The sequence below is a fragment of the Peromyscus eremicus genome, chromosome 1, assembly GCF_949786415.1.
Source record: "Peromyscus eremicus chromosome 1, PerEre_H2_v1, whole genome shotgun sequence".
Lineage (NCBI taxonomy): Eukaryota > Metazoa > Chordata > Mammalia > Rodentia > Cricetidae > Peromyscus > Peromyscus eremicus.
The window spans coordinates 119,469,339-119,532,868 of record NC_081416.1 but is presented as its reverse complement, the minus strand read 5'-3'; the positions used below and the strand labels follow the sequence as shown (position 1 = coordinate 119,532,868).

At 48.9% G+C, this 63,530-nt stretch overlaps 2 protein-coding genes across 3 annotated transcripts; both read left to right on the top strand.

The window, feature by feature from the left end:
* The first annotated feature begins 14,825 nt into the window (after positions 1-14,825).
* Positions 14,826-19,942, top strand: Aen (apoptosis enhancing nuclease). The gene is made up of 3 exons (XM_059253312.1): positions 14,826-15,427; positions 18,666-18,866; positions 19,696-19,942. Exons 1-3 carry the CDS (start codon positions 14,891-14,893, stop codon positions 19,912-19,914), a joined length of 957 nt encoding a protein of 318 aa, XP_059109295.1. The 5' UTR covers positions 14,826-14,890; the 3' UTR covers positions 19,915-19,942.
* Positions 19,943-25,308: 5,366 nt separating this feature from the next.
* On the top strand, positions 25,309-37,200 carry Isg20 (interferon stimulated exonuclease gene 20). Of its 2 annotated transcripts, XM_059253310.1 has the most exons (5): positions 25,311-25,384; positions 26,036-26,154; positions 26,420-26,670; positions 32,960-33,160; positions 36,966-37,200. In XM_059253310.1, the coding sequence occupies exons 3-5, from the start codon at positions 26,443-26,445 to the stop codon at positions 37,086-37,088; spliced, it is 552 nt and encodes a 183-aa protein (XP_059109293.1). In that variant the 5' UTR covers positions 25,311-25,384; positions 26,036-26,154; positions 26,420-26,442; the 3' UTR covers positions 37,089-37,200. The 2 variants fall into 2 exon arrangements, with proteins under 2 accessions (XP_059109294.1, XP_059109293.1); XM_059253311.1 differs by lacking the exon at positions 26,036-26,154 and having other exon boundaries at positions 25,309-25,384.
* Positions 37,201-63,530: the final 26,330 nt, after the last annotated feature.

Here is a 63,530-nt window from a genome sequence, read left to right as displayed (position 1 = left end):
GTACATCGTGTCTGGGTGCCAACCTTTGAGTATAGATGATGTCTGCCCAAAATGAACATCCAGGTACACATTTTTTTTTTTTTATCTGAAGAAGTCCTAAGAGCCTTTGTAGAGAAGCACAGATGATTGTTTTGCCAGGGAGGAAAAAGCCAGGGAGGGGGAGAAGCTGTCACAAAAGGGCTAATGGAGGTGGGGGAGGAGGCGAGCAGAGCGGACAGGACGCCAGCTCTAGTGTGGTTACCAAGCAACCACCCGCAGCCCCTGCTTCCTGTTGCCTTGGTAACAGTGAATGGAGGGGCTTTGGCTACTGTTTATCTGTGAGCACCTTGATTCTCTAAATGAAATATCTCTTGGTAGCCCCTGCCTCGTGGGCTGCGTGGGAGTCACCACCATTCCCATGTACTGCTCTAATGACCAGCGAGGATGCCCTAGAAGGTGATTTTTTTCCCCCTTTAAGTCAAGGAGGTAAGACCCCCGAAATCCTTCCCACCTGTACCCCAGCCCACTTCAGAGATGTAATCATAACCTGCCCAGCCATTTTCTTGGGACTTGCAGTTTCGGGTCCTCTCATTTATCCCTTTATACTAGAGGAGCTGATTGCTCATAACCTGCCCCCCTACACACACACACACACACACCCTTTCCCCTTTAAATGACAACAAGAGGGATACAAGGATATTGTTTAAGTGTGTCTGCTGTAGGTACAATTGGTTTGGCAGCCCCCTCCCATTCTTTACCTGGGAGATGGGTCGGGATTCTGGCTTGCCTCACCCCTGAACTTCACAGAGAGTGAAGCTTAGGTAGATATTTGTCTCCCTTAACAATTAGTCTCTAGCACAGCAGCACTGGATTCAAAAGTCTTACCTAGTTTTTCTCCTCGGCATTGGCTTCCTTTCAGATTCTGTCCTCTGGCCTTTTCCCCTGTCCCTGGATTGGCAAAGCTTGACTCTAGTTTCCACTCGCCGACATCCCTTGCCTGCATTCATTTGTAACACGTGGGTGGGGAACCATTGTACCCACACATTTTCAAAGGTGACTGTAGCCTTCTGGGGGGGGGGGTGAAGGGGAAAGGGAAATGCCTAGGAAGCTACCAGAGCAACCTGTTTCATGCATTGATTCATCTAGAATAGTTCTCTCTGAGAGCCAAGAACTTGCTGCTTCCAAACACAGCCGCATTTCACACACGGTTGTCACCTGCTAACACAGAGAGAGGAAAGCTTCCTATCTCAGGCAGTAACTACCAGGATGCCTCATATCAACAAATGCAATCACATTTCAATTCCTTCGTCTTCCCCCCACATAGTGCTAATACAATCTTATGAAGACCCATTCTAAGTTCAGTCTATATTTTAGTCCTTATTTCTCAAAAAGCCCATTTAGATATAGTATGGGGGGCATTTATATCAAAATGCCTTTCTCTTTCATGTTACTATAGAAACTTCCTTTTACACCAAACCAGACAGCTGGTCTGCTTTTTGTAGTTTTCTGCTCAGAGTACTGCCTTTCCTTTACCAGTTCTCTGGGCCACCTATCACTGATCACATCAGTAATGCCCCATAGCAACAACAGTCTTTTTACTTAACAATTATTCTTTTTTTTTTCTCATTTCCTTATGGACAAAGGGTTTACTTTCCTTTCAAGAAGATAACTTAGACCTTATTGGCTAGAAAGGAAGAGCCAGTCTCTCATTGGTTGGTATGTATCACCTTGTCAACCAATAAGAGGATGCCATTTATCCTTTACTGACTAGCTGAGAAAGCAGGGTACCCAGAATGATTGACTCTGCGTTAGTTTTATCCAGTAGCAAAGGACAGGTTCGGAACCCAGGATCAGGGTTTTGCTTTACCTGATTCAGATTGCACTTGATTTACCTGAATTAAATTTTCTGCTTAGCCATTTGTAGTTCACTTGAACATACTCACAGAATACATTGTTCTGTATTTTTCCATTTTATGATGTTTCACAAATATATTTCCAAGCCAGTACAGGTTATTTCTAGTATCAGTACACCAGGGGTGCAAGGATCTGAAATCTCTAGGAATACAGATTTGGTCCTTACGTGTGAGGGATTTATGAACATTTGGAGGAAACAGGATGAAGAAGAGGCGGGAAATGCTGCCTCACTTGTGGTGGGCAGGCATCTCTGTGTTTTGGACTCGCTCTGCTAGGCCTTGGTGCTCTGGGATGGTTTTGCTTTTGTACTTTAGCAGCTTGACAGCTGCCCCTTTGGTGTGGGAACCAGGGTGGATGAAGACAGCGACTCTAACACAGTAGAGGAGCAGACTGCCCACTGCCCAAGAAGCCTCCTGGCAGGTAGGTGGTGAGGGTCCCTGGAACTGTACTTGGGTAGGCCAGCTTTTCTGTCACTGTTTGTTTTCTTCTTCTCTGCTCCAAGCCCTGAAATGCTGGTGTGGATTTCCATGTCTCAGGAAAAGAGGTGGGTCAGGGGAGTCCATTGAAGATCCTCTTCCTCTTGGACAAGCACGCCAATGACAGCCTGGAGGATGCCTGAATGTGAGTACAGACTCAGTTTGTCTCTCCTTGGTTCTTAGGAGTAGACAGATGCCTGACCAGGATTTTGCCATCAAGGGACACCTCTTTTGCCCCCTCCCCATGCTGTGCTGAATTTAGTTGGGACCATGTGCTCCAGTGCGAGGCTGTACTACACTCCCATATTAGGGACTCTGATTCCTCAGAGGTTAGCCATGCTTGCAGCGGAAGCTCAAGACTAAATCTCCCAGGACAGTGTCAAGAAAAGCCCCCTAACTTCTCTGTGAGAATGGTAGTTCAAATCCTGTACCCACCCCCCACCTCGAGCTCTTCCTCCATATCTAAAGCTTCATAGTTTCCAGCCTGCTTCACAAAAGATACATGAAGGCTCAATTAATTGTTACCATGGTTACGTGGAGTGGCCACACTGAGGATTCCTATCACCCATTACTGTCATGAGGTAAAAGAGAGGAGGGGTTTGGGGATCGTTGTCATGGAGGAAACCATGGAAACCAGGGTTGCTAAGGGGACAGCTCTAAATTCAGAGGGAAGAAATGAGAAGTGGGGAGTGACACTTAGTGGGCTCAAGGGCAGGTCACTTTTCCAAGACGTAATCCTCTGAGACTATAGCAAGGGTCTGGGTACCTGGCATCTCCCTCCAACTCAGAGAGAGGCTGGAGTTCAAGAATTTCAGAGAACATGAACCACCATCAGGTCAAAACTATCCTCACTGGATCTACCAGGAGAAAGGCAACAGAAATGCATTGGTCCCACTCACACCATGCAGTACGGCTGCCTCTGGACTCTGCTGCTTTGCCACTGTTATGCCAGGCTGGTTAGTAAGAGCCCCCCCCACTCCCTTGGGGGAGCTTAGTGTAGGGCAGTGACTCAGTTCGTGGCTTTTGAGTCAAAGGTATTCAAATCCAGGTCTGCAAAGGGGTATACAGATCACTTCTGAGTTCCGGAAGTTTTCTGTCACGTCCTTTAGCATGTCTCTTATCACCTGAAGGTTGTATGGAGGTCTCTAAGAAAGTTCTGTGTCCTCCAGAAATCCTGTAAGTATCAACCTTTCTGGTTACCTGCTCATGGCTCAGCAGCCCAGTTACACCTGTTCTTTGGTGTGCACCGAGGTCTCCAAACCTCAGAGTGGTCCTGGGTGAGGACTGTGGACACGTTTTGCAACCTCTGCAAGGAACTCCTTGGAGTTCAGTTGGGCCTGTGTAGAACTGTGCCCCGTCCCATCCCATGGGCTCTGAAGGGGTTGGACCCAGAGGCCTTCTCCAAGCATCCCCATCCCATCTGTCGCTGACTCTTTCCATGTCCAGGCAAGCCCTTTCCCAGTCTAGATGAACAGAACAAATCAAAGGATGGAGGAGGGGTGGGGCAAAAAGGGAGAGCTAGCAATTAAAAGGCAAAAGAATTAAAAAGCGCCAATCGGGAAGGGGAATAATCCTTCAGCTGCTGCAGACATACAATTAGGGCCATGGGCTCTTGGAGTTGCCAGGATATTGTGGCTTTTCCTAATTAAGGAGCGGATGTGCCCTGCCCATGCAATTAGAGGCTAGCTCAGGCAGGAGGGGCCTTGCCTACCTCCTATCAACGCACTGCAAGGGAAATTAACCAACCATACAGCCCACATCCCCTGCCCACTAGTCCCGCTTGAGTCTGGGTTGTGGCGCATGAGCCTTGGGAGGATGTTCACCTTGGGCTCCGGGGACCCTTGGGAAGGGGAGAAGAGGCCTGGGGCAGGCACTACTTGAAACTCTTTCTTGTATCCTTTCTCTGTGATAGAACAGGGTTTTATGATACCTGAGGAGAGCAGAGAGACGGGAACTGCCCACCTGCTTCCCCGTGAGAAATAAGATTTCCCTGTGATTAAAGGAAGTGTCTTCGCTGTGGAAAATAGGGCATTCCAGGGGGAGGAAAAAATAGTAGGGAAGTGATTTCTCCACCATTTGGAGCCAGAGACGCTAGGGAGTCCTGGGGTGTGCGTGGGATGTGTGTGTCGGGGTGCGTGTGGGGGGGTGGGGGGGTGGAAGAGGGTGGAGAACATAGGGAAAGTAAGAGGGAGTGAGGATTAAAGCTGGCCTTCCTCACAGGAGTGCCCAGCTGACGACAGGTGGTGGGCCCAGAGGCGGTGGTTAGCAAGGCCACGGACAGGCCGGCCCCATCTGGAAGACTAGTGATTTTGTTGTTGTTGCTCTGTACTCAACAACAAGTCCCAGTCTACCACACGGTGCCGGTCCTCTCGGCAGCTGCGGGGAGGCGTGGGAGCCCCACTTCTGGATGTATTTTCTCTGCCTTCTGTGTTCCCTAGCAAACACCTCCAGAAAAACTTCCAAAACCTTCCTCTCATGCCTCGGCTGAGGACACCTCAGAGGGACTCCTCCAGAAACAAGGACATTGAGTCTAGAGTGGGCCAGAGGACAGGATGCATGTCCTCGGGGAATGGTGAGCTGCTCTGTGCCCACGCACCCTCCTATGGGCTTACTTCATTCCCCCTACAAGCTCCTCCTTGGTGAGGGGCACCATGGGGCCAACACATAGGCTCACGGAGGGCAGATGACAGTATGTACCAGCTCAGGTGCGGGTGCTCCTCACCTAGGGGTCCAGGTGATTATTACCTTGTGGACAGTGGGCCACCCGATCCTGGATGGTCCAGAATGTCTGTGCCTGCCCATGGGAATGATGATACAGAAAGAACCTCCTCAATGCCAATACACGCAATTTTGGAAGCCCTGTGCCCTGCCAGAGCTGGGAGGCCACCTCAATGGCAAAAGTAATTTTCCCACAAATGTGATGGTGGCACATGCCTTTAATTCCAGCACTCAGAAAGGCAGAGACAGGCTAGCCTGGTCTACACAGTAAACCTCTGTCTCAAAAGGAAAATAAAAAAATGGAGGAAGGGAAGAAGGAAGCCCTTCCGAGCCCTCCATCCTCTTTCTGGGTGTCATGTAGCCCAGGCTGGCCTTCAATGACCTCTGTACCTGAGGATGATCTTGAACTCCTGATCCTCCTGCTTCTGCCCCGAGTGCTGGAATTACAGGCATGTGCAACCGTATTTGGTTTATGCAGTGCTGGGGGTATAAGCCCAAGGCTTCTCACAAGAGAAGCAAGCACCTTCACTTGAATCCTTCATCCCCTTTGCTTTGCTTTCTCTTCTTTTCCTCCTCTCCCACTCTCTGTCCTCCTTCCTGACATTCATTCATTCACTCATTCATTCACTCATTCATTCATTCATTCATTCATTCTTCTGCAGTACTAGAGATAGAACCTAGGGTCCTGTGCAAGTTAAGCAAGTGCTGTACCCTGTGTTACACCCAGCCCCCCCTTTCTTGATGCCCCTGTCTGGAGGTCACCTTGCCCTAAGGTGGGCACCAAGTCCTGAGGTTGACACCTCAGGTTGATGGAAATAAGTTTCTCAGCAACAGCTCACGTCCCTTCTCCAGTCCCTTCCATGCTGGGTCGTACTGTAGTGCTCAACCCACAAAGCAGAGCACGCTACAGCACCTTACACTGAGACTGGCCCAGGAGCCATGCACCTCTAGAAATCATGAAAATGTAACCTTTGGCTCAGCTCAGCTCAGCAGGACAGTAACTAACACTTGGAAGCTGTGTGACCTTGGGAAAAGGCACTTAGCCTCTCTGAACCCTGCCACTCGACCCCGTTGTCAGCTCCCTCCTCCAAAGGGCTCCTTCCAGTTCCCAGCCTCTTGAGTTTCTCCTTGCTCCAGCCCTGCCAGGTGGCAGCCAGTCCTATTGAAAATCTCATTCACACTTGAGAAGGCTACAAATTGGGTCACTCAGCAGGCGTCCATCCTGCAAACAGAGGCGGAGGGTACGTGCAGGCGCGGAGTGTGTTACAAGCGAGAATGTGTGGAGCTGACGAGAGAAGGGGACGGAATCTCTCCCCAGATGTCCTCAGCATCCAGGGGTGACACGGGGGTGAAAGGACCTCGATCTTGTGTTCATGAAGCAAAAATTGAGGAAGGGGAAGGAAGTGAGGCATCTCTCTGATCTGAGAGCCGGATGAGACCACCTGTGTGGGTGTGGAGCAGAGTCCGGGCTCTGAAACCGAACCCCTCACTCTCAAGCCTCCTTCTCCTGCTTTCACACTGTGTGACTTCAGGACAGGTCCTTGTCATCTCCGAGCTGCATATGCTACTGATCCCATCTACCTAGCTAGGTGGTCATGATAATTGGGCGAGGGGTGTGTGTGTGTCGTAACACACGGTGGCATTTGGGTCTCTTTTGCCTCTTGTCCATTTTCCTCCTCATCAGCCTCAGTCACGTCTTTCACTTTGGAGCCACAATAAGTGAGAACCACATCTTTCTACTATCCTCCCTTCTCATGTGGTTTTATCAGCCTATTTAACATTAACCTTCCCCTTTCCCAGGGCAGCGTTTTGTCTATTTCAAGCCAATCAATAAATACATACTAAAAAATGGAGTTTTATCAAACCCCTCCTCATTTTAGAGACACATATCAAGGCTCAGACAGCTGACAGCTTGGCAAAATATTTTACTTGGCAAAATAGACAATTCTTTCACTTTCTAAGGTAATGTTTTAGGAGCTTTTTTGTTTGTTTATTTTTCGTTTTGTTTTGTTTTTCAAGACAGGGTTTCTCTGTGTAGCTTTGCGCCTTTCCTGGATCTCATTCTGTAGACCAGGCTGGCCTTGAACTCACAAAGATCCGCCTGCCTCTGCTTCCCAAGTGCTGGGATTAAAGGCGTGTGCCACCACCGCCCAGCCTTTAAGAGCTTTACAACACGAAGGGGTCATTGACTCAAGGGTCAGATCATCAGGGTTAAAAATCAACACCCTAATTGTCATCCTAGAGCCTTTCTCCAGTAACTGGTGGAAGCAGATGCAGAGATCCACAGCCAAGCATCAGACCGAGCTCCAGGAGTCGAGTCGAAGAGAGAGAAGAGGGATTCTATAAGCAAGGGGCATCAAGATCTTGATGGGGAAACCCACAGAGACAACCAAACCAAACTAGTGGGAACTCATGAACTTTAGACCAACAGCTGCGGAGCCTCCATGGAACTGGACTAGGCTCTCTGCATAAGCCAGACAGTTGTGTAGCTTGATCTGCTTAAGGGGCCCCCTGGCAGTAGGATCAGAATCCATCCCTGGTACATGAGCAGGCTTTTTGGAGCCCACTACCTATGGTGGACCACCTTGCACAGCCTTGGTGCAGGGGGGAGGGGGTTGGAATTGCCTCAGCTGAATGTACCAGGATCTGCTGACTCCCCATGGGAGGCCTTACCTTCTCATAGGAGGGAATGGGGGGTGGGTGGGTGGGGGTGGAGGGGCGGGAGGAGGGAAGAGGAGGATCTGTGATTGGCATGTAAAATGAATAAAAAAAATTTCTTAATAAAAAAAATCAAAACCCTTAAAAAAATCAACACGTGTGGTAAGATCACCATACGCTCGTCTCCTTTAATACGCAGGGCCGCAGCGCCCTCTGCTGGTATCTGGGTACCTGCTTTTTTGCGGCCGTTCTCGGTGGGCCAGGTCAAAGAACCAATCCAGGCCCTTTAAGTCAGAATCTCGGGCTGTGACCCAAATGTCGACAGTTTTTCAAGCTCTCCAGGATCAACTGAAACTGAGGACCCCCTATTTAAGGACTGAAAAAGATGTGGCTTGGAACAGAACAAGCAATAGTGGGGAATAAAATTCTCCAGATGGAAGCACCCTAGTCTTTCGTGATAAAAAATAAAATGTGGTATTAACCCCGGGCCTAAGAATGCTGCACATTCTCAGGAGTTGGGAGAAGGATGATGGCACCACAAATGTCTAGGTCCAAAGTCCAGCTCAGCCACCGTTGCGTTTGGAGTGCTGTTGGAAGGGGAAGCCGTGTGAGTAAAGTAAGTAAATGATTTACATGTGGTCCCTTCAGACTCTAACAGCAGAGCTTGAACTTGGTCCTGCTTCTGGATCACTGCTAAGCTGCTTGTTAGCTTGGAGACAGATGGCTGGGCTGGGTGTGTGGCTCAATGGTAGAGTGCTTGCCTAGGATGTGTTAAGGCCCTGTGTTCTATCCACCGCAACACATACAAAATGCTAGATCCCACCTCTGTGCTTTTCATTCAGTGAGTCCAACCACTTCCCAGGTAATGCCCATGGCTCTGGCATATAAAGAACCACCGCTCTGAAAACCGACCAGATGAGCATCCCCTTTCAGGTCTGCACCCAGTTCAGCATCAAGGGCATCCCCACAGCACCCTCAGCTGTCCTTAGAATGGGTACACATGGCAGGTAGGACTGTAGACGGATTTCTAAACAGTCTTTATTAAATAAGAAACACAGAGCCAAATACAGAGGTAATAGCCAAAGAGATCAGAGAAGAGCCACAACTACCTTATCTTACCACCTCACTGTGAAATTTGTCTACATAGGACAGCACATTGTGCATAATAATTTGCAAAAGCAAAGTATCAATTCTTGCCAGGTGGTGGTGGTGGCAGTGGCGGCGGAGCACGTCTTTAATCCCAGCACTCAGGAGGCAGAGACAGGCAGATCTCTGAGTTCGAGGCCAGCCTAGTCTACAGAACTAGTTCCAGGACAGTCAGGGCTACACAGAGAAACCCTGTTTCAAAAAACCAAGAAAATCAAAACATCAGTCTTATGTTCCAAAAGCTTCCCTTCTCCTACTCACACCTGCCCTGGAGCTAAAGGCAACCTTGAACTGCTGATCCTCCTGCCTCCACCTTCCAAGTGCTGTGATAGCAGAGGTGCACCACCACACCTGGTTTATGTGGTGCTGAGATCAAACTGTGCTTCCTGATGGAAAAGATGGAGAGGAAGGAGCCCCTCGAGGTGGGGCATGAGCAGGGACCAGCTCACAAAGTTTCTGTTACGGAAAAGCTCCAAACCTTCTGGAAGGAGGCCAGGGAAAGTGAGCTCAATGACTTAAGAAGTGAAGATTGGCTTGCTATTCACAGTCAAAATGCCAACTGTCCTGAATGCCTGGGACTTCCATTTTTTTGTTTGCTAATATTTCTGTCATAAATCTAAGTAGTCATAAAGGATGTATCAGAAACATTGACATCTTAAAAAATGTTTAGGTCAGTATGATTGCTCAGCTGGTAAATGAGCTTGCTGCCATACCCTACGACCCGAGTTCAACACCCAGGACCCTCATGGTAGAAGGAGAGAAACATGGTAACAAGGAGAGTTAGAGTTATCTGCCCCCCCACACCATAAAATATATGCATGCTGGAGATAAATTGGGTTGGTAGAGTGCTTACATACAGGAAGCCATGGGTCCCATCCCCTGCACCTTATATACTGAGTGTGGCAGCACATGTTCATAATTTAGTGCATTTGGAAGGTGGAGATAAATTCAAGGTCGGCCAGGCCATGGTGTCGCAGGCCTTTAATCCCAGCACTTGCGAGACAGAGACAGGTGGACCTATGTGAGTTCGAGGATAGCCTGGTCTATAGAACAAGTTCCAGGAACAGGCTCCAAAGCTACAGAGAAAAAATGTTCAAGGTTATCCTTAGCTACATAGCAAGTTGAAGGCCAACCTGGGTTATTCGAGACCCTTAAAAAAATGGGTTGGTGAGACAGTTCAGGAGGTAAAGGTGCTTGTTGCCATGACTGACGGCGTGAGTTGGATTCCCAGAACCCACCTGCAGGAAGGAGAGAATCAACTCTCACAGGTTGTCCTCTGACCTCCACACCCACTCCATGGCATGTGCATACCTACACAAATACAAAATAAATGTATTGAAAAACAAAAGGCCAACAAATTCCCAATCAACAAAACCCAACGTTGGCAAATAAATGCAACCAAACCTCCATAGTATAGTCATTTTGATTTTAACTTTGCCAATCATTTTTTTATTTTGTTTTTGAGATGGGTTTCTTAAGTAACCCAGGTGGTTTCCACCTTGCTGTGTAGCCAGGGATGACCTTGTGCCCCTTAACCTTTGCCCTCACCTCCCAAGTGTTGGGGTTACAGGCATGAGCCGCCACTCCCCAGTACATTATCTTTAAAGACAGTGTTTCACTATGTAGCCCTAGCTGGTTATCATGTCCATCACATTATCAGTTTTTAAAAACACACAGAGAGACTCTCGGCCGGGCGGTGGTGGTGCACGCCTTTAATCCCAGCACTTGGGGAGGCAGAGGCAGGTGGATCCTGTGAGTTCGAGGCCAGCCTGGGCTACTGAGTGAGTTCCAGGAAAGGCGCAAAGCTACACAGAGAAACCCTGTCTCGAAAAAACAAAAACAAAAACAAACAAACAACAAAAAAAAAGACTCTTGGAACTGACTATCTTGACTTTTACCCCAGCACCATGCTCCAAGAAAACTACAATGGTTAAGAATTTCTCCCATCATTTTGAGTTCTGGAAATGGTTTTCCATAAAGAAACACCTCTTCCCATAGAATGAGCTAAAATTCATGAGTGCAGCAGTTTTTCCATGTCCACGACACACTGGTTTTGCTCTAGTCCTCGTCAACCAGAGGACATTAAGTCAACTTGACGCAAGGAAAAAAGAAAATATGGGGGCAGCCTGGGCTACGTGAGACCCTGTCTCAAAAAAATCAAATCAAATAAATATTGTAATTAAAAAATAAATTAAAAAATCAGTGCAGAAGAAACAAATCTGATTTTTCAAGTTTCTCATAATACTGCATATTATTATTATTATCATTATTATTTTATTTTTTATTTGGGGCAATCAAGCCAGGGCTTCTCTGTGTGGCCCTGGCAGTCCTGGAACTCACTTTGTAGACCAGGCTGGCCTGGAACTCACAGAGATCCTCCTGCCTCTGCCTCCTGAGTGCTGGGATTAAAGGCATGCGTGTTAATATTTCACCGGATTCTCAGAACCACGAGGCGGGAGGGGCTGCAGTCCTGACTAGGCCGATGTGGGTGTGCTACCTCTGTCATGAGCTCTTTGAAGGTTGAATTTCACTGGGCATCAGCTCAGAAACCGGACGCCTTCACGGGCGTCAGGGACAGAAGAGCGCATGTGTCATTGGCCCTTTACTAGCCTAACACCGCCCTCTCCCCGCACAAGCCACGCCCCCGCCGGTAGCCCCTCCCTTTCTAGTCTGACACACCTACTCGAGGCAGACCAATCAGAAGAGGCCTTAGGCGGGCGTACGGCCCAGTGAACCAATAGACGGGCAGCCGAAGCCGGGCTTGTCCGGGCAAGTAGCGGCGGCGGCCCACAAGGACTCCACGTGTAGGCCGGGAAAGCGCGGCAGGGTCTTCAGGTGAGCTGGGGGTCGGCCGTGGGGAGTCGCGGGCCGCTGGTTCCTGCCGCCAGCCGCTCGCCTCTCTTGGGGCGGACCGGTGTGCACCCAGGCCGGGGTGCGGCCTCACGCAGTCCCGGCCTGGCTTGGGGGCTGTGGGCCTGAGGGGGCGGTTCCGGCGAGAAGCCGGACGCCGCAACCGGTGGGGAGCGCGGGGCTCTCCTAGTACTTTTTTTTCTTGGTCTGGTAAGCTTTTGGGTAACATCGAGAACCTTATTGCACCAGGCTTTCCCAAACTTGAGGGTGGGGTCTCAGGTCCTGTCCCCAGACTTTGCCTTCTACCTAGAACTTCCTATTGAAAGCTCGCGGTTAGCGGTTAAGGGACAGTGACTTTTCCAGGGTCATCTGGTTATTTCATGCTAGAACTGGTCTGGACCGGCCCTCTGATAGAGACTTGGTCTGCCAGCAGGCAGATGGCCCTTGAGCCACTGATGATCCTGGCTTTGCAGTTTCTTGGGAGCCTTCTCATCTGGAATCCTCTTGGGCCAGGGACCCTCACCTGAAAGCCGAGTTAAGATGAGAAATTTGTGTACGTGCCGTTGCTGAAAGGGCTGTGTCCTCCGAATACTTCTCTTCAGCTAAATTGAGCTCCATTCAGGGCTGCAAACTGTAGAAGTGGGTCCCCTTGGTAATTATTGGTTCTGACATGTCCATAAGGCCAGGGACTATAGGAAATGACCACTTTTATCTCTTCAAATACAAGGCCACAGAGACTTTTTCTCAAGGGAACCTAATTTTAGCTTCTTTCAAACCTTGCCAGCAGGGAACGTCTGCCCTCCCTACCCCACTCTCAAAGTCCACGATCAGCAGGGCCAGCACGGGTCCTCTAGGCCACTTTCTCTCCCATTGCTGGGCGAAGGCAAATTGAGATTCTGAATTTGTCAGTTCTGAGATGGGTGTGAGGAAGTTGCTGACAAACTTTTTAAAAGACAGGGTATTATTTGGAGACCGGATAAGCAAGCTGAGAGCAGGTGAGTCAGCAAGGGTCACTGAGTCTCCCCCCTGGCTAAGTGGCTCAGTACTCCTCATGCAGATGCTGGCATCAGCAAACACAGGGCTTTTCCTCTTTCCTCCCTTCTACTTTTGCTACCTATTCCTGTGCTGCTACTGCCCAGGCTCCTGGTCTAACCTCATCCTCCAGTGAGGTAGCTGTGATGTCCCCAGAAGCCCTCCGTTCTGTCCCTCTCATCCTATTGAGCTCAACCTTGGGTCCCTTCCAATGGCTCACCATTCCCACTCTACCTGTTTCCACGCCCCCTGCTACCTAGCTTTTACAGGCTGCACCACATTCTTCCCTCTCTCTCCCTGGCTCTTGGCTTTGTGTTTTCTGAGCTCCCTTCCCTCCCTGGGCTGCCTGGGAAACCCATCTGCAACATCCTCTCTGTGACCAGACCCTCCTGAACTCAGCGTTTCTTCCTGTTTTTTTAAATTTATTGATTATGTATACAGTATCCTGCCTACATGTGTCCCTGCAGGCCAGAAGAGGGCACCAGACCTCATTACAGATGGTTGTGAGCCACCATGTGGTTGCTGGGAATTGAACTCGGGACCTTTGGAAGAGCAGTCTGTGCTCTTAACCACTGAGCCATCTCTCCAGTCCCCGTTTCTTCCTGTTTTGGTGTCTGCCCCGGTTCTCAGGTTCCCTTCCTGTTAGTCCCATTGCTCTGTGGTTCCAAGGACATTGAGCTCTGTAGTACCCCCAGGCCCAACACTGGGTGGCCCAGCTTGGGCTTCTGAAGAGAGTCTGCCATAAGAGAGGGATAGCAGATCCAGTAGGGCGCTGCAGCTTGCTGACTTGAGGGAGCCCTGCGGAAGACCTACCTGTTGACTGAGGAGTGTACAATCCAGTGTCTTGCGGTGCACAGGGTAAATTTCTCTGCTCTTCTGATAGACAGTTTGTGTGGTCCACATTTTACTGGCCCACCTGCGTGTCTCCGGCCTCCCTCACTTGACCAATAGACTGAGGACCCTGGAGTAAGAGTGGCTTGTGGAAGGACCACGAAAGTCAGTGGCAGAAGATGGAGTGGTATAAAGGAAGAAGCAGTCTTTCCCGGCTGTAATCCATCTTATACTTTATAATGTAACCTAGTGACCGCAGGTGGCCCCTCTGCCTCAGCCCCAGGTTATTTCTTTGTCAGGCCTTTGTCCTGGGTGTCTCTGCTCCCCGCTCCCTCTTCCCTGCAGGGTTACTGTTCCCTGTTTCCACAGAAGTGGCTTCTAGGTTCTTGATCTGTTTTGCTTCCTAGTACCTCTAACCAGCTCTCAGCACACCAGCTGCTGTGTTTCCATGTCTCTGTGGTCAAACCAAACTCCTCGGTCCAGCATCTGGCACAGCTGGGACCCCGAGAACTCCTTGCAACATTGAGGAGATGCAGGGGTTCCTGAGCAGCATTTGGTGATACAGAGCTGCAGCTGGGTCTGCAGGCCTTGGGTGTATTTTGGGAAGAGCAGTGAGTCCAGCTGGAGGCATCTCTGGCCTAAGGATAGCTGGCTACCCAATGTAGGAAAGAGGATCGGCCTTGCTGGAGGAGAGGAGCAGAAACCTGGCTAATGAGCCTTACTGTGTGTGAGGTATAGATCAGCCACGGGGGCACAGCAGTTTATAAAGACCTAGGTTAAACCTCGCTCTGCAGAGTTCAGATTTGGGGATCTTAGATGGGTCATGTTCAGCTGCAATCTGTTTCTGTGACCTTGGCTTCCCTGTATCCGTACTCCTAACAGTCTGGTAAACTACCGCTTTTAGAGGTGAGCTTGACTCCAGAGCACGGACTCCAGATTCCTATCAGCCTTTAACCAAGTTACTCAGCCTCTGGGCCTCACTTCTTTCTGTAAGACAAGGGTGATGATACTCTGGTGTCAGTAGGGAGGTAGAAGACTCCATGTAACACTTGTAGAGGGAATTTGCGGGAGGCACGTGTGGCATACGCCATGTTCGAGTGCAGTTCTTCGTAAAGGTGTCTGAGGTTCAGTCAGGTACTTGAGCTGCAAAGACCACGGGATAAGAGGCAGAGTGGCCTGGCACCCTCCTCCCATGCCCTCCCCCTGTGTGATCTCTCTCCAGCACACTGCCCCGTTGGAAGATAACCTCCAGGGCTCTTCTCACCCCTAGCTGCGAGCTGCCTGGCATGGTGCTAGAAGCCCCCGAGTCTGCTCAGTGTCCATCCCTCTCCGGCCTGAATTCCAAGGATGTGGTTCGGAAGAGACACAAGAGGAGAAGCCGGCAGCACCAGCGCTTCATGGCCCGCAAAGCCTTGCTACGGGAGCAGGAGCTGTTGAACACGGCTCCGGGGCCAGGCTCCTGCCCTCTGGCCTCCCCGTCACCGACACCAGCAGACACAGAGGCTTCAGGCAGCAGAAGGCAGCAGCGTCCCAAGGCCAGGTCCGGCCGTGGTGGCCCATGCAGCAAAAGGTCTGTCCCCAGAGAAGCCCCAAGGCCTGGGCCCAGCAAGTGTGTCGCCATTGACTGTGAGATGGTGGGTACAGGCCCCTGTGGGCGGGTGAGTGAGCTGGCCCGCTGCTCTGTGGTGAGTTACAACGGAGATGTTCTCTACGACAAGTACGTCCGGCCTGAGATGCCCATTGTGGACTATCGCACCCGCTGGAGCGGCATTACCCGCCAGCACATGCGCAAGGCCATCCCCTTCCAGGTGGCCCAGAAAGAGGTGAGGACTCCGGGGTCTTGTTTTGACCTGAATGACAGGTTGGGGAGGGAAATCCTGGTTTAAGTCACCTGGGGGTGGGGGGGCCCTTGAGAAGTTACTTCACCCCACATGCAGTTCCTTTTCCAGAGAATGGAATCATATAAATCCAGGTGCTGCCTCTTCTGCAGGGCTGCCAGGCTGCTAGGCAGGGGCTGCTGCTAGAAGGGCTGTGTGAGAGGTAACGGCACAACTTACAAAAGGTTTGAAGTCTGTACAGTTCCCCTGCGGTCCTGTCACAGTCAAGGGCCGCTGTTCTAGCCCATCTCCTTATGGTTTCTCAGTGCTGGGAAACATGATTAGTAGTTGAGATCCGCTAATATACTAGGAGTCTGCAAAAGCATTTGACCATAGGAAACAGTGAAAGCCTTGTAAGTAGACTAGGATCCTTGCCCTGGGGTCTTCTGTGAAGATTCCATCCCATAGCCCAGCTCTAGGGCTCTGACATGGTTGTTTAAAAATCGTGGCTAAGATGGGCATGGTGGCACATGCTTTTAGTTCCAGCACTGGGGAGGCAGAGGCAGGTTGATCTCTGTGAGTTCAAGGCCAGCCTGGTCTACAAAGTGACTTTTAGGACAGCTAGGGCTACACAGAGAAACCCTGTCTTGAAAAACAAAACAAAACAAAAAAAATCATGCTAAGCAAGCTTGCCCCCACAAATTAACCACAGAGTTAATTAATCAACAGAACCATGCCTAGCCCTGTACTGGTAAGGGAAAGCTCTTATTAGTATCAAAGGCTGCAGTCCCTATCTTCAGGACTCTGCCCCCCAGCTTATCTGCATGCTGACTCCAGGCCCTCCACACCTGCCCTATGCCATGGAAATGGTGTTCCGGCACAACACTGAATTTGTTGGTATGTGTATATATATATGTGTGTGTGTTTATAAGGATTATATTAAAAGAATATGTCTTAATATAATAAAGATATATGTATAAGGAAATGGTGTTCAGGCACAACACTCAAAAGACTTGGTGCTACCACAGAAACAAGGAGACCTAATTAAAATGGCACTGCAGTTTTGCCTAGGGTTCAGAAATGCAAGAGACACCAGTTTGTGGAAGCAAGGGCAGGAGGAGGATGCTGGGCTGTGTGAAGAGGGGCGGAGTTTCTGAGTCTGACACTGTGTTAGGCTGCTGTGGCTCAGCACCCAGGCAAACACAGTTGCTGGCAGATGTTCGAGACGTGTGGTGTTGCGTGCTCTGGGTTCTACTCAGTGGGCAGCAGTTTCTGCATTCGTGTAGTGTTTCTTCGGGAGTAAAATTATGCAGAGACGAAGGTGGAATTCACATCCAAAGTTGTACCCTATCACAGTTGTATTAGAACAAATAAACGTTTTCAAAACGAGCACTAGAACAGAACTGCCTTTTTTGGGTTTTTTTTTGTTTGTTTGTTTTGTTTTGTTTTGGTTTTTTCAAGACAGGGTTTCTCTGTGTAGCTTTGCACCTTTCCTGGAACTCGCTTTGGAGACCAGGCTGGCCTCGAACTCACAGAGATCCACCTGCCTCTGCCTCCTGAGTGCTGGGATTAAAGGCGTGCGCCACCACTGCCCGGCCCAGAACTGCTTTTTAATGTCTCTGGGTTATTGGGATTAGGAAGGTTTTGGAAATACTGATAAACCTCATCTTGTGACCTTTGTCACAGTGGGCTGGCTAGTTTTGTCAGCTTGTCAAAAGCCAAAAGTCATTTGGGAAGCAGGAATTGAAAGTGAGAAAATGCCCCCACCGGATTGACCTGTGAGCAAGCCTGTGATGCATTTTCTTGATTGATGATTGATGTGGGAGGGCCCAGCCCACTGTGGGCAGTACTACACCTAGGCTTATGGTCCTGGGTGTATAAGAAAGCAGGCTAAGCAAGCCAATAAGCAGCACTCCTCCATGGCCTCTGCATCAGCTCCTGCTTCCAGCTTCCTGAGTTCCTTTCCTGACATCCCTCAGTGATGGACTATGGTGTGGAGCTGAAAGAGGAAACAAACCCTTTCCTCCAAGTTGTTTATGGTCGTGGTGTTTTATCACAGCAATAGAAATCCTAAGTAAGACACATTCCATGATGCCCTAAGCATTGCTTTGGAAAGACTTGATCATGAGTAGAAGCAGTAGGAAGGTGAGTCTGTGTGAGCCCTCCAACTCTGATCCCTCCCATCCATGTTTGTGGTTGGTGGTGATCCTGGAGCAGGCTCACTTGGGCTAGTGGGGGTGGGGTAGGTTTGATCTCTCTCCTACTTGATGGCAGGTGGGGTAGGAGACTAGGGGCTATCCCAATATAAAGCTTAAATGTGTCTTACCATCTGCCACAAAAACTGGGTCCCATACTACTAATAGGGAAGGCTGTGGAAGGCCAGCAGCTGATGATCAGGAGTTAGCAGGCCTTTAGCCCTGTTTCCCTGAGCATGAGGAAGGGAAGGAACAGGATGTGCCTCTAAGGCTGCAGAGCAGGTTTAGAAGATAGGAGGAGTCAGTACACACAGGAGCAAGGAACTGTGTCCTTGAATACCAAGAAGGGCTTCTACTTAATTGTGTATCTATCAGTGCCAGGCATGGTTCTCTTGGTTTCATTCAACAGGTCTTTATTGATCAGAAAATGGGAGACTGAGGCAGGAGGATTGATGTTAGTTCTAGCCTGGACTGCAGAATGAGCCTTGTCCCAAAAGGACCATCCCAACAAACAAAAGCAAGTCAGTACATGCTGTGCTCTGGGTGAGTGTCACTGGCCAAGTCAATGGAGCTTACCGTGCAGGAGAGAAGACTAGATCATCCCAAGAGCTAAGTGTGTAAAAGCTAAATCCGTACTTAGAAAGTGTGGACAGCTTAAAGAAGGACCAGGGTCCCTAGGTAGATGAGGATCATGGGAGGTCCTCCAAGGAAGGCTGATGAGCTGAGCCCTGAGTGGGTGAGAAGGTCTTGCAGCTAAGAAGTGCCTGTGCCAGCGCAAACTGCTTGGCTCTCTCAACTTGAAGGCATGGCTTCCATCCATGGCTTCCTTTGACCTTCACAGCTGTTCCCTGGAATGCTGAGATGGTATCCCTTTTGCAGGTGCTGAGATGGGTTTGTATTCAAACTTGGGGCATCATGGTTGACCGGAGCTCACAGACTCTCCCTTCCCCACTGCTGTCTCCCTCTGGAGTGGTTCATGCACCCATGCTAAGGGAGCTCAGGTCGTCTCCTTCCTGACATGGGCCCTCCTGCCTCCTCTCCCCTCACAGATCCTGAAGCTCCTGAAGGGCAAAGTGGTGGTGGGGCATGCACTCCACAATGACTTCCAGGCCCTCAAGTATGTTCATCCTCGGAGCCAGACTCGGGATACCACATATGTCCCAAACCTGCTCAGCCAGCCCAGCTTCCACACCCGAGCTCGGGTCTCTCTTAAGGACTTGGCCCTGCACCTGCTGCACAAGAAGATCCAGGTATGTGGTGCAGAATCTCTTGGTGGAGGGCTTGGGGGGAAGGCTCATCTGACTTTCATAGCTGCTGAACTGTGGATAGGACTGTGGACTGTTATAGCCCCTCCTTCCCTGTGTGAATTCCCCAGTAATAGTCAAATTCCACCAGGTTCATCTCTTTCAGTCTTTGCCCACCTGACTCCTGGCTCTATCCTGTATCCCCATAGGATGTGTTCTGACTCTTGCTCTGTTGTGTTTTGATATCCATCTTCCAACTTCTGGAGCAGGAAATTTTTTTTTTGCATGTGTGTCTGTGCACCGCATGCATGATGTGCTCTTGGGGGCCAGAAGAGGGCATCAGATCCTCAGGACCTGGAGTTATGGACAGTTGGGAGACGACATATAGGTCCTAGTAATTGAGCCTAGGTCCTGGGGGAGAGCAGCCAGTGCTCTTAACCACTGTGCATTCTCTCCAGCACCAACATAAAGGGAGGATTATTTTGGCTCATGGTTTAATAGGGTCCATGTGCCAAGGCAGAACATGATGGTGGTGGGAGCATGTGCAGCTCTGTACCCCATAGTGAATAGGAAACAGAGAAAGGACAGACAGAAGACTCCCAAGGTCTTTTTCTGGTACTCTGTTTCCTTAAGCCCCCTCAGTTTCTAGTAGCTTGCAAAGTAACACTGTCTGCCAGGGAAGAAGTCCACAACACAGCAGCCCTTGGATATATTTCGTTTCTAAATCATAGCAGCCTGTATTGTGGGGTGTGTGCTCTCGCCCCCTGGAGGCCAGATTGGCTTCTGGGTGGATGGTCAGGCCCATTTCACCACACAGTGATGCTCTTGTCTGCAGGTAGGTCATCAGGGACACTCATCTGTGGAAGATGCCATGACAGCCATGGAGCTCTACCAGCTGGTGGAGGTGCAGTGGGAACAAGAAGAGGCCAATAACGCCAAGGCCCCTCCTGAGGACAGGGGACCCGACAGCAGCACTGACGTGGAGCAGTACATGGAGGACCAGTACTGGCCTGATGAGCTGACCCAGAGTACCAGTGGAGAAACGCGGGAGTGAGAGGAAGGAGCAGGCCATGGCAGACGGGGCAGGCCATGGCAGATGGGGCAGGCAGCAGCCTGGTAGACAGGGTCAGAGCACTCACCTGTCCACATGCTGGTTCACAGCCCCGCCTTCTGCATCTAAGGGATGCTTCTCCCCAGTTTCTGTGGTTTTGCTAATGACACTAGGCAGACCTTGTCCTAGTACCCAGCGGGTACAGGGGAAGTATTTAAGGAACTTCCAAGGCTGTTACTGGCTCCCTGAGCCATGACTTCCGGGGTCATTGCTGTGCTGCTCTGGGGTAAAGCATCTCCCCCAGGAGTGGTGGGTGCAGTCTGTCCTGGAGCTCCTTCTCCCCCTCTGGCAGGGTGAAGTTCAGTTGTTCTTGCCACCTCTGTTCTTCCACAGATGTGTTCAGGATCACAGTAACCTAGAGTTAGGTCCTTTAAAGAAGATGTGTTCCCTGTCTACAGTAGAATATTATTTAAGGTGTGTTACTGTTGTTTATGTTGCATTTGTTTAACTCTGTGAAGCTGTGTTACTGAGCCTATCTAAAACACCTGATGGTCTAATAAAGAACTGAACAGCCAATAGCAAGGCAGGAGAAAGGACAGGTGGGGCTGGCACAGAGAATATATAATAGGAGAAAAAAATAGATGGAAGAATAAAAGAAGAGGTAACCAGAGAAGGAGGAAGACTCTAGGGGCCAGCCATAAGCTACACAGCAAGCCACGGAGTGAGAGTAAGATTTACAGAAGTAAGAGAAAAGAAAAACCTAGAGGCAAAAGGTAGACGGGATGATTTAAAGATAAGAAAAGCTGGATAGACTTTTAAGAAAAGGAGGTATAACTAAACCTCCATGTGTGATTTATTTGGGAGCTGGTGATGGGCCCCCCCACAAAAGAGCAGAAACAACCAACAACTTAGCTATCCTATGTCCTAAGGGTAACTTTAGGGGACTAAGTTACTAAGCAAGGGCTCAGATCACGCCATCCTCTGACAAAGCCTCATCCTTACTGCTACGTAACATTGAGACATTAGGCAAGCCTGTGGCTTCCCCGTGGAGCCTGTTCCCTCTCTGTAAAGTGGGGGGAGTGATAGACCTACCTCAAGGAACATTTAGGTGCTTTGCATGCATCCTAGTGATGGAAGAGAATGGGTTCTATTCAGGCCAGTGCCTGACTTCTGAGCTGCTATGGGCCGGGAAGGCCTCTGGTTTGGGCCAGGGCATTGCAGGGGAGTTCAGAGTTCTCTGCAGGTCTTGTTACCAGCTTCTGACTTCACATCAGCTTCCAGCCACTGTATTTGGGAAAGTGACAGCAGTAACCCAGACAGGGTCAGAAAGGAAGGGACACTCCTGAGTCCACACTTTCCACTGTCAGCCGAGGCCCTGATGCACAAAACCTTAGTCACCCGATTGCTTGCTTGCTGGCTCCTCCCTGCCAGGGGAAGAGAGCTGGCCGAATCATCACCACTTCTGGCCTGGCGCCAGGGGTAAGCTCTTGTTTCCTTAAAAAGCAACAACTTGCGCCAACCTTGCTGCTGGGTAGTAGCTTGAAGGCTTCATTTGTGGCTTGAAGGGTGGTGGAACTGATAGCCTGTGGAAGTGTACTGTGGGAAATCAGCTTGCTCGTGGTACTGGACCATTAATGCAGGAATAAAGCTCAATTGGAAGAGTGGGTGGAGTGATCCTTTCTGAATAGTCAAGCTGGGCTGAAGGGTGGTTGGTTGAGGGTTGGGGAGGGCTAGAGCACCGAGCTTTGCTGGGTGCTGGTCTAGAGGTGGCATCTTTAAGATGGTACACGTTAGGTCTGGGTCAGGTTCTGACTTCCTTTTGGAGTTGCCCATTTACACAGTACACAATTTAATTTGGTCTCCCTGGTGCTATGTTCTCTTATTAAAAATGGTTTGAGGGATTTTTGTTTGCTGTTGAAAAGGAATCTCATGATAGAGCCCGAGCTGTCTATAACTCCTTATGGAGCTCATGCAGTCCTGCCGCAGCCCACTCAGTGCTGGCGTTGTAAGCATGTGCTGCATTCCTGTTAGACTTTGCCCTTTAGGAATAAGATTCCTTGGTGTGTGTATAATGTTAGTCACCTGTCCTTGCATAACATCTGCTCAATCGCTTCCCCCTTGGCTATTGTGAGCAAAGTATTCATAAGCATGGCATGCAGAGATCACTGATATCCTGCTTTCAAATAATTGGATAGATTCCCAGTAGGGGAATTGCTGGGTCATGTGATAATACTGTGTTTAAGAGTTTGGGCAACTCACCTTTCCACAGCAGCTGCATCATTTTACATTCCCATCAACACTTCACAAGCATTTCAATTGCTTTGCTTTGAGGAATGGTCTCACTGTGTGACCTAGGTTGACTTGGAACCTGTAGAGATCTTCTTGCCTCAGCCCTGATTCAAGATAGTTGAACTTATAGGGTAGGTTTCCTCTAGGGAGAGCCGCCTCTGATGCCATTAGTTGTCTTAGTCAGTTTCATATATAACAAAACACCTGGGGCCGTTTTGAGACAGAACGGCTTGGTCTGCAGGGCTCTGTGAAGGCCCTGTGCTGGCTGATGATAGTGGAAACACTTGGGGAAAGGACCACACGGCAAGACAGGAAGTGGGAGAGGCCGTACACAGTGAAACCATTGTAAGCCCTCTTGCACAATGCCAAATACAATTCACAAAGGCCTAGAACTTCCAAGGGGCCCAATTAATCCACTCATGAAAGTGGTATGTGTATCATTCACCCTCACATTCATGATTCATCCACACGGGAACTAAGCCCCTAGACCAGGAATCTTTGGGAAATACTAAGTCATACCAGAGCCATATTGTGAGTGTCCATTCAGTGCATGACTGGGGATTAGGAAGAGCCGTCCAGTAGCTGCTACATGTCATGACGGGTGAGCAACTGATGGGATGTGTCCTTGGAAGGCTGACAGGTTTGCCCTGAGTGACTCCTGTCACCTGATCAACAAGGCTTGTGGGCTTGGCTTGCTGTTTGATGCCGTCAGGTGAAACTGGAAGATCAGGAAACTCCCTAGCTGAGGTCAGGGCTTCCTTCTACAGGCCTGTCAATCACCAGTACCTGGGTCCAAAGGAACACACTGTACACTTGGATAAAAGTTCAGCATAATCCAGGCAGGTTCTGGGAAATGGTTCCAGGTCAGTGGGAGAGCCACAAGAGAGCAAATAGAAAGCACAGCCAGCATTTATGACTGTGCTCCTTCTATAGAAAAGGGTAAGGCTGGGGATGGCCTCATCAATGAATGAATGAATGAATGTAGAAGAAGGAGCTGTTAGGCAGATTATGATGTGGGAAAGGAGTTTTCCAGAATGTTGAGCAGGTGTTGTAGAACCCTGTCCTTGAAGCAAAATAGATCAGCTGCACCTGCTTACAATGATGCTCACTAACTATTGATAGTCCCTCATAGCGAGGGGCTGGAGAGAGTCTGGGCCCTCATCTGAGATTTCAGCTGCTCCCCCAACCGTCAGGATGCACTTTGGCTCTAATTGCGTGGGGCCTGGGGTCTCAGGCAGTGGTAAAGTCTATGAAGTGGGAAGATTGGAGCTCCAGCAATGCCTCTACGGGGAAGCCATCTGGGAAGATTGGAGCTCCAGCAACGCCTCTATGGGGAAGCCATCGTCCACACAGGGTGAAGACTTACCAGTGTGTTTGTTTTGATGTCCTCCCAGGCTCCTGTGAGTCGCTCTCACCCATGCTCCATAAGGAAGCCCAATAAATTCATTAGTTCCCCAAGTTGTCCTTTGGTGGAATTGTTCTTTGGTTTGTTGGGGCCTATTAAAGAAGAAATGGTAGTGCATTGTTTTATTTCTCCCAGAAAAGCAATTCTTGAAACGGCAGCAAGTGCCAAACCCTGAGACATGTGCATGTGGGAAGGAAGGTACCTTCATAGTTCTGCCATAGGACTCCCACATACAGTGGCGCCTCTAACCCAGAGTTTCTCAACACGTGGGTCGCGACCCTGGGGGGGGGTGTCAAATGACCCTTTCACAGGAGTCACAGATATCTGGCATATCAGATATTTACATTATGATTCATAGCAGTAGCAAACTTACAGTTACAAAGTAGCGACAAAAGTAATTTTATGGTTGGAGTCACCACACCATGAGGAACTACGTTAAAGGGTGGCAGCAGCATTAGGAAGGTTGAGAACCACTGGAGTTTAGTCACTGGTCCCGGCACTGGGGAGATGATTGACATCGTCTGAAGGAGGCATGGGAGACCTGTGGGCCCGGGAAGAGTCACCCCACAAAGCCCCGGAGCTCGGGTTTGAACTGAGACGGGAAGGGCAGTGAGGCAGATGAAGGAACACCACATGGGGGATTTGTTTTATTAAGACAAGGTCTCAAAGCAGTCCTCATCAGTCTTGAACTTGCTCAGTAACTGAGGATGACTTTGAATTCTTGATCTTCCTACCCCAATCTGCCAAGTGTTGGGATTACATGTTATACCGCTACACCTGGCTAATGCTGAACATCGAACCCCGGGCTTCTTGCATGCTAAGCAAACACTCAACCAAGCTGAACTATACTCTCAACCCAAACATTTGATTTGTGAAGTCTGGTTTGGCAAAGAAACCACAGATCTGGGCAACTTCCGTCTCCAAAACCACAAATGGTTGTGACATCACATCAGGCTGAAGACTGTTGTTCTATACAGACCTGGGCAGGGAGGAAAGGCCTGGCTCTCCCCTTGCTGGATTCTTCCCCATGGCACACAATGCGAGAGTGCTCCTTTCAGCCCGCCAGGTCTATTTCTGACCCAGGTGTACCTCGTTTGTTTACCAAAAGAATACTGAACATTCCCTGCATGGAAAATGTAAGCAAAGAGCTCAGTAAAGAAAGCACTGAGGCCAGGACCCCGTGATTAAGGGAGGATTTTTACTGTAACTGTGAAAGAACAGCCAGAGGCATCCAGAAGCATCCAGAGCAGAGAAGAAAAGCTGCAGACCGGCCATGGCCAGGGACGTCTCTTGGGAGCAGAGAAAAAAAGAGGGAGGAAGTGAGAATAGCGAGAGAATTGGGATTGAGGCTTATTGCTGGTTTTAAAGAAAGCAGGGAGGAGGGGTGAGAGCTGGGACAGTCTGGGAGGAGTCCGGGAGGTGAGAAGGGTCAGAAGGCTAGCATGGACTTTAAAATGCTGAAATGTATAACAGGTACACGATCTTGTATAGATCCAAGTGTACGATGGTGTGTTCCGTTGGACCCAGGTACTGGTGATTATAACAGGTCCGAAGAAGGAAGCCCTGACATCAGCTTGAGCTGAGCCTCGGCTGTCACTGTGGACAAAGTCAGTGAACCTGTCCTCTTTGGGGAGTCCTTGAGATTTCTCCCCTTGGACCTAATAATAGGTACCACTCTAAGAATTCTAAGTTCCAGCCGGGGAGACTATAGTCCCTTTGGAAGAACAGCCTGGCTTGAGGTCGTCTCAGGGTCTGCTGCTGCTGGTCCAACTATCCCAGGTAGAGACTCAGCCCCTGCTGCCCCCCCCCCCCCCAAGGCACTACTGAACTGGTAGAAACCACCAACGGTCCCCCATAGCCTCCTTTGCCTTCACTGGGCAGGGGCCAGGGGCCTGCCCCCCTCCTATCCAACCCTTCTCCTGCCCGTCCCCGTTAATAGCCTCAGTGTCTCACTTGAGGGCTTGCTCTGCCCTCAGAAGACCTCACAGCACTGACAGCAGATCCCAGAAGTTGTGGGACATTCCCCAGGCTCCAATCCCGGAGATGTTTATTCTCTGGGTGGAGGGTGAAAAAGCAAAGAGAGAATGTTGCAATTCACTCCATCCACGTCGTCAGAAGGAAGGGAAGAGGGCAGGGCCAGAGGAGGGACACCCTGCCGGCAGCCAGCCCTGACCCGGCCTGCCAGGCCCCCCACCGGCTAGCCTTGAGGCGATGGAGTAGCCCAGCCTCCACGGCCGGCCGCTCCCCACTCCCCACCTTTCCGTGATGACAAACCAGAAACTGAAACTGAAACAGGTTCAAGTTAGAGATGAGTCACCCTGGCCCAGCCGGCCCTGACACAGTCCGGTCCCCCACCTGCTGGCCTTGAGATGGAGTAGCCCAGCCTCCACGGCCTGCCCCTCTCCCCAACTTCCCCTGATAACAAACCAGAAACTGAAACTAAAACAAGCTCAAGTTAGAGATGAGTCACTTCCCAAAGTGACGGCAGTCAGTCGCTGAGAAGTGACACCAGACAGACAGACAAGAACCCGGGGCACTGAAGCAGACAGGTAAGAGCAGGATCCGCACAGCAGCCCAGCCTGGGAGGCGGAGGGAGGGGGCTCCTTGTTGGTGGGACAGTCAGACAGGACCAGCAGGCTCTGGGACCTAAGCCTCGAGAAGCTGCAGGCTGGCAAGCGGCCAGCTTCCCCTGTTGCCAGGTGGCATCGAAGACCAAGGTGAGGGCTGAGGGTGTAGTCTGGCGGGGTGGTGGCCCAGGATGCCTGGAGGCTTGTTGGTGCTTGAATGACACCCTGATTCCCCCTGGCCCTCCAGGACGTTGAGGGTCGCCAAGGAGCATGGCAGGTAGTCCAGAGGTGGTGGCCATGGACTGCGAGATGGTGGGTATAGGACCTCTGAGGGCGAGCGGCCTTGCCCGCTGCAGCATCGTGAACCTCTATGGCACAGTCCTGTATGACAAGTACATCCGGCCCGAGGGAGAGATCACGGATTATAGAACCCGGGTCAGCGGGATCACACCTCAGCACATGGTGAGGGCGACACCGTTTGGCGAAGCCAGGCTAGAGGTAAGTGAAGGACCAGGAGTCAAGCCAACAGGGGTTAAGCCAACAGGGGTTAAGTGGGGATCCTGTCTTTCCTCCTCAGCTCCTTCCTTTGGGTCTGTGGTGACTCTACCGTGAGAAATTCCTCACATTGCTGAGGGAGGAACTCTGGGCCTTGCTATCACAGCCCCCAATGCGATATCTTCCCGCCAACAGAGAGCCTTAGGCTCCCACCTGCAGCTGCTTCCGGAGCATCCATCTGGTCCGATTTTCAGGTCTTGGGATGGGGAAATTGAATTCCACCCGACGGCCCCTCTCTTTTATACCACGCTGCTCTGGTGAGCCTGGGAAATGAGCTGCTTCTGGCTCAGAGACCAGAGACTCCTCGGCTGACGGAGGTCGTGTCATAGCCAAGTGCTCGCTCTGGGCCACAGCAGGCTTCCTGCTCGGCTTGAAGCCCGTCCTTTAGCTTGTGGCCATGTCTTCGAGATATAAGTTTCTGTTTCTTTGTATGACTGAAGGGAAAGGAAAACTCCAGTAGAAATTTCCCCAGGGTTTGTCACCTCTGGGCACGTTCAACAGGAGCTGGGGGAAGTCCAAGATCACAGGAACTGTGATTGGTCTCCACAGACATGCCCAGTGTGTACCAAGGTACTGGAGGCTGAACACAAAACCCCAACAGTGCTGCTCTTTAATAGGTAGTAGGCTCTCTCTCTCTCTCTCTCTGTCTCTCTCTCTCTCTCTCTCTCTCTGTCTCTCTCTCTCTCTCTCTCTCTCTCTCCCTCCCTCCTCCTCCTTCTTCCCTCCCTTTCTCTCTTTCCCTCCCCCTCTGCCCCTCTCCTCTCTCCCTCTCCCTCTTTCTGCTCTCCCTCTCCTCCTCTCCCTCTGCCTCTTCCTCCCTCTCTCCTTCCTTACCTCCATGCTCATTCACCCTTCCTGAGCTCATTCCCACCTCAGCCCAGCCTAAGTGGTGCTCATTAACTGCCTCACTGGGAAGCAGACACTCTTGAGTCCCAGCTCCCCGCTGCTCATGAAACAGCTCCAACGGGACACTTTGTCCGTATCTACCAAAGACATACTGCTTGGAACCTGGAAGGTGCCCTGGGGATGTCTGTGGGGTAGAAGCAGGGCTGATTTTCAGCAGTGAAGTTGCCTCTGTATCCTTTAGCCAACCGTCCTTTTGTGAGTTGGAGTGGTACCTTTAGCCAACCGTCCTTTTGTGAGTTGGAGTGGTACCTTCAGCCAACCGTCCTTTTGTGAGTTGGAGTGGTACCTTTAGCCAACCATCCTTTTGTGAGTTGGAGTGGTACCTTTAGCCAACCATCCTTTTGTGAGTTGGAGTGGTACCTTCAGCCAACCGTCCTTTTGTGAGTTGGAGTGGTACCTTCAGCCAACCGTCCTTTTGTGAGTTGGAGCGGTACACAGGCAGCCTGGGGAAAGGCTGAGAGCAGGCATGTTGTTCTGGGAGCCTTTCCCGGCTCTATCACCTGCCTGCTCTGTATCCTCAGGCTTGATGCTCACCCTCTCTGAGCTCCCTCATCAAGGCTCTGTGATATAAGGTTGGTACACCAATGTAAATGTCTCCAGTGCTATGGTCCAGATACTATTCTAAGCGGTATCCCACTATTCTTCACTCCACGGCCGTGGCGAGTATGAGGTGAGTCAGTCTCCTCACTCCCGCTTTCCAGATGGGAAGACCAAGGTGCAAGGGTTGTGGTACAGGAGGAGGTGGAGCTGAGCTCGTGCTGACCCAGGGCTGGAGCTGTAACGTTCTTTTCCATCACTTGGCATCAGTGTCCAGTGTAAGGGACAGTGGCCGGTGCAGTCCACACTCCATCCACAGAAGCCCAGGCTACTTGACTTCAGCTCTTGACTGAAGCTAAGCCTCACCCCGACCTTGACCTTTCCCAGCCACCTAGAACAGGAGCCGAGTACCACATTGCATGTCCCCTCACCTCACTCCACTCCTCCACAGTGGAGCGACCCTGCCAGAACCTGGCCCCTGCCCCATCCAAGGCCTTTAGGAGGCTGCCTATATACTAGGTGCCCAAGCACCAAGCTGTCTTTGGCTTTCAGGAACATGGGATCAACCAAGGTCCCTGAAGCAGCTGTGCCATGATCTGGGTGGCTTTGGGATTGACCTGGCTGAAGAAATGAGGAATTAGACATAGAGGAGGCGTGGGATGGGGTGGACCTGACAAGTTCTCACTCACACAGAGTGCGCTGGTTCCCCACACAGCTGGGTCTCACTCACTAGCCATGGTGTGTTGTTATTTGTTTTTGTGATGCTGGGGATTGAACCTGGTCCTTGCACATGCCAGGGAAGCATTGCACCAATTGAGCTACATCCCCAGCTCTCTTTGTACCTTTTGAGATACAGTCTCACTAAGTTTCCCAGGCCAACCTTGAACTCACTCTAACCAGGTGGGCTTTGAACTTTCGGTCCTTCTGCCTCAGTTTCCTGAGTAGCTGGGGCGGGGGGGGTACAGACATGTGCTTGCAAACCTAGTCTCCATAATTTTGTATAGTCTGTGTAAACTTCTTTGTGTGTACACATGTGTGTACACAAGTGTGTACAGGTGTTCATATGTGTGGAGGCCAAGATCAATCGATGTAAGGTGTCCGTCTCAATTTCTTCCCACCTTACTTTTGAATCTGAAGCACATGGTTTTGGAAAGGATGGCTGACCAGCCAATGAATTCCGGGGACCCACTTGTCTCCCCTGGCCCCCAGCACTAAGTTTATATACATGTGTCTATGCACCCAGTTTTTAAGGGGGTGCTGGGGATCTGAACTCAGGTCTTTATGATGTGTATCAGATCCTTTATTAACTGAGCTGTTTCCCCAGCTCCGTCTATAATAATATTTTAATCCTAAAGACAGATAACTCATGGGCCTCAAAATGTACTGGAGACCCCCAGAAAAGAGAAACTGCTAGCCTTTTCTCAGACCCACAGGCAGGGGCACCTTCCAGGTACATCTAGAGCCTGCTAGAAGTGGGTTCTGGGCAGGTTTTCTGTTCAAAGCTCTTCAGCTCCAGGTTTCTAGCAGGGACAGCGAGTAGGCCCAACTCACAGCAAGCAGTAAGCCAGCCTGTGGTACCCAGGAGTGCTATGGGCTATCCTGGGTCCCCTGGCTCTGCCCAGGAACACTAGCACTATAGGGCACCGAGAGCCGATCCATTCTCTTTTTTTGCAAGACAGGGCCTCAACTCACTGTGTAGGCCAGGGTAGCCTTGAACTTCTGCTCCTCCTGGGCTTCCAGATGTGCCTGCCCTTGTCTGACTTTTCTCGATTTATTAGTCTGTAACGTGATGTGACTGCTTCTACAGTGTAAAGCCATTGTCCTGTATCTTCCCACATTGCTAGATCTGCCAATCATCCAGTCCTCTCCAGTCCCCCACTTACAGCCACCTCTGCTGGTCGCCCGCAGTGAGTGAGTGGCCAGATACAGGAAGCAGCGGAGGGTTGAGTGTGTGGAAGAGAGAGAGAAAGCAACAGGCTCCCAGAAGTCTGCCAGAGTTCAGGCAGACTTCCCAAACTGATCAGCGAAGGGAAACCAGGGCGAGGGTTGCCAGGAGCCCACTCCGGGCACTTTGATCCTGTGCCCCTGCCTTGGGTCCCAGTTCTCTGAATCAGACTCATCTGGGAATGCTAGGACATAAGACCTGTACAGAAAGGAGCACGTGGATGGGGGGTTGGGGGTCTGCAGGACTACCCTCAAGATGTGGGTCACCTTCTGCATCCAAGCGCCAGGTAGCCAGATAATGGGACAAGCCCTCACCTCATGCTTCTTCTCTGAGTGACAGCACAAGCCCAGAGATGCCCTCTGATGTCCCCAGGAGAAGCAAGTGGAGCAGTGTTAGCCAGGCAGTAGGCTCTGTCCTGTGATGCAGGTCATGCATGGTGCTGGTTGTCTACAGAGAAAGCCGAAGGCGGGCCGAGCTGTCTTGAAACCCCAGCCAGGGACAGACACTTAATTTTGTTTCCAGATACCTCTTTCCAGCCAAATTAAATAATGGTGATGTGCTGTGGGCCAGGATGTGGGACACAGGCCAAGCAGGAGGCTTAGAAGTCCATGTAGGACATGAGGCTGAGTGCTCTAATGGCTGCCCATCCTCCCAGTGGGCTGGCTGCCAGATGCCTGGCTCAAGCTTGCTCATCCAGCTGTGTGACAAGCAGGTGCTCTGAAGCCAGGCTCTGCCACTACCCCCTGTGTGGGGATCCCAGTATTCTGGTGGTGCTGAGCAAACCACCCCCCAAATGGCCTAAACACTTGTAGCATTGGTCGTACTTGTGCATCTGTGATCTGACAGTTAGGGGCAGTGTGGCAGGGCCAGTGGGAGGAGCTATGTGTAAGTTTACTTGTCTGCTGTACTGGATTTTCTCAGCGTATCTCTATGTACGACCCTTCTCCAGAGTTTCCCCAGCCAGGGGGATTCCATTCCTTCTTCTTTGTTTGCTTAAGGTCCCAGGTAGCTCAGGCTAACTTTTGTCTTGCTATGAATTGATCCTCTTGCCTCTACCTCCCAAATTCCGGGATTACAGGTGTGGGATAGAACCTAGGTTCTCCCATGCTAGGCAAACACGCTACCAGTTGACCCACACCCCAGCCCTATTTTCTTTCTTTTTAAAGAGGACTATATGAAAGAATTAGCAAACATTTTAAATGGTCAGAAACACTTTGGGAAAATTATTTCACTCCTCTGTATTTCCTGTTTTTTTTTTTTTTTTTAGAATTCTAGTAAGCCTGGGCCTCTCTCCTAACTGGGCTAGTTTTTGTAGCTGCTGAACAGAGCCAGCAACTTAAAGCTTTAAGACAATATGAGTTTATTATCTTAATGTTCTTGGTTTCAGAAGTCCAACCTAGTGTTGGTTATGCCGACGGAGAAGAGCGCTGGATGTATCAGTGACGGAAGAGTCACGGGCCATGGTTACCTTTCTAGAGCTTTATTGGGAGAGAAAGGGAGAGAGAGAGAGAGAGAGAGAGAGAGAGAGAGAGAGAGAGAGAGAGAGAGAGAGAGAGAGAGGAAAGAGAGGACACAGAGCATGCCTACTTTTTAGGCTGGGACGCCGTTGCAGGCTGGTGACGTAATTAAGGACAGAATCCTTACACCTAGGCCTTATGGAACTAAAGTCAAGGAGTCTGAAAGGCAGGCTCCTCAGGCTCCTTTGCCAGCTTCTGGAGGCGGCTCGAACACCTTGGCCTTGGCCCTGGCCCTTCCTCCCTATTCAAAACTATCAACAGTCCATAAATTCTCATAAAAAAAATCCCTGGCCTTCAAAAATAAGGGTCCTTGGTAATGGGGATCTATTCTAGAACTCTCACTCTCTCTGTCCAGGGTTAGGACTTGGATCTAATAACTTTCCCACGGAGCCACAGTTCCAACCAAAAACTTCTCTCTCTATTGAGATCATTATCTGGCTAACAGTTTAAGTTCCACAGGCACTTAGGGCCCGCTCTCCAGATATGTGTGGAGGCCCACAGAGATTCCATAGTGAGGCCTTCTTCTTTCTTGACTCAAGGTCAGAGAGTTCCAGCTTGTTTGTACCCCACAAGGCCACACAACAGAGCAAGGCTGCACAATAGGGTGTTTTGGCCAAAGGCATGGTTACCAGGTGTCTTAAATACTTCAAGGCCTAATCATAGGATGTTTTGCCTTAAGACATGGTTACCAGATGTCTTGAATACTAAGGAGGTATTTACACTTGTCTGTACTTTGTACATTGAACTGTGATGTCCTTAAAAGGGGGAGGTCTTTCTCCCCCACTTACTTTGGATATATAAAGGCTGTGAGTAATAAACTCAGGCATCTGTGACCCAGAGCCTTCCTGAAGCTATCCTGCGTCTCTGTCTTTCTCTTCATTTACATCTATATTTCATATCTATTATTTCTCGATCCTCACTCCTCCATTCAAGGGCCCCTTGACAGGTCGGGCGGGACCCCAACAAGTATGCGTTCCCAGATCCCCCCCCCAGGGGTGCGGACACCTTTGGGAGGTCATTACTTGCCCTGCCACAGCAGAGTTGCTGAGAAGATTAAAGGGCATAGTATATGTGCCATGTACCCATGCAAGCCCTTTCCATGAGCCATGGGGGCAGCCCAGCGTAGGGCTCCTCCCAGACTTAGGCTGCCTTGAGAAAGGCTCTGGACCTCATTTCTCTCCAGTGAGGGAAGGTGATTTGCCCAAGGTCACATAGCAACCCCAGGAGTGGCTACTCCCCAACTAGCTCCATGACTGTGGGGAAGGGGGGTACCCCACCCAGAGCACCCAGGGTGAGCATATGTGAGGCCACCTGTCTTCCTGGACAGATCCTGCAGCTCCTGAAAGGCAAGCTGGTGGTGGGCCACGACCTGAAGCATGACTTCAACGCCTTGAAGGAGGACATGAGCAAGTACACCATCTATGACACCTCCACAGACAGGCTGCTCTGGCATGAGGCCAGGCTGGACCATTACGAGCGCGTGTCCCTGCGGGTGCTGACGGAGCGCCTGCTACACAAGACCATCCAGGTGAGGAGCCTCCCCCTCCTCCATTACCCTCCTGTCTCTCTCTTCTCCCTCCTCCCTGTCTGTCTGTCTCCTCCCTGTCTGTCTGTCTCCTCCCTGTCTGTCTCCCTCCTCCCTGTCTGTCTGTCTCCCTCCTCCCTGTCTGTCTGTCTCCCTCCTCCCTGTCTGTCCCCCTCCTCCCTCTTAAATGAAGAGTAACCTGTTCTTCCCCTTCCTCTCCTCCAAGCAAGGAGTCCTCCCTGCCCCACTTTCTCCCTTAGTCTTCTCTCTCCTTTAGTGCTCCTAAAAGTGAGGCTCCTCCTCCTTTTCTTACCCCCCCCCCCAAGGCAGGTCAGTCCCACCCACCTAAGCTGGCTCCAGGTAAGGAGCCTCTGCAGCTAGCCTGATCCTCCAGGACTCTCCACCACCACTCCAGGAGCTCTAGTGCCGACATGTGACCCCAAGAGTCTTTCTTCCACTCCTGAGAGGCCGTCTGCTTGTGTGTGTGTGATGTGTCTTTAGCTTCAGGAGACCAGAGTCAAGGAAGGGAAGGCAGAAAGCCTCTTTGTGAGGTGATCCAGGAGCACCGTTAGGGAAGGAGAGGGGAAGCCCCTAGTACAGGCTTCTGGGTTTCAATCCTGTGCATCATGAGGCTTATGTCACTGCAGCCCCAAATGGTGGAAAGCCTGCACCTCCGATGGGCCCTAGTGGGACCTGAGAGCTGGGGTCCCTACGCACTAGTTCCTGTCACACATAATCAGTGCTGCTCCAAGGTACTACCTCCTCAGTATGTGGGGGTAGGACTCCCTGATGGTTATGATAAATGGCGCTGGTGGTGGCGCTGGTTACCGGTGCAAGTCACTGGCCACGGCCATGACTATCAGAGTTACAAAGAGTTTTATTAGAAGGAAGGAGGGGATAGGAGGGAGGAGAGCCAGGCCTGGGAGGAGGAGGAGGGAGAGATGGCAGGAACAGAGAGTGAGCAGAGAGCAGAGAGGAAACAGAGAGAGAGAGAGAAAGAGAGGAGAGAGAGAGAGAGAGAGAGAGAGAGAGAGAGAGAGAGAGAGAGAGAGAGAGAGCAGAGAGAGAGGGTGGGGCTTTTTTAAGGCTCAGATTGTGTGAACGAGTAGTCTCCAGCGCCCCCCCCCCATGACGTAAGACGCAAGACCCCAGGCTGTGCATGTGCCGGAGTGAGGGCAGCATCCTAACACTCACCCTCATCCAAGTGGGACGAGCTGTAGGTAGGGGGCATATCTTAACAGCCACACACTACCCAAGGGCCCTCCTGGTCAACCATTTTTTTTTTTTTTTTTGAGACAAGGTTTCTCTGTGTAGCCTGGCTGTCCTAGAACTCTCTGTAGACCAGGCTAGCCTCAGACTCAGAGATCTTCCTACCTCTGCCTTGAGAGTGCTGGAATTAAAGGCATGCACCACCACTGCTCAGCTGGGGTTTTTTTTTGTTTTGTTTTTTTAATTTTTCAGAACTAGGCATCAGACCCAGGGCCTTGAACATAATAATGTCCTGAGCAAGCACTCTGCTGTGAGCTACGTCGCCAGTCAACCTTTGTTTTCTTAAAACGGGGTCTGGCTGTGTAGCCTATATTCACAATCCTGCCTCGGCCTTCTGAACGCTGGTATTGTAGGTATATGAGCAGCTTCAATAGCTCTTCATGGAGCATCTACTCTGTGTCCCACGCTGGAAGTGGGCATGGCAGGCCCCTGTCTGGGAGGAGCTTTGGGTTGAATGGGAGGTAGCCCAGGATAGACCATCAGCATTGTTAGGTAGAAGGGAGGGCAGAGGGGATGTAGATCAGTTGGTAGAATGCTTTCATAGCGTTTGTGAAACCCACATCGTTCAATCCCCAGCACCACATACACCAAGCATGGCACACACCTGCAGTTCCAACACCTGGGAGGTAGAACAGGAAGGGCAGAAGTTTAAGGTCATCCTCAGCTACATAATAAGTTCAAGGCTAGCCTAGACTATAGGAGCAGGGGAGGGCAGTGTCCTGGGGTGGGGAGAATGGTAGTTTTGCAGGCTCAGAGGGCAAATCCCAGTACGGTTTGCAGGGCCAGAGTCACAGAGATCTAGAGGGAGGAGATAGTTGGAGAGGGTATGTGAGCCAGGGCCAGTAGAGTGTGGATGACTTGGCTGGGTGAGTGCTAATGGTATGGAACCCCCTCCCACACCTCTGGAAATTGTTTTGGAAGCAGGAGTGGGCCTGAATCTGCCTGGCCTCTGTTGGTCTCCTGACCCATGAAAATAGTCCTGAATTTTCTTGTACCCTGGGGGCATGCTGTGATTTGGTGTGCCTGATGAGTCAGGAGCCTGACCAAGATCTCTGCACACCTGCCCTTCGCCGCCCTCTGTGGCTCTCAGCTCAGGCCTCATCCTGGGGGACTGGAGCCTGGTCTGCAGGACCCTTAGGCTCTGTTTCTCAGCAGTGGCTATTCCAGGGACTCCCTTCACCCTCCTCACCAGCTCTCACCTGCACTGATGTCCTCAGAACCTGGCCTCCAGCTCCTGCCTGAGGGCAATGACCCTGCTGATCACCTCAAGAGGAGCTGAGCCAGGGTTGTCGAGGTCAGAGTTGCTAATCCCTTCCCTCAAGGGCATGAGCCCCACAGGGAAAGTCCCTGGTGTACTCAGACCTTGGGCATGCTGGGAACTGATAATACAGTAATTCCTTGCAAGGCAGTTGTGCCCAGGTCATTTTACAGAAGAGGAAAGAGGCACAAGAAAAAAAGAGTTGCCCGAGGCCATGGGTCCTAAGAGGGAACTAGAACTGGTACCCAGGGCAGAGCTGTCCACTTCTCCAGGCTGACTGGCAGAGGATGCTTCAGCCACCTGCTGCTTCCGCCTCAGATAGCAAAGCAGTAGAGTTCAGAGACCATTCCTCAGTTTCCTCTCCTGACAAGCAAGGGTGAGTCTTTGGAGGCACCTAGGACAGTAGCACTTGGAATGTAGGAGACACCATGGCCACCTGCTTATTAACACAGAACAGGATGTTGCAGCCTGCCTGCAGGTGTCCCTAACACCCAGTCTAGAGAGTAGAAAGGGGCCCTTGGAAAGGCAGGCCACCCTAGCAGAGGGACATAAGGGAAAAAGGGGAAACATATCTGAGACACCCCCACCCCACCCCTCACATCCAGTTGCAGACAAGACCTCAGGCTAGACCTGGAAGGCACAGGAGGTGGAAGATGCTGTGGGACTTGGCCTGACCCTTGGATATAAGCCCCGACTCCATAACTTTTCTTGCGTTTGAGCCTCAGTTTCGCCTCCTGTAAAATTGGGGATGATCAGCTCTAGTTCCTGGAGTTAGGGAGGTTCCATGGACCAAGTGATTAGCACAGAGGTGGCAGATGACAGTCATTTTTTCCTGAATGGAAAGTATAGAACCAAGCGCCCCCCCCCCCCCCGCCCCGCCATGCTCTGGCCCCCTCTTCAAAGAGCTCCCGGTTTAGTGGTTCACCTTCCTCATGTTTCCCAAGTACTTGAAGCCTCTCAGGGAGCCAGCCGGGGATGCAGAGTGCCAGGCACTGACATCCTCCTCTCCCACCCTGTGTAGGAAATGATGAGTTCGCTGGTCTCCACTTGCTGGTGCCCTTCCTCTCTCTGAGCAGACTTTCTTTCCCGCCCTTCCCTGGGGTTCCCTGCCTCCTCTCGGGTGCTGCTCTATCCGGCTCCAGCCACCAGCTGATGCCTGCTCAAACCCGAGTCAGGGACCTCAGGGTCACTCTCACCTGCTGACCCGCTCCAGGCCCGGGGAGGCCAGGGTACCCCCCCCCCATGCAGCCCCCCTAACTCCTGCTCTCCCCGTGTCTGCAGAACAACCGTCTGGGCCACAGCTCTGTGGAAGATGCCAGGGCCACAATGGAGCTCTACAGAATCTCTCAGCGGCTCAGAGCCAGAGCCCAACAAGGGCTGTCCCGCTTGGGGGCGTCATACTGAAGGTCATCCTTGTCCAGGGACCAGAGGCTTCCACTCCTCAAGGACAGTAGTTTTCCACAGATGTGACCCGCTTCTAACGACAGCAGCCAACAGTAACAAGAAAAGCAAAAACAGAGACAACACTCCCCCCAGGCCCGCATTTTTCTAGCTTTTGGGAAGAAAAAAAAAAAAAAAAGATCTTTAGTAATGAATGGCTCATTATTTTGTCTAATTCCGCTGGAAATTCTTGTCTTTTGTCTTGCTTGGTGACGGAGAATGAAGATTTATGCCCCCGAAGTTGGGCACGTGCCTCTCCCCCATCTCCTCTCTCCATCCTCCTCCCTCCCTCTCTCTCTCTGTCCCTCTCCTCCCTGTCCCTCCTCCCCCACTTCCCCCAGGTCGATTTAGTACACTTAGAGAACAGTGAGCAGAGCAGTAACAGGAAAACTTGCTTTTTTACTCTCCTTGAGCCCAGGCCCACCTTGCACTCCTGACTGTCCCGCCTCCGCCTCCTGAGTGCTAGCATTATAGGTGTGTGCTACCACAGCCAGCTTAGATGCCTAGAGACCCTTGCTGCTGTGTTCTTTCTTATACTTCCGGGGATTGAACCTAGGGTCTTATGTATGCTAAGCAAGTACCCTACCATTGAGCCACATCCCCAGCCCTCTCCCCCCCCCCCCCCGCCACTTACCCCTCCAACCTTTTGCCATTAATTACTTTTTTTTAAAATTTTAAACTTTATTATGAAAAAGTTGCACACAAAAAAAAAATCACACACCAAAATCAGATTCCAAGACTATACAACTCACCGACCATCTGTAAAGTTAGAGTAGCCATTTGGAATGAAAGATGTAGAGCATCATATTAGATTTTATACCTCACGATATGTTTTTATGTACATCACCCGAACCAAAAAAAAAATCCATGAAAAAGTTGGAACTAGACAAACAATTAAGCTTTGTGTCTTCTTTCACGGCATGTTTCTGCCAGGACTCAGTGCTTCCTCACTCTATGGGAGCTCCCTTTCTCTTCCTCTGTCTGTCTCTCTTTCCTTCCCTCTTTTCTTTTTCCTTTTCTTTCTTCCCACTCTCTACTCCCCCTCCCTTCCTTCTTTCCATCCTTCGTGTGCATGCATGCCATGGCCCATGTGTGGGAGTCAGTTCTCCAACCACGTGGGTCCCAAGGATCAAGCTCAGGTCATGAAGCTTAGCGACAAGCCTTTACCTGCTCATCCGTCTTGCCCCACTCTGTCTCCCTCCCTCCCTTCTTCCCTCCTTTTTTCAGTACTGAGGCGTGACCCCAGGGCTTTGTATATGCTAGGTAAGTACTTTAGCAGTGGGCTACATCCCCCACCCTTTTTTTCTTTTTTACTTTTTACTTTGAAAAGGATTCTCACTAAGTTGCCCAGGTTGGCCTTGAACTTGCAATCCCCATGCCTCACCCTAGCTACTAGTGGAATTATAGGCCTACGCCACTGGCTTTTCTTAGTATCTTGAACCCTTTGCATCCAAGGAAGCCACCTTGAGTAACACGTGTCTTAAAGCCTCTCTGGTCTTGTTGAGTTTACATGGAAGGGCATTGTTTCCTAGGCTTCCTGCTCAGGGGTCAAGCCACCCCATCTTGAGCCTGGTGCTTTGAGGCAGAGGTGCGAGGAGTGTAACAGAGCCACTGTCCTCCCCTTTTCTCTAAGATGAGAAAGTCTAGAGTCTGAGGGAACTCGGTCAGGAGGCTCGTTGTGCCCTTTAGTGGCTGTGTGACGGACAGCAAGCTCCCTGACTTCCCTGGGTCACAGTCTGTTTGTGAACCAGGAAGTCCTAACGATGCACTGGATATTTAGGAGCTGTTTTCTGCAGACTGCTAGTACCGCTCCTGTCTTGTCTTTATGGGCCAAGTGTCAGTAACTGCCATCTTTTCTTGGGTTGTTGCCCGAATCTCCATCCCAACTCCCGTCTCTAGCCCGTGTGATTGTCAGTGAAAGAGTTCACATACGAGCCAGAGTGCAGTGTAGAAAACAGAATTTATCGCAACGCAAGTTCCATCAAGGCGGAGAGCAGACAACAGCCAAAGAGACCAGTGCCTGGACCTACACACCAGGCGGGCTTTATATTATGTCTATAAGCCCCAGCATTCCTTTGAGGCCTCTGTTCTGTTCTGTGGTGGTTGATCTCTTTCAACTGGATCCCTCTGACCTCCAGGAGGAGGCTCAGTGGTGTGTCTCGGAATGATGTGTTTTTATTCTTCACTAGAAGGCTGCCCTTTTGTCATGAACTTCAAGACTCCCTAGAGCCCATTTCAAGTAGTTACTTCAGGCTGTCCCAGGGGTCACATTAGCCTAGGAGGTCACCTTTCTTCCCTCAGCAAGAAGAATGACTCAGGTCCCAACCTTGTGACCACCAGTACCCAGCAGTCCCTGTCCTTTGTTTTCTAGCCTGCAGACTATGAGGGAGGGTCCATACCCTAAGTCCTCCAAGCCTGCTAATGTCTTAACTACCAACAGGGGCTTTAACCCAGACCAGCAGATTGAGAAGATCCTGGGGTCGGTCAGTACCTGATGCATACTGAGTGTGAGCACACGATACTCACGTCCTGGGGTTCCTCAGAAAGCACCTCCTGGCTTCAGATGGCAGAAGATCCGGATCACACATGGAATTTGAAAAAAACAAAGACCTCAACCCTACTACAAGAGTCGGGTTCTAGTTTAGTGGATCAGCCGCGGGACACCGGCACAGATGAGAACAGCAATCTGCACTTGATTCTAATGGGAAAGACCTTCTTGTCACACATTCAACTCGCCTCCCAGGCAACTGGACCCTGGGCGTGGGGTTGGTACCAGCTTTGAGAAATGATATTTGGGTGACTGATGAGTGCAATATACAGCCACAGCTGACAGCTGCCCTAGGCAAGGGAGGACTTGGTTACCCATCCAGCTTCTTCTCCCTGGACTGCTCATGCAGAGGGAGGTCTGAGGCCCTACAAGTTGGGTCCTAGGTAGCCCTGCCTCACAGATGACAGGCTCATGGCAAGAGGGCTGAGGATGTGGCTAATTTGTTAAGAGTGTTCACCTGGCAATCACCAAGCCCCGGGGTTGATCCCCAGCACCACATAAACCAGGCATAGTGCTGTACACCCGGGATCTCAGCACGGGGGAAACTGAGGCAGGCGGATCAGAAGTTCAAGGTCATCATTGGGTACACAGCGAACTTGAGACTAGCTTAGCCCACTTGAGACCTTGTCTCAAACAACACAACACGAAACACAATACAACAGGTAAAGTTGGGATCTGAGGGATTTGCATCTGGTCCTACCTCATCACAAACCTGTGGTGCTTTAACAATGGCAATGCCTGCCATTTGTGCTACTGAACTCCAGGGACTTGGGGACTCCCTCTCAGGTGGGTAAAGTGAAGTTTTCATTCTCTGTGTGCTCCCCCACGCCTCATACCCACCCACCTTGCCCAAGAGCTTGTCTATTTTCTATGAACCTCCAAAACCCCTGGTTGCACTTACCGTACCTGGCTGCCACTCACCACTAGGTGGCGGTCATGGACCATCAGCCTAATAGGCCGCTTTGAAGGCACAGAGGTGTAAGACGCTTTTAACAGCTTGGGTGCTGGTCAGGGACAGCTAGTCCTAGTCTTAGAAAGGGCCACGACATGGCCCAGGTCCAGGGAGGCTCTCGGCTCTCTAACTCACAGCCCACCTTTCTTTCTGTGGCTTCCAGTTCTTTTGAAAGGCAGGACAAACCTGGATTCTTAAGGGAACTCTAACTGAACTTCCTGCTTCAGGCTGGCATGCTTGGATGCCTCGGAGCCTAGCTGTTACGCAGGGGTACAAAGCCTATGGGAAGAGCCTGTGTCTTTCAAGACACTGGCTCCTTGTTCCCAGCTGTCCTGGAGGGGACCCTTGGGACAAGACTGGAGAAGGAGAAGGATTCAAGGATAGCATCTACTCTGAGGGCGCAAGTAGAAATGCCCCAGGAGCAAGTCCAGCCGTGGAGAACTGGGGTGCTCACTCTGCTGGAGTGGACAGTAGCCATTTATTCCTGGCAGATTGTGTCTACAAAGAAAGGCTGGCCAGTGGGTACAACTTCAGGGCTGCCTCTGGCTGTAGTGGGTAGCCATCCCAGTTTTGACCTGGAAGTTCCCACCTTCATTGAGGCTTCGGTAATGATCACACCTACAAGGTGGGGCTGAGAGAGGACGCTGAAGACCCAAGTTCCGGATGCAGGGGCTCTCTTGGTTCCTGGACCCAGGACGCTGGAGGTAGATCAAGCAGAGTTCTCCAGAGAATACCACCGAACTGCGCTACACCTTTCCCAGACCCTGCAACCTACCTATCCCTTCACTTGTAAGTTACCCCACTAAATAAACCTCCCTTTTAACTATGTGGAGTGGCCTTAATAATTTCACCAATATCTGGCCTGTAAGGCTCTCTCTAGTCTGACATCTAAGCTGCATATGACCTCCCAGCTGGCACTGGCCTCCATTCACCTGGAGCTGTCTATCCTGGGCCTCGAGGGGTCTGAGGACCTTCAAATGCCTCCTTAAACACGAGGATCCCTAGGTTATACACAGCAGGGATGGACCCTTACAGCTCAACTCAGGACCTAGTGACTTGTCTCATCTGCAGACAGTCTCCTGTCTCATCCATTTCTGCTCCAAGTCCTTGTGTACATAGACTTTGTACCCCTGGGTAACAGCTAGGCTCCGAGGCATCCAAGCATGCCAGCCTGAAGCAGGAAGTTCAGTTAGAGTTCCCTTAAGAATCCAGGTTTGGCCGGGCGGTGGTGGCGCACGCCTTTAATTCCAGCACTCGGGAGGCAGAGGCAGGCAGATCTCTGTGAGTTCGAGGCTAGCCTGGTCTACAAAGCGAGTTCCAGGAAAGGCGCAAAGCTACACAGAGAAACTCTGTTTCAAACTGCCCCCCCCAAAAAAAATCCAGGTTTGTCCTGCTTTTCAAAAGAACTGGAAGCCACAGAGAGAAAGGTGGGTTGTGAGTTAGAGAGCCTAGAGCCATGTTGTGGCCCCTTTCTAAGATTCAGACTAGCTGTCCCTGACCAGCACTCAAGCTTTTTAAAGTATCTTACACCTCTGTGCCTTCAAGGCGGCCTACATTGTGTCCCATGCTTCTTTAATGGCTTTACTTTGACCCCTGGCCAGAACATCTTATACCCTACACCCAGCCTATCCTCCCCACCTTTCTCAGACCCCACACACAGTAGGATCTTTAATCAATGGGGGAAAATTCGGCTCTTTGGACCCAGCCCAGCCAAGAAAGAGAAGTGTCTTCTGTCTATCTGGGGCTGGTGAAAGGCTATTTGGCATTAAAGATGAGTCACCCCCTGGCCACCTAACCCTGAAGCATAGAGGAAAAATTGGGGAGGTATTGGAAATAACCGTCTAGAAACGGCCCTGCATGGTTGAGCACACACCTGAGTCACCTCTGACTCAGACCCAGACTGTAGGTCGCCTGCCTCTGGCAAACCCCTGGTTCTTCGCTCCTCGAACCCAGCAGATGAGTGAGAAAAGTGCCCTCCCTCATCCGTATGAGAGACCGTCAGCATCCTCCTGCCCCCCCCCCCCAAAAGTTCAATGACCTAGGCATCGGAACCCAGCACCCCGGCACCATCCCATCTTCTTGGAGGGTGTCAGCCAACTCAGCCTGGTCCAGCTTCCAGGAGTGGGAACGATTGCTGCCCAGCTTCCTGCCCAGTGTTCTGTGGGCTGTGCCGGCGTCACGGCCAAGAGACTTACTCACTCTCGGAACAATTTCTCCTCTATATGGAAAGAACATATGCTTTTCCTGCTGTGGGATGAGAAGGCCGAAGGGAAAAGGCAGAGTGCTGGCCCAGCCCCAGCACTTTCCTTTCAAGCCACATGTGTTTCGTGGCAGGACCTGGAGGCCTCTACTCCAGGGAGGCCCCAGGAACAACGTCTAAACCCACGATTGTAGGCTGGAGGTCCCAAGCCCTTCTGCTGTCCCGTTTTCTATATTTGACACTAGACTCAGTTTCCACTCTGGGGCCTGGAGCAACCCTGCTTGTCTGACCCCCACCCACGTCTGGTAGAAGATCTGGGGTGGAGGGTCCTGGATGGGGGCAGATTTCAAAGATTTCAACTCTCTATGGAGTTAGCGTCTTTCCTGCAGAGGACATGGAATGGCTGGGATTGCATAGTGCAGACTGGCGTGCCTCTGAAATCCTCTAAGTCTGGCACAGGGTGCAGCTGAGAAAAGGGGCAGAACCTGCCAGGCAGTGCACAGTCTGGGTTTGGCTGGTTGGGTTCTTGGCTGGGTGACTCTGAGCAGAATCTGTCCCCTCTCTGGTTCTTGAGCTGTAGCTGGAGAATGACAGCGATATCCTGTGAGGGCTAGTGTGAGGGTCGGAGACAGCATTGCACATGCTGAGCTCCATCAACACGCTCAAAGGGAGGCTCTGAGCAGGCATGCAGCAGGGCTTGCTCTGAGTGAGACTGGCCGCTGCAGGAAGGAGTGGCACCAGCGTGGAATCAGCTGGCCCTCTGAGGTCCTGTGGCACCTACTCCTTAGTCTCTAGTTACACACTACATGTGTAATTGCATTCCTGGGCTTTTATCTTAGAGAAACAGAAGTCCATGTTCGCAACAAAAGCTGAACACGCCGGGCGGGGGTGGCGACACCTTTAATCCCAGCACTCGGGAGGCAGAGCCAGGTGAATCTCTGTGAGTTCAAGGCCAGCCTGGTCAACAGAGTGAGATCCAGGACAGGCACAAAAACTACAAAGAGAAACCCTGTCTCGAAAAACCAAAAAAACAAAAACACAAACAAAAAAACAGCCTGAACACAAGTGTTTCTAGCAACCTCCTTAGAATACTCCCCAAGTGGAAACAGTCCTGGTGTCCATGGGTGAATGATTGTTTAGATAACTGCACCATGTCTATAGCATGTAATTCTGCTCGGAATGGAAAGGAGCAAGCTATTGACATGCTCCACGACATGGGTTAGTCTCCGGAGAATTATGTCAAGTGAAGAATCGGTCCAAACAGATAGAGACTGTATGGTTCCATTTATTGAAATGATACAGCTCTCAAATGAGATTGGATTTGTAGTTTCCAGGGCCTAAGTTTTGGGGGACAGCATAGCGTTCTGAGAAGGGAGCCCTCTCATAACTGTAGGATTCTCCACACTGTACTCGAGAATGTGTCTATCATCTCTTCTCCCTGTTATGAGAGGGAAGGATTTCTCTGAGGAAGTTGGCCAAGCCTATGGCAATGACCTATAAATATGGCTGACTAGGATCCTTGTTGTAGTTTGGAATCTAAGTTTCCCCCAAAGACTCCTTATTGAAAGTTTGGTCCCCTGCTTGTGATGCTGTTGGGAGGTGAAGGAAACCTTTGTAGATGGGATCCAGTGGAGGGAGTCAGTTCACTATCTAGGTCATGTCCCTGGAGGAGACCTTGGAGGTCTTGGCCCCTTTCTTTTGCCTCTATCTGCTTTTCAGGCCCCATGAGGTGAGCAGCGCTGGTCCACCACATACTCCATAGTGTGATGCTCTGCCTCGCCACAGGCTGTGAATGACAGGGTGAGGCAGTCATGGACTGAGACTTCTGAAGTTGTTAAGATAAGGCTTTCCTCTTCTCTTCCCCTCAGCAGTGGGGAAGCAATTAAAACCCCACCTTGTGACCTAGCTGTGCTTCTGCCTCCAGGCCCAGTGAGGCCCAGAGTCAAGGCCATTGCCAAATGAAGGAAGCTCTCAAGTAAATTTTTAGTTCATCACTCTTCAATGTGAGTGGCCAGAAAAAGATGCGAAGCTCATAGCCAGACAAACAGAAGCAGAAAGTTGAAGAACAGATAAGATGTGGGAAAGAAACTCAAAGAGAAAAATGGATAAAAAAATGAAATTATAACTAATATCCTCAGAAATCAAGAGGTTTTGCACTCCCAAATAACACCATTTTAAAGAAATATAGCATAAACTTTAAATTATGTACCAAAAAATGTCAAGAGAGAGACAGAGGTGGACACACACACACACACACACACACACACACACACACACACAGAGAGAGAGAGAGAGAGAGAGAGAGAGAGAGAGAGAGAGAGAGAGAGAGAGAGAGAGAGAGGGAGGGAGAGAGAGAGAGAGAGAGAGAGAGAGAGAGAGAGAGAGAGAGAGAGAGGAGAAAGTTAGAGGATCCAGCTAGGGATTGAATATCTGAGAGAAAATGTAGACAACACAAAAACCCAACTATTGCCTCAAAGGCGTAAGAGATAGTTTATTCTAGAGCCAAGTATGAGTGGCCATGGCCCTGGAACACAGACGCAGGTTACCCCAAGTTCCATGCTCTAATGCAGTGGCAGTTTCTTAAAGTTTTTGTGGCAACAAAACTAAGCAAATCACACATCAAGGAACTTTTCAAATATCAGGTAGGTGGGTTGCAGGAAAGTGAGGAAATCTCAGATATAGACATCACATTCTTAGCCCTTTGAGTGGTGAGAGCTAGTGGTCTGTACATGCCAAAGGATTTACCTAATGGTCACAGAGATGTTAGGTCACATGCAGAGGTGCGTCATAAATGTCTCCTTTAGCCTAAGGGAGCAAAAGATGGCCCGAGTTAAATTGCAATTAGGCTCTGGACCTTCAGCATCAACATCCCAACCTCTCCACAGTGGTTAAAGTTTTAATCAGGTATTCACTATTGAAGAAACTTCAGTGTAACTAACACGAGGTTGTTTCCAGGAACTTCCTCTTTCACAGCAGAGGGGAAGAAAAATTCCGGGAACTGGGAACAGTTCCCCTAAGTGTAGATTTAGGCCTTGAAAATTTCTCAGCGAGATGGTTAAAGAAAGGTTTACACTAAGTAACACCACTGTGGGAGTTAGATCACTGTGGGCTGAGAAAAGACCCTGGAAGCCTTCAGAGAGGAGGATCAGGCTTCACCCCATGGACTAGACATCTAAAGGGCATCAGGTGTCTCAGGGCCAGAAACTTGAAGACCAGGGTATGGTCTTCACTATCCTGAAAGACTGTGTCCAGTCTACAGTTCCACACCTGCCCCAACTACAGATCACACATGAAGGCAAAATAAAGACGTATATAAGAAATCTGTGATGGTTTGTGCTGGCCGGTTTTATGTCAACTTGACACAAGCTAGAGTTAACTGAAAGGGGGGAACTTCCATTGAGAAAATGTCTCCATAAGATCCGGCTATAGGGCATTTTCTTATTAGAGATTGATGGGGGAGGGTCCAGCCCATTGTGGGTGCTGCCATCCCTGGGCTGGTGGTCCTGGGTTCTATAAGAAAGCAGGCTGAGCAAGACATAGAGAGTAAGGTAGTGAGCAGCACCCCTCCATGGCCTCTGCATCAGCTCCTGCCTCCAGGTTCCTGCCCTGTTTGAGTTCCTGTCCTGACTTCCTTGATGATGAACAGTGATGTGGAAGTGTAATCCAAATAAACCCTTTCCTCCTCAGCTTACTTTTTGGTCATGGTGTTTCATTGCAACAAACAATAGTTACTCTAAGACATGGTTCATGCCTATAATCCCAGCACTTCAGAAGCTGGGGCAGGAGAATTGCTGTGAGTTCGAGGCAAGCCTAGGCTTCACATGAGTACCAGGCCAATATTGAGACCCTGTCCCAACAACAACAAAAAAACTGTACTTCCAAATACTTGTTCTTCAGATTCCTTTTGAAAGAAGCTCTGTGTGTGTGTGTGTGTGTGTGTGTGTGTGTGTGTGTGTGTGCTTTACACAAACAAAGGAGAAAAATGAAAAGTGTAGCTGTAAGAGACAGGTGAAAGTTGTTCCCAACAGAATGGGGAAGGGTTATCTCTAGATCAAGCTGTATGTGTGGAGCCCAGAGAGGAGCCAGCACAGAGTATAGGAAAGTTGTCCAGAGCCCTGAGTCTTGTTAAATATAGAAGGGAAATCATTCCAAAAAGAGAATATCGGTTGGTTGGAGCCGAATTAACTATAGGCACATTGAAAACCCATTTTAAAAAATGACACAATTATTCAAACCAAGACACAAATCTGTACAAGAATAGTAAGTAGTATTTACATGCACTAATACCACAAATGTTGAATGTTGATTTAATGCCCTTACTCCCCACATGATGCAACTATTTTGGGAGGATGGGGAAAGTGTATATATGTGTACCTATTACCTTCACATTTCACACCAGGGAGTCAGTGATATTCTAAACAGGAAATGCCCAACATGTGGATGCTATTTAGGAAAGAGAGGTAATCATCAGAAGAAAGAGTTATATACACTGAAAATGCTCACCATCGACACAGTACTGCTGATGATGTGAGCCGGGCTGAGGGCCACTGTTTGCTATGATAAGATTTGTTAATATTGCTTAGTCTTTTCTAAAAATTATTCCGGTGTTGAATTTATAGAAAAATAAAATTTAGTACGCTGTAATTACAGAGTTAAGGTGTGATATGAAGGCGACTTCAACATTAATAATGTTTTATTTCTCAGGTGACAGATGTGACAGACTATTTCTGCTCATCTCAAATATATAACTGAGATTTTTTAATTACATTTAGTTATTGTTAATCTATGTGGGCATGTATGTGTGGGCACCTGCATGTGGAGGTCAGAGTCATGGAGTTGGTTCTCTCCACCATATGGGTCCCAGGGATGGAACTTAGGTTGTCAGGCTTGGCAGCAAGCGCCTGCCCTGCCCCACCCTCTCACTAGCCCTCAGACGCAGTTTTTATAAAACAACAGAGAAACAGTGCTGTTTCTGAGAGGGTCATGAGTGTAGAAGACGGGATAGAGCATGGATGACGATACGGGACAGAAAATGAAGACACTCCCAACTGTACTGAGTGAGTAGTGAGATGCCGTGGAGACGCGGATATTTTGGATTACAGTTGGGAGAAGTGGAGCCATGACAAACTCCACCGAAGGAGGTGGAGTTGGGTCCTGGTGTTCAGCTGAACAGAGGTGAGCTGTAGGAGTGCATTCTTTTTCTCGGGACTACTGTAACACACTGCCACGGCTTTGAGGGCTTACAATAATAAAAGTTTATTCTCTCAGTGCTGGAGGCTGCAAATCTGAAGGCAAGAGCTGTGTTCCCTCTGCAGAGCCTGGGAGTGTTAAGAGTTGAATCCGGAATGCTCGCCAGCTGGCTCACAGGGTACTTAGTCTCTGCTTTGGGAGCTGGGAACTTCTGGAGGTGGAGCCTTGTAGCTGGGGTTTTTCTCTCCAAGTCCTGCCAAGCCCCGGCAGTCCCGTAGCCCACTTATAAAATAAACACACAGATGCTTATATTATTTAAACTGTTTGGCCGCAGCAGGCTTCTTATTATCTAGTTCTTATATCTTAAATTAACCCATTTCTATTAATCTATAAGTTGCCATGTGGCTCGTGGCTTACCAGTATCTTAACATCTTCTCATCACAGTGACTGGCAGCGTCTCTCTGACTCAGCCTTCCACTTCCCAGAATTCTCCTCTTCTCCTTGTCCCACCTACACTTCCTGCCTGGCTACTGGCCAATCAGCATTTTATTTATACAGAGCGATATCCACAGCAGAGCCTATCTGGAGAGAGTGGGCCATTGGGCTGTATCTTTAAAAGTTGTTCCTGCTCCCCAGTTCCATCCTCTCTATCTGCTTCCTGGTCACCAAAGGGTAAGGAACCTTCCCTCTACCACAGGTTCCTGCTACCATAAGACAGGGGGGCAACCAGTCACGTGCAGAACTCTCAGAAACCCTGAGCCAGAGTAAATTTGCCTTCTTTTATGCTGTTCTGCTGGATATTTTGATCCCAGCCAACAAAAAAGTATTAATATGAGGGGAGGTATCCCTTGCCTTGTGGGAGCATCACTCTCATCTCTGCCTCTGTCTTCTCCTGACCTTCCTTGTGTTCATGGTAGCAGTGGATGATCTTCTCCTGCTTCTCCTTTATGAGAGTAGGATGGCATCTAGGGCCCATCCAGGTAACCCAGGAGCATCTCCTCATTTCAAGACCCATCTGCAAAAGGCTTCTTCCAAAACACGAGGACAGCTACCAGTTCCAGGGGTTTGTGCAGACACGTTTTGGTAGATCACTTTTCAGAATACCACCGAGGATGACTGAATTTAAGGAAATAATCTGCAGAGAAATTTTAATAGGAAAGCAATTAGAACAAAAGAATAATTGCTGAGTAACAAATAAATGGACTCCAATCAGCCAGCATGAAGCTTTTGGATGTGTATCTTTCCAACAATTCTGATGTGGTCAGTTTTATATCAAATTTCTTTGTACTAAGTGTTCTTAACTACTAAGCCATTTCTTCAGTCCTCAATTTTTTTTTTTAATTTCCTGTGACTAGTTTACCACTTCGAGTAGCAAGAAAATTGAAACTTTTTTCTTAAAAAATGTGTACATGTTAGTTATTTCCACAGTCAGGTGCAGAGGTACCTGGGAGCATTTGGGAGACAATTGTAGGAGGATCAATACAAGTTTGGGGCCAGCCTGGTTTATACAGCAAGTTCCAGGCTAGTCAGGGCTACATAGCAAGTCTCTCTCTCTCTCTCTCTCTCTCTCTCTCTCTCTCTCTCTCTCTCTCTCTCTCCTCTCTTTCTCTCTCTCTCTCTCTTTGGTTTTTTCGAGACAGGGTTTCCCTGTGTAGCTTTGCGCCTTTCCTGTAACTCACTCTGTAGCCCAGGCTGGCCTTAAACTCACAGAGATCCGCCTGGCTCTGCCTCCCAAATGCTGGGATTAAAGGCGTGTACCACCACGGCCCGGCTTAGCAAGACTCTCTTAGGAAAAAAAAAGAGATTTCAGATGCACTAGGAAGTATAATAATACAAACAGAAGTATGGAGAAAGGTATTTTGGGCAAGATTAAAGCAAACAAAAATCTAGGTTACCAGTTGAAATGATGGCAAACATCACTTTATTAATTTTGTACATTTATAAAAACAATTATAAAAATTTTATAAAATTTAAACACCTTATGAAATATTTATAAATTATAAGTAAGCATTTTATAAATTAATGAAAGAAACAGAGAGCAAGAGGAAATCATAGATATGAACATGTACGTACCTAAACACTTGGCTACACAAAGCAGAGCAGTCCCAAGGAATCTTTGGCAGCGAAAGGAACACTATGTATCTCCACTGTTCACAACAGCAACCCCTGGCAACATATAGTTATTGAGAACTTGGAATCTCAGCCATAAACAAAGATAAAAGTACTTGGGTCAGGGAGATGTAACCTGTTCCTCACAGACAAGGTTTGATGAATAAAGCAAGAATGAACAAGACATAGTGATGCATGCCTGAACTGCCTACAGGTGGAAGACAAAGGCAGGAGGGTCAGAGGCTCAAGGCTAGCCTCAGGTAATCACAGGGCTAGCCTGGGCTACATGAGACCTTGTCTCCATAAAATAAACCCCCAAAGCAAGAATGATAGCTCTGAGTTGTTAGCAAAGGATTTCTTCCTCATAACTTTTTTGGTTTGTTTTTATTTGGCTTCTCTGTAATAACTTTTTGGTTTGTTTTCATTTGGCTTCCTGTTATGATCTAACAGAGCTGGACCACTGACATAGGTTGATAACAAACAAACACATTCCACTAATAACATAACAGACTCAATCTGCTGTCCTCATGATTCTTGGCTGATCATGTTTCAGGCATTAAAAAAAAATGTTTTCCCTTTTGGACCCTGGGGGCAATCTTTGGGTGTCCTGTTGGAATGAAGTCTCCAAACAGTGGGTGCCACACCAGACACTGCTCATCTGTGTTTGGTGAGCCTGGCTCCTCTCCAGCCTTGGCTGTATCTCCCCTTTCTCTTAAAGCCACTCTTTCCCCCCGAGAAGCCTAGGGTCACTGTACAATGACTGACAATGCTCCATCATATGTCTCTGTTAAAATGAAACAATTTTTTGCTTATTACAATATAAAGCACATTACAGGCATACCACATAATCCTACAGGTCAAGCAGTTATAGAAAGATCAAACAGAACTCTAAAGGATATGCTAAATAAACAGAAAGGGGTAACAAAACCCCCCAGAAATAGACTGCATAATGCTCTATTAACTTTGAATTTTCTTAATGTCAATGAGAAAGGAACAACAGCTGCAGAGAGACATTGGATAATAGAAAAAACTACAGAATTAAATCAGCCTATATACTTTAAGGATGTGCTGACCTCAGAATGGAAACCAGGGTATGTGTTACATTGGGGACGAGGTTTTGCTTTTGTTTCTACAGGAGAAGATAAGCTGTGGGTACCATCAAAATTGATAAAGGTTCGATTTGAACAAGAGAAACCTCTTAATTAGAGGAGGTGATAGCTCATCAACCAACATGAACATCCAATTTAAACTAACTTATACCAGTAACACATGTCTTTTCATTTAATCAGATAATAACTTGCCAAAAAGGAACATCCCCAAAATTAGTCTTGGGGAAAGGTTTTTGTTTTTGTCTTTTAGGAGAATGAAGGTTAAGAAATCTGAAGAACACTGGACAAATGAGACAACTGAAGAAAAGGGACAAATCATCTATCCCAGGAAGCAGAGTGAAATGGCGTATGGGTATGTTATCTAAAAAATTTTATGTCTTCCTAAATGTTTGCTTCTGCTTTTCTCTAAAAATTTAACACTATTGGTCTTCTAATAGTCCCAGTTCAATTAAAATTTAAAGCTGACTTTGGAGTTGGAGAATGGCTCTCTCCTTCTTTAAACTCAAGCATGTTGTTAAAAGGAAAATGCAAACTCCCTGTATCATGCCAGAATAAAAGAGCCATCTTCTGCTATGAGACAGGAGAAAAGCCAAATTAATTAAGGGACTATTCTATTACTAATCTCAACTCTTTGATTCTATTCTGATTCTTTAAACTTTTCTTAAAGTATAAATTTTATATCAAAACTTACAAGATTAATATATATAGATATATATACATTTTAAACTTTGTTAAGATATGAATGGTCATATAGAGTACTAATTAATTCTAGGAAAAAAGGCTTCAATTAGCTGCATATATATGTCTTTGTGTTCGAGTCTCTTATCAGTTTTTTGCAGGAAATCACGGCCAGGCCTAACATCAACTGAAGTCTCCAGGAAGAAGATGGGGCCCCACAACAACAATAATTCCACGTGGACAATAATAACATCACTAAGCTGACAAACATCATCTACAGATCAGCTTTGAACTACAAGGTGCTCAGAGCAATTTTGAGATGACTAGATGAGATGATCCAGTCTCAAAGACTACTTGAATAAGGACTTGAGATAAACCCTGAACTTTGGCATTATACACAGACTGGATAATGAAGGATATAGTTACCTTTCCTAGAATTTGACAATTAACCTAAAATTTTTCTTTCAGGATAAAGATAACTTCGCCCATACCCAGCAGGAAGCAATTTTAAGAATACGATGCCCACATTCCCAAAGAGGTGGTGTGGGGCGGGTGGTTTTTTGGTCTTTTTAATGGGTTTTGGGTCTGGGATAATTTTCATTGTTTAGGGGGGTTGGTTACAAGTTGTTGTCAAGGGTTAGGAAAAAGGCTAAGCAGATTAGATTTAAGGTTCTTGTTTAAAAAAAAGAGAAAGAAAGAAAAGAAAAGAAAAAAAGAAAAAGACAATTACTAGTTTTAAATACTTTACATTGGATTGGATTGTTTTATATTGTATACAAATTATATATATTGAAATTGATATTGTTAGAAAATGCTATATGTATATTTCTAATTGTACTTATACCGTTCATTTAACAATGCAATTTTCTGATCCTTGAATGTTATTATTACCAACTATTAGGATATAAAGAAATGATAGTTAGTAGTTAGACATTACAATAGAACTTGTAGTCATATTAGATATGTTTTAAAAATTGAGCAGTTATATTTTAGATAGGTCATCTTCAAACCCTTCAGAGAACTACAGAATATGGCATTTAAAATATTTTAATAACTTAGAAAATTTTTCTTTTTTGTTATGACTATGAGACATGTCGGCTCCTGGCAGTACCAATCTACTTCAGAGAAAATATGGGCATTGAAGAAACTGCATATGGAGTTAGCTTTCATTGTGGCAAAAGTTAGCCACTGGACAACAAAGTATCCTCAAATCAACTGCTGACAAAATGGACAGACAGGACATGAAACAAAGGACTACTGATTCTTGCCTAAACAAGCGTGGTTATGGCTTTATCAAAAGGCATCTTCTGAGGCCAGGACAATATGGCACCATCCCTGACGTGGCCTTCACAACTCGGAAAAGGTACAATGCCCTTTTCTTCGAAGGCAGCTGAACAGGCAGTGGGCCGATGGCTTCTGATGTGCAATGGAACAGCAGCTGAAACAGTTATTCTTGAAGAGTAACTAAGCTCACACCTCTCAATAGTAGACTGGCATTTGATAGAGGAATGTGGAGAAGAATGGGATGCTGAGATGAAGCCATATGTACACAGCCAAGAAGAATGGACAGCTGAATTAAAAAACCATCAACAATTTCCAGAATTTAAAATCCTGAATCATGACATGACACTAGTGGAATTCAGGTGTTTCTGGTATATGGACTGCTCTCACCCAATGTGAGGTTGAACTGTTGACCTTGTGTACATTCTACTTCACAAATGAGTCTGTCAGATATGCTAAGCCTATAGACTGAAGATGATGCCCCAGCATTGCAGAGAAACCTCAAGTGACTGTCCAGGCAGCTGGTTGTTTCTGTCAACTCACAAATTTTTTGGAAGCTGCTTGCATGCACTTTCTGTTTTTATTTTTGTTAGCTAATATTATTTCCTTCTTGGGTCTCTGAGGAAGTTGAAGATTAGTTAGTTATAGTTGAAGGTTAGTTAGTTATAGTTGAAGATTAATTAGGATAGAAAGTGAATTAGATACATTTTGGACTTAACAAAATAGGATAATGAAATTATTATCTCTGAATTTGTCAAATACAAATGGACTAGACATTGTTTAGACATTTATTATTTGTATATATTGTATATAGTTATTGTACTTTTGTATATAGTTTTTCTTTTGTTAGTTATAACCTTTTTCTTTTTTTTTCCTTTTTATTAAAATAGAAAAAGGGAAATGTGGTGGTATTTTACTTGTACTGAAATGTGATTTTAATTGTATGTTAATAAATAAAGTTGCCTGGGGGTCAGAGCTATTAGAGCCATAGCAAGTGCGTGGTGGTGGTGGCGCACGCCTTTAAGGATCTGGAGGGCAGTACATACAGGCATTGACAAGGCAGTCATGTGTTTAGGTTTACAACCAATGAGAAGGCAGAACAGCTAGACTATATAAAGACATACACACAGGAAGTAGGTCCCTTTCGGAGAGCTCTCTTGGCTGAAGAGGATCACTGAAGCAGGAAGGGTGAGGCTCTTAGCTCTGACCTCTTGGCTTTCTTCTCTGAATCGGCTCTGTGTATCTTATTTAATAAGACGGTTGGTTACATCTACAGTATTCTGCTCTCACTATCCATCTTCAGGTTTCTATAGCTGTGATAAAACATGGTTGACCAAAAGCAGGTTGGGAAGAAAAGGGTTTATCTTAACCTATGGCTGTAGTTTATTATCCAGGGAAATCAGGGCAGGAACTCAAGGTGGGAACCTGGAGGCAGGAACTGAAGCAGAGGCCATAGAGGAATGCTTCTTACTGGCTTGCTCCTTATGACTTGCTCATCCTGCATTCTTATAGCATCCAGGATCATCAGTCCAGGTGTGGTACCACTCACAGTGATCTGGGCTCTCCTGCATCAATCATCAACCAAGAAAATGTACCACAAGCTTGCCCAGAAGACGATCTGATGGAGGCGTTTTCTCAGGTGAGGTTCCTTCCTCTCTATTGATTCTAGCTGTGTCAAGTTGGCATAAAACTGGCCATACAGTGCCTCAGTGAAACTGCTCTCCCGAAGGCTCTCCACCACCTTCCAGAGACCAGGTGCAGTGGATATTCTCCAGCACTGATACTGAGGAAGGTGTCTACAGCAGTGTGATCCTATGCTCTGGTAGCTCCCTTCCATCACTATCATTGTTATTATTACTTCTGCTGAAAGCCTTCCAACTCATCATCTACCTCTGTCTTAGTTAGGGTTTCTATCATTGTGAAGAGACACCAGGACCATGGCAACTCTTATAAAGGAAAACATTTCATTGGGGTGGATTGCTTACATTCAGAGGTTGAGTTCATTACTGCATGGTGGGACATGGCAATGTGCAGGCAGACATGGTGCTGCAGAAGATGAGAATCCTACATCTTGACCTGCAGGCAACAGGAAGTGGTCTGAGACACTAGATGTAACTTGAGCATATAGGAGACCTCAAAGCCTGCCCCCACAGTGACACACTCCCTCCAACAAGGCCACACCTCCTAATGGTGCCACTCCCTTTGGGGGTCATTTTCTTTCAGAACATCACAGCCTCTGTAGATTGATTTTCTGGTTGCCACTTGGACATCAGGACTTCCACTGCACTTTTTTCTCAGACACTCACTTAGCTGACTCATCGGTGAATCCTGTTCTCCTGGATGGTCCTCAGGATGTCCAAACTCAACTTGGCCCATGAGTCTCTCAGCACTATTGTTTCCACCTTAATTTTCTTGTGCATTTCTGCCTTGGTTTGCAACTCCCTCATCTATCCATCATGCAAGCCAGAAACTAGAACTTTCCTCTGCTCTCCTCCCCTTTGTCTGCTTCACCCCATTCTTCTCCAAATCCTGCAGATGCTCCTCCAGTCTTGACTCATCTTCCTTGCCTCAGCTCTTTATAGCATGTGGATCTCCTGGATTTTTAAAGATTTCTCACCTGGCCCTGGACCCACCGTCTTGCTTTCTTCAAGTTTTCATTTTGTGCCGCCTTCTTAACAGTCAAACATTTGGGCTGAGAGGCACAGCACAGTGGGTAAAGCTCTTGCCACACGAGAGTTTTGAGCTCCAGAACCCACTTTAAAATGGCAGGCCTGGTGGCTCCCTCTTGCTATTCTTGTCAGCATTGGTGAGGAAGAGACAAATAGATTCCTGGGGTTTGCTGGCCAGCCAGCCTAGCCCAAGCAGTGAGTACCAGACCAGGGAGAGACCATTTTTAAACAAGCAAAAACTGAACAAGCACGGCCCCTCTAAAACACACATGGGCATGCACATGCGCACACACATACACACACACACACACACACACACACGCACACACACACACACGCGCGCGCGCACACACACACACACACACACACACACACACACACACACTTTAATGAGGGAGTAGAGAGATGGCTCAGCAGTAAAGAGCACGGGCTGCTCTTTCAGGGGACCTGGATTTGGTTCCCAGTGTCCACATGACAGTTCACAGACATCTGTCCCTCCAATCCCAGGGGGCTGATTTCCTCATCCGGTCTCTCAGAGCACAAGGAACACATGTGGTGTGTGGAGATACATATTCAGACAAAACGCCCATACATATAAATGTTTCAAAAATATTTTTCTAAAGATACCCGCTACATCATCACACCAGACCACTAGGCTCTCAGAAGGAGCCAAGGAAATGGTATATGACCCAAGGATCGCCAAGCAGATCCCCAGGACAGAGAGGGAATGTACATGAATCAGCAGCAGCTTGAACCTCAGGCTGCAAGCTTGAGAGAGGTTTACCCAACAAACACTTATTAAACTCCTGCTGTGTTCAATGGTGGACTCTCTTCTCAGGTCTAGGAGTACATCAGAGACAAAACAGGCAAGACTTGGGCTCTGGAGCATCTAGGTTCTAGTGTTTGTTGCACATTTTGCTTGGAAATGAGCGTCAGTGTCTGCATTCTATTCCATGTGGGAACAGGGCAATGTACCTGTCATATCAGGGCTTGCTTCAGGGCAAAAGCAATTGTTTCCTAGGAAAAGGTCAAAGTGGCTGCCCCCCTTCATTTGCCTCAGAAATAGTTTCTTTATTTATTCTTATTTATTTGAGCACATTTTGGGTGATATAAAGAGTGACACTTAAAACTGAGTCAGTGATGGAGACCAGGCAGAGCCAAGGAAACTGGGGCAAAGGATGAGGGATGATGAAGGGACATGGATCCTGGCAGCCTCTGCCAGGGTCCAGACACAGAATGCTCTAGAAGTCTCTGTCTCTGCTTGACACATCAGAAAGAACCATATGCCTTTTTTCCTTTTTTATTTGTATTTTTTTGCATTTTTAAAAAAGATTTTTTAGTTAATTAATTCTTTTAAGGATTTATTTATTTATTATGTACACAGTGTTCTGTCTGCATGCCAGAAGAGGGCACCAGACATGATTATAGGATGGTTGTGAGCCACCATGTGGTTGCTGGAAATTGAACTCAGGACCTTTGGAATAGCAGTCAGTGATCTTAACCTCTGAGCCATCTCTCCAGCCTATATATATATATAATAAGTTCTCTTATAGCTTCGACTGGCCTTGAACTCACTTGTAGTAGAGGGTGACCTTAAATTTCTGATTTTCTGCCTCTACACCGTGAGTGCTGGGATTAAAGCTGTGCGCCACTGTGCCCAATGCCGAGGGAGAAAGGCAGAGCTTTGTGCATGATGAGCAAGCTCTCCACCAACTGAGCTGCATCCTCAGCCCAAACACTCTCTTTAAGGGGCTCCTGCGAGAGCAGCCCCAGACTGACAGCAGCCGTGCTGTTGGTGGCCACAGTTCTTTACTGGTGGGTCACAGGCTCCTGGCACATCACGCACTTGACCACTGTGGTCACCAGGCAGGCTGGAGGATGGTACGCGGCTGGCAGCTGTGCCAACCAGGAGCCAGAGGGGCAGTCACCACAGCCAGTACAAAAGGAAGCAGCGTCCCTCCAAAGAGGTGTGGAGAGGTAGTGGTGGCCCCGGGGACCGCAGGGCTAGATGCCGAGTGGGCAGGAGGCCCAGGGGACCTGCCCATCCCACAATGGGTGGTTTGAAGGGCTTTGTTGCCTAAGCCATAGAGTTGAAGACGCTTATGAAAACCAGATGCTGGTTGGAGAGGGTGAGGGGAGGCCCAGCTTCTCATCCTGAGGAGGTTTTGGATGGAGCTTTCCACCCTTCCCTGCTCTGGTCAGAAATAGACCCAGAAAAGAAGAACTGGGGTGATCCAGGCAGCCTGGAACAGAAGAGGGTCCATGCATGGTCTAGCGCTCTAAACCCCATTGTTTTCTTCTCCTGCAATTCTATGGACCATGTGCTCACGATCCCTGTTTGTACAGTCGTAAAAAGTGTAAATAACTTGACCAAGATCACACAGCTTGCTAGGGTCTGAACCAGGGCGGCTGGCTTCAGAATCTTATACCTCACGTGGTGCTAACCTTGCACCTTCTACCCCAGAGGCAGAGGTCATCCCCCTCCTTTTTTTTTTCAGCACCAGCTGTCTGACTAGACATTTATCACCTCTATGTCATCGCATCTCCAGGAATGTCATTATTATCATCCCATTTGATAGTCGATGAAACTGGGGACCGGAGCTCATGTCACACTGCATAACCAAGATCACACAGCTCCCAACAGAGCCTGGATTTTATTTATTAATGTGCGTATATGGATGTGTACATACGTGTGTGTGTGTGTGTGTGTGTGTGTGTGTGTGTATACACATGTGGAGGCTTGAGGTAGAACTGAGAGTCTTCCTTAACTGCTCTCCACCCTATTTTTTGAGACAGGGTCTTTTACTGAAACTGCAGTATACCAGTTCCTCTAGATTCACTAGAAGCCCCGGGGATCCTCCTGTCTCTGGCTTCTCAGCATTGGGGTTACAGGCACATCCCACTGTGCCTGGCTTTTACTTTTTATTATTAGCGTTAGTGTCCAGATTTAATTAAAAATTACATTGTTTATTTATTGTGTGTGTATATATGTGCATGTGCGTGCATGAATGTCATGATGTACGTGTAGAAGTCAGAGGAAACCTGATGGAGTCAGTGCTGTTCTACCATGTGGGCACTGGGGATTGAACTCAGGTCATCAGGCTTGAAGACAAGTGCCTTCGCCTAGAGTCACGTCCCAGGGAACCTCCTCCCCACCCCACCCCTTTTTTTGGTGGGAGGGGTGCTGGGATTGGAACTCAGATCCTTGTACTTATACAGAAGGTACTAAGCCAGCCTGACTCCATTCCCCAACCTCCAGAGTCTTGCTTTTTAGGCAGTTCTGTGTACTGTAATGCTTGACAGGCAAGAGTACCTCAGTGGACACTGAGTTCTCCCCCTCCTCTCTGAGACCAGGGGATGTGTGTCCTGGTCTGGCTGGAGGGCCCCCAGTTCAGGGGATTTTGCAGGTCTGCCCCTCACCTCAGCCAGACACCTCCCCAAGTGTAAGGCATCCAGAAAAAGCCAGAGACCTTCAAACAGGGCCAACTGGAACCTGTGTTGCCCTTTCTCAGTCACCGCCTCTCTGCAGGGACTTCGGCCAGCAGCCAGCAGTGCAGACAAGGGCCGCATGGACCTGCAGCAGCCTGCGGCTGGCCCCCGAGGGCAGGCAGCCAGGTGCCCGCAGCCGCAGGAGAGAAGGGCCCCTCTTCTCTCCACTCAAAGGTGGATTGAGGAAGGCTGGCTCCAGGATTTTTTCAAGAAGCTCGTCGGGAGCCAGAGAATGGGAACATCTGTGCCCTGGGCTCTGTCCTGGACTCGGCTCAGGCCACAGTCTGGAGCTGGCGTCGGCTGGAGACAGGCCTGCATCCTGCTGGCAGGAGGGTGGGGCTGCTTCTGGCCTGCTGCCTGAGGAAGGCAGCCACTAGCCTCCACCCTTGGGAGCCCAGGAGTGTGGCCGGGCATGGGAGGGCACACAGCGCTCTCAGGAGTAGGGCACCAGGACTGTGTGTACAGAAGGGCCCAGGCAGGTCCTGGGGTCTCAGCAGGTGGGCTTCCTGAACCCCAGGGACCTTCCCCTTCTGCCTTTGGTGACAGGCATTTGTGGCCATTCTTGGTGTTCTTCCCCCACCCCTTATCCGCTTTCCCAGCTACTCATCAAGACTGTAAGACAGCCTAGAAACCGTCTAGTCTACTGATTTTCCCCTGGCCTTTTTTCTTTGTACTTAGTGTATTATTTTTTATTTAAATTTTAATTTGAAAAGCTGGTGTATTATGCTGGGGATGTAGTTCAGTTGGCAGAGTGCTTGCCTAGCACACCCCACTAGGCCCTGGATTTGAGTTCCAACACCACCTAAGCCAGACAAGTCTACAGTTCCAGCACTTTGGAGGTTGGAGGCAGGATCCAGAAGTTCAAGATCATCCTCAACTACCTATCCAGTTCAAAAGCAGCCTAAAAAAATGCAGACTATTTACATGGTTCAAATTTTTAAATGCTATTAAAAGGTGTGTGTGTGTGTGTGTGTGTGTGTGTGTGTGTGTGTGTGTGTATGTGTGTGTGTAGAGTGAGAACTCTCTTTCCCCTGGATTTCATCAGCCCTTCTATTCACCACCCGTTCCCACCTTACAGCACACAGCAGGATACACACTAGCCAAGGTGTGCCCTTCTCAGTCAGGTTTGCTTGGCAGTACACACCTTTAATCTCAGTGCTCAGAGGCAGAGGAAGACAGATCTTGTAAGTTTGAGGCCAGCCTGGTCTACATAGCAAGTTCTAGGCCAGCCAAGACTACCTAATGAGGCCCTGTCTCCAACAAACAAATCCTTACAGGGTTTTGATATGCAAACTGAGAATCTGCTGAAATGTTTACTTTTTTCCCTTTATTTTATTTTAGTATGTAATAAATTGCATATGACATATTTTTCTGTATTTTTGTTTTGTAGTTTAATGTATTATTAGCATTAAAAAACCATCTGGATTGCTTTTTTTCCGCTAGACATTTTGAATTTATTAAAGCAGAAATAAAATGCTCAAATACATTGATCAGATAATAATATTCCTTTAGAATCTTCATTTTCCCGGCTATATAGTATTCCCTTTGTGGCTATAACATCATGTGTTAACTAGACAGTAAAGAGGAACACCTGGTGCTTCAGTCTTCCTGTGTGAAGGCTTGGTTTATGTCAGCTTGTTCTGGTCACAGAAGACAGTAAGTCAGGCCAACACTCAACTTGTAAACTCCACTCTCCACGCCAGGCCTTGGAAGAGGTACACAGAAAAACTTAGACCCTATAAGACACAGCTTGTAGGCCACGGTTTCAGCCCTGTCTGATCATTTCTTAGGCAGGAACCAGGACTTAGATGAGGACCAGGCCTGGCTGAAGGTTACAAGGTTAGCTGTGGAAAAAGTGTAACTGCAGAGCAGATCTGGTCTTGCTCACCACTCCTAACGGCAGAAGGCCCAGACCAAGCCTCTGAGGCCACTAGGCTGAAGGGACAGGTAGGGTTACTGTGGCCCCAGGAATAGGGCATCCGGCCATCAGCCACAGATCTAGCCACAAGCTTGTCCATGGGTCCAGCTGTCGACTCAGACTTCAGCTTCTCTGAACCAACCCGTGGACATAGGCACAGACCTTGCCGTGGTACTCAGCCATGGATCCAGCTGTGGATCCCATTCTGGATCTGGCACTGGATCCAGCTAAAGAATTAGCCCTGGGCTCAGTTCCAGTTCCAGCCATGTACCTAGACTTGGACCAAGCCGTGAACACAGCCATAACCCTCCTATGGTATGGATTCAAGTCATGGACCATCCCTAGTCCCAGCCCTAGTCCAGCCATGGACTCAGTCACAGACTCAGCCCTAGCTCTAGCCATAGACCAGGCACTGACCAGCCATAGACCAGGCCATGGACTTGCCCATCAGTCAAGCCCTGCACCAAGTCCTGGACCCAGCCACAGGTCCCAGGTCTGCCTTTCACTTGCTCTGGGTTTTTGTTTCCTATTTCTCCCTTCAGGAAGGGCTTTGGGTTTGTTGGGAGATAAGTCACCCATAGTGAAGGAGAGAATTCGAGCTGCTGAGCTGGATCTTAAGAAATGGAAAGTCAGCCGGGCGGTGGTGGTGCACGCCTTTGATCCCGGCACTTGGGAGGCAGAGGCAGGTGGATCTCTGTGAGTTTGAGACCAGCCTGGTCTACAAAGCGAGTTCCAGGAAAGGCACAAAGCTACACAGAGAAACCCTGTCTTGAAAAACCAAAAAAAAAAAAAAAAAAGTCAGCTGGGCAGTGGTGGCACACACCTTTAATCCCAGCACTCAGGAGGCAGTGGTAGGCGGATCTCTGCAAGTTTAAAGCCAACCTGACCTATAGAGTGAGCTCCAGGACAGCCAGGACTACACAGAGAAACCCTATCTTGAAAAAAATATATATATATAAATAAAAATAAAATAAAAAAGAAATGGAAAGTCTAGAAGGTGTGGGAACAAGGAGTAGGAGCCCTCAGTCTTTTGAGGTACATACATGTAAGCAATCTGTAAAAATCTTTAAAAGAAGTCCTGGAGAGGCTTTGTAACTAGGGAGTGACCAGGAGATACATTTTGTGGAAGAGAAATGTATTTATGACAAGCTGAAGTTGGGACAGAGGGGCAGTCTGTTTAATCAGGAGGGCTTTAACTCCAGCAGTTAGGGAGAGAAACAGGTAGAGGAGGCAGGCAGAAAGGGAGGGAGCCCAAGGTGTATCTAAAAGGTGAGGTCCCCCAGACTGGCACACAGGGAGCCCTGCCACCACCTACCCCCATGTTGTAAATGGAGGTCTGACTCACTCAGCAGTGGCTGTGACCTCCTTGGGATAACATGGTAGATGTGATCCACCTGGGTAGGTGTGACATAACTCTGGCCGGAGGATGCTGCTCCAGAGTGATAGTAAGTATGGTAAGGAACACCACTGGTCCAGGAAGCAGGAAGCCTTTGGTGCATGGTTGGCTAAACACACACCGTGGCTCTAGACAAGCGAGCCTCCTCCCTGGGGTCTAACGTCACTTCCTCTGTGACAAGGGGCTTGGAATGAATGGAGATGTAGTGAAAGAACTGTATTTTGACTTTAGAGTCATGACAAATGACCCTTAATTGCCACCGTGCAAGGAGGGTGTGGAGCAGCTGCCGTCATGAATCATGTCATAGGCTTGGACAATGAGCGTCTTAGAGGCACCCAAGCTGAGCCTATTTCTCAGCATTCTTGGGCTGAAGCAGAGGGGAAGGTCTGAGGTGGAATTTCTCACCAGCCTTCAAAGTCAGGAAAGCAGGCACCCAGGGTTGCTTCAGCGTGCTGTAGGAAAATATAAAGACATAGGGTCTTTGTGACGTAAATGCATACCAATGCCATGAGATGTGCCTGGGACAAGATCATTACCTGGGAGACTCCTGACATGAGCCTGGTGACTCCCCAGGGGCCTTTGAGGAATGAATGTGTGGGTCTTCACTGAAAGGAGACACAAGTGGCTGCATTGTGGGCCTTTCCTTGCCTCTCTGCTTGTCTGACCCCTCTAGCCCAGCTGGTAAAGGCTGGGAAGCAGAAAAAAAATGGTCTATAACCTCCCAACCATCGCTGACCATAAAGGACTCCAGCCTCACATCACACAGGAGCATAGATGCATGCCCTTAAAGAGGGTTCCCGGGTGTTGACAACACTCCCTCAGGAGCCAGGAGCATTCTGGGAAAGGTCCAACTACTTTGTCCCCAAG

What these genes read in the sequence shown, in the direction of transcription:
- Aen (XM_059253312.1), top strand. Translation starts at nt 14,891, where the DNA reads ATGGTGCTAGAAGCCCCCGAGTCTGCTCAGTGTCCATCCCTCTCCGGC. An exon ending in TCCAGGTGGCCCAGAAAGAG is followed by an intron (nt 15,428 to 18,665) that starts GTGAGGACTCCG and finishes CTCCCCTCACAG; the next exon opens with ATCCTGAAGCTCCTGAAGGG. An exon ending in TGCTGCACAAGAAGATCCAG is followed by an intron (nt 18,867 to 19,695) that starts GTATGTGGTGCA and finishes TCTTGTCTGCAG; the next exon opens with GTAGGTCATCAGGGACACTC.
- Isg20 (XM_059253311.1), top strand. Translation starts at nt 26,443, where the DNA reads ATGGCAGGTAGTCCAGAGGTGGTGGCCATGGACTGCGAGATGGTGGGT. An exon ending in TTGGCGAAGCCAGGCTAGAG is followed by an intron (nt 26,671 to 32,959) that starts GTAAGTGAAGGA and finishes CTTCCTGGACAG; the next exon opens with ATCCTGCAGCTCCTGAAAGG. An exon ending in TGCTACACAAGACCATCCAG is followed by an intron (nt 33,161 to 36,965) that starts GTGAGGAGCCTC and finishes CCGTGTCTGCAG; the next exon opens with AACAACCGTCTGGGCCACAG.